Source organism: Cetorhinus maximus, chromosome 14 (genome assembly GCF_964194155.1).
Source record: "Cetorhinus maximus chromosome 14, sCetMax3.hap1.1, whole genome shotgun sequence".
Lineage (NCBI taxonomy): Eukaryota > Metazoa > Chordata > Chondrichthyes > Lamniformes > Cetorhinidae > Cetorhinus > Cetorhinus maximus.
In genome coordinates this window covers 53,445,551-53,517,639 of record NC_135892.1, presented here as the reverse complement: position 1 = coordinate 53,517,639, position 72,089 = coordinate 53,445,551, and positions in this window count along the sequence as shown.

Here is a 72,089-nt window from a genome sequence, read left to right as displayed (position 1 = left end):
AACGTTGGTTAGGCCACAGATGGAACTTTGTCTACTGTTATGTTCACCACATTACAGGAAGAGCATAATTTCTCTGGAGAGAGTGCAGAGGAGATTCACAAGAATGCTGCCAGGGCTTGAAAATCACAGCTATAGGGAGAGATTGAATAGGCTAGGGTTGTTTCCCTCAGAACAGAGGAGGCTAAGGGATGACCAAATTGAGGTGTACAAAACTATGACGGGCCTAGATAGAGTAGACAGGATTGACTTGTTTGCCCTAGCTGAGAGGTTAATTACCAGGGGACATAGATTTAAGGTGATCAGTAGAAGGATTAGAGGGGACATGAGGAAAGTCTTTTTCACTCAGAGGGTGGTGGGTGTCTGGAGTTCACTGCCTAACTTGGTGGTTGAGGTTGAAATGCTCAGCTCATTTAAAAGGTACCTGGCTCTGCATGTGAAATGCTGTAACCTGCAAAGCTACAGACCAGGTGCTGGAAAGTGGGATTAAAATGAGCGACTAGTTTCTTTTTTCTCTTTTTGGCCAACGCAGACACAGTGGGCTAAATGGTCTCTTTCTGCATGGTCTCCTTCTATGGTTCTATAGTTTTATGATGCGGGAAACCCTGTCAGGAGTGTATTATATTGAGCCACTGAGCGGTGCAAGCATCTGAAGCCCTATGGTCTGCTCTATAAGGGACCGTGTGGAGCTGTGAGCAGCATTGTACCTCTCCTCAGAACAACTTTGAGGGCAATGCACTGATGTCATTAGCCAGCGTTTCAGTGGGTACCCCTTACCCCCAAGCAGCCATACCTGCAGACACAATGGCTCTCCTCAAAAATCTCAGGCACCTGAGATGCACCTCAGGATGTAGGAGTCATCGCACCTCCCAGAGTACTGCGCACAAACATGCAGTATGTGTTTCCGGTGATCACACACCAGTTGTATATTGATGGATTGATAGCCCTTGCGGTTTATAAACATTAGGGGCTGCTGCCATGGAGCCTGTATAGCCACATGGGTGCAGTCTATTGCACCCTGCACTCTTGGGAAACTTGAGATGGTGGCAAAGTTGGTGAATCTTGCAGCCTGGCTATCTTCTTCCAGAGCAAACCTGACATAAGGATGGGCCTTCCTGTAAAGGGCATCTGGGACCTGCTTTATGCATCGATGTATTGTGGACTGAGAGATGCCACACAGGCCCCCTGTTGATCCTTGGAAAGGACCAGAGGCCAAGAAATTGAGTGCTGCAGTCATCTTCAAAGCTACTGGCAGGGGATTCCCTCCAACTCCATGTGGCATCAGGTCTCCACGAAGAATGTGGCATATGTGATGTACCAGAGCTTGGGACAAGTGCAGACATGCACGGCATTGCCTCTCACTCATTTGTAAATAGGAGACTCTTCTACGATAAACCCTAGGTCTAGCGAGTTGCCCCTGTTGTCTGGGTCTCTCCTTCTGACCCTCCTGTTCATGCTCTGACTCCGCCTGACCATGTCCCTCCTGCTGGAGCTGCTCGTGGAGTCACCTCTCCCTCCTTCACCTCCTCCATTGCATTAGGACCCTGGCAAAGGCAGCATTGAGCCCTGGATCCATATCTGCTTTTGCCTTTTCTCTGAAAGGAAGCATTTAAGACATTAATGATTCAAGGAGCAAGAAAGTGAAGCTCAGAAGATGACACGTTTGGAGACTGTAATTATCCATAGTTTTTCCTGCCCTACTTGCATGGTGGCTGATGCCGCCTTGTCTCTGAGACACTAGCACAGACATCGAGGTGACCAAGATGGCATCGCAGATATGTAACATCTTGAGCCCTGCGTGGGATGCTAAAGTTTCAGCGAGATGAGTGACCCAACCTAGCTCTGTGCTCCAATCTCTGATGTGGCATAATAATGACCAATCAGTGGCTCATGGTCAATGAGTGGATGCCCTTTGGCCCATTAGGAGTGTCAATTCTGGTAAAACATGACTGGCCTTCATTGATGGACTGTCATATATGATGCAGCTGTGCCTCCTTCACTATTGCCTGCATTCCCAAATTCTACATTCCAATGTGTTACTCTGGAGATGCAGCAACTGTGATGTGAAGCCACTGAGTTCTGAGTAGCCCTTTAACAGTGCTAATGAAGCCATTGGCTTTCAGTGGCTTTCATCACAAGGAGGTCTTCCTCCTTCCTTCCTAAGCAGACACCTGCTCGCTCCTGCAGCAGCAAGAGTTTAGAGGGCGACTCCAGAAAGGCCCCCTTCGTGCTGTTCTTCACCCTCACTGCCATTCCACAACCCTCCCTCCCCATTGTCCACCTTGTGTTCATCAATCCCACCCTTGCCTCACAGCCCACCCCTGGTTGAAGTGCTAGTTTCTGAAAGGGGAGGCCTGCATGAGTGCCACAGCACAGTAGTGTCCTTCTGGACAATGTAGGCAAAGAGCCTACAGACCAACCCGACAGCCCCGGCAGTGTGGCGTTCATCGCAACAAGACCGGCACAGCACTATGGCAGGTAGTTTATGTATGTTCCATTCACCTTGAAGTTACCAGTGAACTGAGGTCTGACTTGCGCACGCTGCCCCTTTTCAAATGGATTTGAGGCCGACATAATTTCCCGCTGCTGTTACATAAGATTGGAAGGCCTGACGAGATTCCGGCAAGCAGCTATTCTAATGAGAATTCATGAGATGTTAATGAATGCAAATGGCCTTTGTGCCACTAGTCGGCTGGATAACCAACCTGCCATAAACACACCATCAAGGGCGGATTTGAGACTTTTTGCCTGCCGCTGGATTCTCCGCTCCCATCCGCCATGAAACCCATTTTGGGCAGGTTGGGAAAATCCCACCCAATAAAGTGGAGCAAGGGACACAATTGCTGTGAAATTCAATAGGGCATGAAAATGCAAACTTCATGCTGTCTGCTCATTTACATGACTGCAGCATGAAGCCAATAATAAGTTCTTTGTTTAGTCACTTTAGGCTCGAGCAGGAGGTGCACAGTCATTAGAGAGTAGCACGAGTTCCAGTTAACTTTTTTAAAGACGGGCTGCACATCTTAAGTCAGAGGTGTGTAGTGGCTGTGGCAGAAGTGGTTGGGGAAAGGTTAAGTAATTGACCTGTAAGAATAACTCTGGTACAATAAGAGAGAAAGCAGACTCCAAAGTTCTTTGACACAGCACTGGAGACCTTGGTGCAGAAGGTGGACAGGAGGAAAGAGGTCTTCTATCCACAGGGGACCAGGATGCCCTCTAGCCAGATGGTATGAAGACTTTGGAGCAGATAGCTGTTGTGATAAATGCCAGTTGTCTAGAATCTGGATGCAGTGCCGCAAGAAATTCAATGACATCACACAAGTGGTCAAGGTCAGTGAATGTATCTTCAAATGCCATATCCCACCAACTACATCACTAGCCTCAAACTCTGCTTAATGTACCATACCCCCACCACTCACCTACCAACCATCTCCACTAATCATGACTCATAGCTTTACCTCATTCTCACACAATGAGCACTGCTGTATGTCTCATACACCTACATCTCATACTATGAACAAATGACCAGCTAATCAACAGCCACAGCACCCAAACTCCTGCAGGACAAGATGGTGCACAGCCATAGGCAGCAAGAACAAAGTGAAAGGGGCCAGGCACAGCTGCATGTCCTCACCATGACCGGAGGCTCACCATTATTGGAGTGGCCATGATTGAAGCTATGGCCAGTGGTGTGGCTGAAACCATCGAAGGTGATGCTATTCTCCTGCCTATTCCTCCTTCTGATATCCCACTTCTCCCTCATCCCATAACCTCTGCTGGTATATAAGCTGCAGATGTTGTAAGCATGCACCTCTTGGTTTCCTTGCCTCCCCTCACTGCCACACTACCCTTGTGCTATCTACTTTCAGATGCCCAAAAACTGCTACCTGGTCAGGCAATGGTGGAAGTGAAAGAGACAGAAGAATAGGAGGATACTGACGAAGATGAAACATCACTCACAGCCTCAATCACCAGATCAAATAATGACACTGCATCTACTTTAGAGGTTAGCTTAGAAGAGTGATCTTCACGTGCTGAGATACAGGGCATAAGTGGCCTGCAGCTTGCCAGGGGGAAAGGTCACATAAGAGTTCTGCTGCAGATGACTCACATAAGGACTTCAATGGGGTGGTGCATAGGAAAAGGTGACATGAGTAGCACAATGAAATGCTTGTTGTAGCCACCCTGTAGCCACAATGGGGTAGCACTGTGTAGGAGCACTAGGACAGACAAAGGCACATGGAAGACAGCCATCATGGTAACGCAGAAGGGTGATTAATTGACTTTTGTATGGAATATTGGATGGTTGATTGATAAAGTTTCCTTGAAGTGTTTGTTTTGTGGTGACTTTTATTTCAGCATTATGACCAAGGAGATCCCATGATGGTCAGTAACGGGGAAGCTAAGGCTTGGGATTGTCAGTGCGTTCAATGGTACCGCAGTCAATCACAATAGCTTCGGGCTTGAATGGGCCTGTGTTGGTTGTCACCTCCCTTTCTCCTGCTCCTTCTCCTCTTCCTTTTCCACCCCTCCTCAGCTGCTCACTGTGTACCTGGTGGCAAGACCGCTTCCCTCAGGATGGCGAAGTTGTACAGATTAAAAAGGAACATAGGATAAAGGAGCAGGAGTAGGCTATTCAGCCCCTCAACCCCTCTCCTCTATTCAACTAGATCATGGCTGATCTTCTACCTCAACATAATTTTCTCGGACTATTGCCACATCCTTTGATAGCTTTAATATCTAGAAAACTATCAATTTCTCTCTTGAATATACACAATGGCTAAGCATCCATAGGACTCTGGGGTAGGGAATATTCTGAGACTGTGTCCCCTGGTTCTAGACCCCCAACCAGGGGAAACATCCTTCCTGCATCTACCCTGCAAGAATTGTGTGTGTTTCAATGAGATCACCTCTCATTCTTCTAAACTCTAGAGAATATAGGCCCAGTCTCCTCAATCTCTCCTCATAGGACAATCCTGTCATCCCAGGAATCAGTCTGTTGGACCTTTGTTGCACTCCCTCTATGGCAAGTATACTTTTCAATTCTAGCAAACAATGACAAATCAGTATTGCAAGGCTGCTCCAGATTGTTCCAGGTAGTGGAAATATTGTTTAAGCATCCAATGATCTGCTCCATAGGCTCAGTGAGTGAGGGCGGAGACCACTCACCGATGCATAAAATGATGCATGGTGATGTCGGGCGTGCATCCCGACGTCACCGCGCGTCATTTAGATTTTCAGTTCGACGGGCGTGCAGCCAACTTGGCTGTGCGCCTGGCGAAATGTCAAAGGCCTATTGGGGCCATTTAAAAAGCCAGTAAAACAATTAACTGAGCTGCCCAACCTTAAGGTTGGCAGGCAGGCGAAAAGCCCAGGCGGCCTTTGCATTTTTCGTGGAACCTCATCCACAGGCAGGATGAGGTTTCATGAACGTTTTTAAAGCGTTTGAAAAATTTTTAATAAAATTAATGGATATGTCCCACCTATTGTGTCAGTTTCACATGAGGGGACATGTCCTTAAAATTTTCGTTTACCTTTATTCAATGTTTTATAAGTGAAAGTAATCTCCCTGAGGCACGGAGGTGCCTCAGGAGATTTCTGCGCTTTTTCGCGCGCATGCGAAAGAGCGCACTCCCCGACTCATACATCCCCCTGCCAGCACAGGGAGCACTCAGCGCTTCTGGGCAGGCCTTAATTGGTCCACCCACGTAAAATGTGAATTTAGGTGTGGCACCTGCAAAGAAATGTGTGTCCAATCAATGGCACCCTGCATCATGGAGAAATTCGTTATGCTGATGAAACTGTCTTGTTTGTTGTGGCTGCTTAAGAGAGAATGAAATGTATTCTCCTCTCTTTGCACACAAACCAACAGTGTCCTCCTTTTTACAACAGTCCTCCTCTGTGCCTTCTCTCCTTGTCATGCTACAGGACAGGGGGTATAAAAATTATAGCACCCATAACTGGAAGCGTGTGGTGTGATTAGAACTCTTGAAGTGAGAGCCAAGGCCTTCACCACATGCCACACCACTCCCCTGTAGACCTGGAGTCGCAGCACAAATCTCCAAATACGCCTTCTAACTCAGCAACATTCAGTAGAAATCAATTAATAACTAACCAGAAAGTGATTGGTGATTCCTTTTAATAGCGCTGATGGGATGACCTATCTGTTGCTGAATGCATGTTAAGTTGTGCAAGATGAAGAGGGACATTAGCTGGAGTATTGAAAATGGCACCACCAAAATTAGATCTGATATGACAATCTACCCATTCTGTATCCTTCTGTCACATGCTACCATCACCCAAGCTAATAACCTCACCAAATTGGCATTCAGTGCAGCATGCATCAAATGTGTGTGTGTGTGATGTGGATGCCATTTTGGAGCAAAATGGCACCCTTAGTGCCAAATATTTGGATATCCCACAATTAAATTTTTGTAGCCAAATCATTCAAAACAGTGTTATGATGATATGACGTGTGCATGTGTGATATTGATCTTTAATTTCATTGGCTGGTCAAATATAAATTGAACTTCTTTAAAATGATTTTTAGGATGGCTGCCACAGGTCACCTGACACATTTGGTTTTACAAGTTGGCTATTTCTGGAAATTTCCAATATGAATTACAATTAGGACATGCTAAGGCAACCTTCTATGGAATTTCGCACCTGCTGATGTCAAGAATTCCTTCTAAGATGAACTGAAACAGCACTGGCTCTCTATTTGCATTTCTGTAAAGCTACCTTTCAGGAGAGACAGAAAGTCTACCAGGGCAATGGCTATATAGGTGTTCTTCCTATCCCATCACAGGGAAAAATGATCTATTCAGTAGTAATAAAGAAATTAATCACCTAGGCCATAAAACAGTAGCCATGGTCTGTCCAGACATGAGCTAATCAATTACCTTGTTAAATCATTATGGGGAGAGAGGTCATATGATCAGAATAACCATTTTACAACATATTTTTCAACATCCAAGCTACGAAAAAAAATAGTTTGGAAAAAATCTGCCAATGGAGCAGTAACACCATCTCTCTGTCCCTTCTCTCTCAAGTTCAAGACCCCATCTCTGTTACAGTCTGAAATCCATCACAGAGATGGGGAATTTCCAATGGAAGGACTATCAGTGGCAATATCATCAACTTTTGGAAAAAACGGATTACATTTAAAAAAAGACTGTCTCCAGAAATTGCAGTTTACATTGGCTTCAATTGCACTGGAATTTCAAGACTACCATGAAAAAAATCTGCCTCAGCCACGAATACCAGCAAAGGAATCATAAACAGCGATTTAAAAAAAAACTTTTTATCATTGAATTTTAATTTGTCCAAAAAGTAGCATCCTACTTTTGGCATTCTTGTGTGTGTATGTGTGCACGTCATGAATGCTGGGACATGGGTTTACCTTTTTAAATATCTTTATATCTTTGTCTGGGTGGGTTTTTAAGTGCAATAAAAACTAACCCCTTTGTGCTTAAATCCAAGAAAGCCAATTGGACTGAGTTCTTTGCAATCAGCACATAAATGGTTAAGCACAAACATTGGGCGGAATTTTCCACTTCTGTTGGCGGCGGGCGTGTTTGGCAGCATGAGTGGAAAATATGGTGAGAGGTTCAAAAAACGGTTTTACACTGGCATGAGACCAGTTTGCAATTGTCCACTCCACCTGTCAATGGCAGGCTCCATTTCCCACTGCCGCATGTCAGGAACCTAATTTCAATACTTTAGCATCTCATTATAAGCCCTGCTCACTGGAATCATCACTCACACTAGATCATCTGGGCACATCAGTGCGATTGCACACTGACATGTTTCACAACTGTACATAAGTGACATGCACCTGCTGAGCTGCACTTTGAGGTTTATTTGCCAACCTTGCTTTGGCTAGCACTCGCAATCATCAGCGCCAGGCTTTGCAGGTAGCGCCACATCACTTTTAGTGGGGGGTGGGTGCATGGGCAGGTCTCTACCTACTAGTCCAGCCATAAGGCTTTTCAATGGCTGCAGGGCTAGTGTTTGCTTGGGGAAAGGGGTGGGGGGGGGGAGTGGCCTCAGGCAAGGGAAGACGCTGCTGGGTGAGGGCTGTACTGGGGAAGAGAGTATCCCAGGGTGTGTGGGGGGGCACATGTTAATTTGTGCAAGTGGCCTCAAGATGGTGAGGGCTGAAGAGGCAGTCTCCAGAGGAGATGAGGCCAGATGGAGATGTGAGGGTATGTGTGAGAGACTGAGTGATGATGTCCCTCGGGATGCCAGTGAATGTGTGATGACCTTGTGAGTGTCTGATTTTAGAGTGATGAGCTGGTTGCCTTGCCCTGGTGGCACGGATGAGATCATTCATCCTCTTTCTGCACTGGATGGTCGACCTCTTCTGTGCAGCATTGCCACTGACCACCACTGCCACTACCTCCCAAGCCAGAGAAGTGAGATTGTTGGACCTCCTGCGACCAGAGCATGGAGTGGAGGACCAAACGACCAAAAGGCATTCTAGTGAGGGGTCACTGAACTCTCCTTGGCTTTCAGGGCCATGTCTTCACTGGAGCAGCCCTGGGCTGCAAGCCTGGAGAACCACGTGCATGTGTGAAGGTTAGATATGGTGCTTGCAGTGCCGAAATGGTGAGGTAACAGTGTGGTAGGCAATTCAGAGGCCGCCCACAAGTTATACGGCATGTTTCCTGTGGCTGCATGATTAATGAGGCAGGAAGCTGACAATATAGCCGAAAACCTGCCATTGGTGGCATTCATCAGTGGTTACACGAGCAGTAGGCAGAGCACCTAGATCTCATTCCAGCTACCCCTTCTGCTCAAGGAGTCAGCCAGGGGCCCTAGGCACCCATGGGTAGGGGGGCCAGCAGCTGGACACCCTGGGGCCATCCAGCCAGGTGACTCTGGGAGTGTCTGGCTGATCCCAATTCCCTCTTCCTGTGACCCCATCACCTCCAGCTCCACAGTCAAGGAGGATGCACCTACCCCACAGCAGGACACCCAAAGCAGGTCGGGGCCCTCCGGATCTCAGCCCTTCAGAGATCGCCCACCATGGCTATCACAGACAACAGGGAGTAGCAGTCAGCAGGCTGCCTCCACCTCCAGTGTGGATGTTGGGGAAGCATTAAGACGTAATGGTAGGGTTAGGAAAATTAAAACGATTTAGGAGCACAGTGGTGGCATTGGTGTTCACGAACATAAATAGAATTTCACCCATTTCACATCCCCTCTTGTGTATGTCTCCTTTTTATGATGAGCTGCTTTGCTGTCCAACAGGTGTGATACCATGGTGCCCCCTACTTATCGCAATTGTCGCTATCTTGTCTATGTAGTGTGCTTCCATATCACCACAGTGTGTGGCCCTTTTCCAGATCATTCCCGACATCAGTGATGCCTCAACCTTAAGGTTAAGTGTGCTTGTGGAATGAACATCATTCACATGCTTTGCAGGTCCATGTCATGCTTATTCTTGCCTGTGTAAAATTGAGGCAGAGGTGTTCTCCTATCTTGTCTGTATTCTTAAAATGTGTAGGTATAGTGGACAAGGAGAGATGTGTTCATGCAAGGAGATGGGTCATATATCGCGCAACTCCATGTGCTCTCTGTCATCCAGCAGGGTTTTCATGCTATGAGTCCACACTCAGAGCTCATATGTGCTGCCGTCTGCCAACCGCATTGCCGACTTTTGGAGTGTACATCTGCTAAGCTCACCAATAAGTGGGGGGCCTTGCCACCTCAAGATGCTGAAGCTCTTCCCCTCTCAGCCACATTATTGTCCTGGTGCTTGAACCTACAACCTTGTGTGTTTCTCAGCCTGTAATTGTCTGGATTGTGGCCACAAGGCTCTTGTCACAATGTTGATGCAGCGCCGGGTGTCCCATCACTGAAACACTCACCAAGACGAGTGATGCTGATTGCAAACTGTGATATTTGGCAGTCAATAGAGCCTTTGAGCATGCTCTGGAAGAGCACATTGTAGCTTTAGACAATGTTAAGGGAGCAATGGGGTAGGAGCGAGGATGTACGGAAGCTGAAGTCTGCTCTTTATTTGCAATGACGCATGACCTTGAGGGCCTTATGATGACGGAGAATCTTGGAGTTTGCAAGGGCCAGGGCTGGCAATGAGATCACAATGTGTGTCTTAAAGAGGAGGCATTTTAATGTCTGGCACACAAGTGGTTGAACGTCATTATACTCAGGTGGTCCACATGCATAGTAAGGTGAAGATAAAAGCGGGCTAGCATCCCTAACTGAGAGTGCCGGATATTAATGTGATAGAGAAGAAGGTGACACAGACCACGCACTGAGTTATCTCAGAGTAGATGGACACCTGCGGAGCAACCTGGGCTGTCTTGATAAGGGTCACCCATCAGTTTCACCAACAAGGTTACACAGAATGTGTTGTCCCGTTGCTGGAGATGAATCTCCTTGAGGAGTTTTGTCCCATTGAAGGCATACAGCTATGAGCCTGCTGAGGATAGTGGAACAGCTCATGGCTCTTGTAAGCTGCTGCTGCGACTGGGATGCTGGAGATATGCTTGAAGAGGCAGCACCTTCCGATGTCTGTTGCCGGGACTCCCTCCTCCAGTTAGTACCTCATCTCAGCAAGGACACATGCTCCCGAGGCTTCATCATCCTTCAAACGATTAGGACAATATGACCATGATATGCAACTATTCACTCTCATATTGAAGTGCGTGGTTGAAATGAGAGGGATAGCAATGCTGGTGTTCATGTTGGCCCATGATGGAGGGCACTTGTCCAAGAGGGTACTCACTGCAACTCGTCATCCTCCTCATGGAATCTGGTGGTAATGAGGGCCTCATGTGCACTCCTGCCTCGCCTGGCCCATGCTATGGCCTCTTCCCCTGCAGCCTCAGCTTCCTCCAACTCAACGCCCTCATCTCCTTTGATGTCCTCATCATTGGAGGAGACATGTAGCTCCTCTATGTCACTATCTGGCAAGTCCTTGTCCCTTTGCAGCGCCAGGTTGTGCAGCATACAACAAGCTGCCATGGTTTGTGAGACCCTCTGGGCACTGTACTGGAGTGCTCCGCCAGGTCTGTCCAGGCATCAGAATCGCATCTTTCGGATTCCTATGGTGCTCTCCACCAATGTTTGGGTAGCATCATGGGCCTCGTTGTACCTTCTCTCTGCAGGAATCTAAGGCCACCGTATAGGCATCACCAGCCACATCCTTTGTGGGTACCCTTTGTCACCGAGAAGCCAGCCCTGGATCATGTGTGGTCCCTCGAAGATGCCCAGGATCTGTGATCTATTCAAGATGTATGGGTCGTGGATGCTTCCTGGGAATTTGGTGCAAACCTGAATAGTAAGTTTCTTACGGTCAAAGACCAGCTGTACATTGAGCATGTGACAGCCTTTCCTGTTTATGTATTGGGGTGCCTGTTGCCAGGGAGCTTTTAATTTTAATTTTGTACTGTGCCATCGCTGCAGGAAGATGGTGGTGCTGATCTCTAACTGCCAGACCAGCTTAGACACTCCCTGTATGAGTGTGGAAACCCCTCCCGTCATCCCAGAGGAGCTTAGTGATCAGGTCCCTCACAGATCTCTCCATCCTCCCTTTGTATTCCTTGATCCCATTGTGTTTGTGCTGGATATCCGTTTGTTAGCTCCTGAACATTTTGAGGTGGATGTGCCTATGCCCCGTGTGGGCTTCATCCCTCTTCACCTGGAGGCCACTTGCACAGTTAAACATGTAGCCCCCACACACACCGTCGGATACCTGCACAATGCCTTTTCCCTATCTATAGACTGCAGATGCCTCCCCTGACTGCGTTTGCTACCTGCGGCAAATGATGATGCCAGAAACCCCACCGACCGAGACATGTGATGGTACGACAATGCCCTGCGCACACGCTGGGCACAATTAAGACTGGACTGACATGCCCCCCCAACCCCCCTCCCCAGACTGGGACAAGGACAGCCTTTTGCAAGCTCATCAATGCAAACTGAGGGGCTTCTTCACTCAGCACTCCTCCCATTCTGGACCCAAGCGGCTTATGTCATTCTGTACCATATTCTCTCCCCATCCTGGCGCAGTGGATGCTAACCCCTGCACCCTCACCCCAGTCATGTGTCTGAGTGAAAACTTCCCCAGTCGTACCTCCCAGTACAGCCCTAGCCCTGCAACCCCTTCCCATGCCTGAGGCCAGTTCCCCCATTCCCCAGTGCAGCCATAGCTCTGCAGCCCATTAACAGCCACCCCCGCCTTACCACCTGTCTGACAGGTAGACACTTGCCTCTGGCATCCCGCTGAAAGCAATGTGGAGCTGCCTGTGAAGCCTGGCGCTGATTTCCGCGAGCACAAAGTGAGGCGAACGAGCCTTGAAGTCATGACCGAAGTGCAGGTCACCAGGTGCATGTTGCTTATATACGGTTGTGAAACACGTCATTCTAATTGCACGCCGACGTGCCCTGATAATCCAGTGTGGGGAATGATTCCGACACGAGGCCCTAATAATGAGATGCAAATGTATTGAAATGACGTTCCCAACATGCCGCAGCGGGAAACACAGCCCGCCATTACCGGCTGGAGCGCACAATCACAACCTGGTTTTATGATGACGTAAAACCAATTTTTGGCCTTCTTGTGATATTTTCCGTTCCCGCCTGCCATGACGCCTGCTGCGAATGGGCGTGGACAATCCCAGCCAATGAGAGGAACTGGAAGTGGGAACTAAATTAATCCCTAGTCATACATTTAAAAACCACAGTCCAAGCTTTCTTGTGTACAGTGCTACAGTCCTAACAACCATGCCCACATTTGAAGCCAGTGCCCTTTAAGACCAGATGGAAATCACTTTTGATAGCAAAGAAGTTCTGTCTGTTTAGGAGTTAAAAAGTGCAGCTTAGAAGCTCGAGTTAGAGTTTCACCCAAAAGACAGGAAATATGAAATGTTAAAAGTGTTGGCCAGAGAACTGGATTGCGAACCCGAGAAAACTGAAAAAGAAAAAAATAGCTTTAAGAAATAACAGCTAGAACATGGATGACTAGAGATAGCATTCAAAGAGAGAGAGAAGAAAGGCAATAGGAGAGAGAGGAAAGGGAGAGAGAACGAGCTTTCCAAAGAGAACAGCAAGCAAAGGAGATAAGAATACGTGCACTGTGTAGGGAGGTAGAGACAGAAGAGGCAGGTGGGGGATATTGCCCCCGAAAAGTCAAGGACAGTCCAGAGAGACTAAAAAGGCTGGGGAAAGCCAGCCGGGATCAGCAGAGAGGCAGGGAACTGAGAGAGCTTTGGAGGCCCTACAGGGGGCATTGGAACTCATAATGGTTGAAGCGGCTAAGGAAAAGCCACTTGAATTTAAAAAGGCCGAAGCCAGGCCGGTAGAAGTAAAAAAAGTGAAGATAGAAAGTGAGGAAGTTAAAAGGGCTGAAGCTGGGCCAATAGAAATAAAAGATGTCCATGAAGGATCTGTGCAGGTTAAAAAGGATGAAGGAAGAGAGCCAGCGATCCGGTTAGCAGACACCTTCATGTTGGATTTAAATGGGGACTAAGGAAATTCCCAAATATGCCATGAGAGAATGAGGGTGACGTCCCACTCAGTCGAAGAGCCGCAGGGGAGTACAGCAGTAGCTGAACATCCACTTTGGGGCAGTAGCATTCCAGGGACATGGAACAGGTTAGGGAAGAGCCCATTCCCAAAACAAAAGAGGAAGGGAAGGGAAAAGCAAACCAAAGCAAACAACACTTATGGAAACCACAAACAGACCATCAGTGAAACCTATGCAGGGTTACCCATTGGTAAGCAAATGGAACAAGACCAAGTTTTAAACATTAAACAGCCCAGCAGTGTTTATGTCAAATTCACTAAAGTGAAGTACCGAACACCAGTCCACAATTCCTACAAGAAGCAAAAATCAAATTACAACCCACAAACCTCCTAGAAATCAAATTTGTACAAGCGGCTGGATTTAAGCTGTCAAGTTCACAGGTTATAGAGGTGGACAGTGAAGGCTTAAAACTGATCAAAGTAGAGCAGGCTAGCAATCAAGAAAATTTGCATAGTAAAGGCCATAGTGCTAAGCAGCCTGAAGGTAGATTCAGTTGGAGATACAAAGTGCCCCTTTCCTCACAGGTAACCAAGAGCAACTTGACTGTTACCAGCAACCTGGGAGCGAACAGAAATGTAAAAGGACCGAACCCTTTCAATGATACTTAACTTGAAGTTAAGGGGACGGGCACGGGGATTTTGACAAAATTATCTGCCATGCCTACCACCAAAAGAATAAAGCAAATTGAGAACCCTGATGCAAGGCTAATCTTTTCCAATGAAGATAGGTTTTGTTTATAACTACAATCTGAAAGGAAGAAGCAATGTAACAGCATGTTAGCCAGAGTCTAACTCTGTTTAGAATTATCTGGGCACCAAAACCACAGTAGAGCATAACTGATGCAATTGGATTAAAAGTTTGAATGGGAGTTCAAGTGTTATTTTAAATTTACTTATATTTGGTTCATTGGTTCGTTTCATTCCTCATGAGATGGAGGTTTCACGATGATGTGACGTGTGCATGCGTGATACTGATCTTCAGTTTCATCAGCTGGACAAATATATATTAAACTGCTTTAAAAGAACTTTTAAAAAGCAAGCAAAAACACTGACTTAGGATGGCTGCCATTGGTCACCTGACACATCTGGTATTACAAGTTGGCCATTTCTGGAAATTTCCAATTTGGGTTACAATTAAGATTTACCCAGGCAATCTCCTATTGTATTTCACACCTGCTAATGTCAAGAATTACTTGAAAGATTAGCTGAAAGTGTGTTGGCTCTCATCATTTGCATTTCTATAAAGCTACTTTCAGGCAGAGACAGAAAGTCTACCAGGACAATGGCTATATAGGTTTACTTGCTACAAACATACGAAATAGGAGCAAAATTAGGTAAATCAGCCCTTGAGTCTGCTCCACCATTCATTAAGATCAAGTCTGATCTGTTTGTGTTTCGAATTCAACATTCTCATCTACCCCTGATAACCTTTGATTCCCTTGCCCAACAAGAATATACCTACCTCTGCCTTAAAAATATTCAGTGACCTCTCTCTACCTGCTTAGGCAGAGAGTTCCAAAGTCACACAACCCTCTGAGAGAAAAAAATTCTCCTCATCTCTGTCCTAAAACGGCAACCCCTAATTTGAAAACAGTGCCCCCTAGTACTGGACTCACCCATAAGAGGAAACATCCTTTCCATGTCCACCTTGTCAATACCATTCAGGATCTTATATACTTCATTCAAGTTACCCCTCATTCTTCTAAACTCCAGTGGAAACAAGCCCAGTCTGTCTAACCTGTCCTCATAAGACAATCATCTCATTCCAGGTATCAATCTATTAAACATCCTCTGAAATGCCTCCAACGCATTTATACCCTTCCTTAAATAAGGAGACCAAAACCTCACACAATATTTGAGATGTGGTCTCACCAATTCCCTGTATAACTGAAGCATAACATCCTTACTTTTATGTTCAGTTCCTCTCATAATGAAGGATAACATTCCATTAGCCTTCTTGATTACATCCTATACCTGCATACTAACTTTTTGTGACTCATGCACTAGAACACCTAGATCCCTCTGGACCTCGGAATTCTGCAGCCGTTCTCCGTTTAAGTAATACTCTGCTTTTTTATTCTCCCTACCAAGATGAACAACTTCACATTTTCCCACATTATACTCCATCTGCCATATTTTTGCCTACTCACTCAACCTATCTATATCCGTCTGCAAACGCCTTGGCATGAATTTTTCCTGCATTGGGCAGGCTCTGCAGGAGCGGGTGGGGGTGGTTGTGGAGTGGACCGCCACCCGCGATTGGCTCCGCACCCCACCATTTTACGTGGGCAGGCCAATGCGCATGCGTGCGAAAGAGTACTTCAATCTCCCTGAGGCACGGAGCAGCCTCAGGGAGATTGAAGCGCTTTTGAAAAAAAATGCAATAAAAATTTAATGAAACGTCCCCTCATGTGACTGTGTCACATGAGATGGGACATGTTTTTATCTTTCAAAATAAGTTTTTATTCAATGTGTAAAAGCTTTAGGAAACCTCATCCCTCTCATGGATGAGGTTTCCTATAAAACGTAAAGGCTGCTTGGCCTTTTTGCCAGCTCGCCAAACATTAGGTTGGACGGGCAGTGTAAATTTGAAATTAATTAGTTCCTTAATGGCCTTAATAGACCTTTAAATTATTGGCGGGTGCGCAGCTAACTCTGGTGCGCGCCCGCCAAATGAAACATGAGACAGTGCGATGACATTGGGACACATGCCTAACGTCATCGCGCATCATTTTATGCGCCTGCGTGTTGGGCCCACCCCCGTACACCGACTGTAAAATACTGGCCCTTATGTCTTGTTCACAACATACTTTCCTACCTATCTTTATGTCATCTGCAAATTTAGCTATCGTGCCTTAACTCCCCTAATCTAAGTCATTGATATAAATTGTAAAAAGCTGAGGCCCCAGCACAGACCCCTGTGAGACTTCACTCATCACATCTTGCCAATCAGAAAAAGATCGACTTATGCATACTGTCTGTTTTCTGTCAACCAGCCAAACTTCTATCCATGCTAATACATTACCCACTACACCATGAGCTTTTATTTTCTGCAATAACGTTGATGTGGCACCTTATCAAATGCCTTCTGGAACTCCAGGAGCAGCAGGTCTACAGGCTCCCCTTTATCCACAGCGCAGGTTACTCCTTCAAAGAACTCCGATAACTTGGTTAAGCATGATTTCCCTTTCACAAAACCATGCTGACTCTTCCCGATTACTTTGAGTTTCTCTAAATGCCCAGATATAACTTCCTTAACAATCAATTCTAACGCCTATCCCACAACAAACATCAAGCTAACTGGCCTATAGTTTCCCATTTTCTGCCTCCCTCCCTTCTTGAATGGAAGCATTATATTTGCTACTTTCCAGTCTGATGGAACCTTTCCAGAATCTAGCAAATTTTGGAAAATTAACATCAATGCATCTACTACCTCATTAGCCGCCTCTTTTAAGGCCCTAAAGTCCAGGGGCTTGACAGCCCACAGCTCCATCAGTTTGCTCAGTACCACTTCCCTAGTGATTGTAATTTCACCAAGTTCACCTCTCCCTTCCATCTCCTGATTTACAGCTATTACTCGAATGTTTTTTGTATCCTCCATAGTGAAGACAAAAGTAAAACATTTGTTCATTTCACCCACCATTTCCTTATTATGTATTATTAACTCCCCATTGTCAGTCTCTAGAGGACCAACACTAAATTTACTTACTCTTTTCCTTTTAAAATACCTGTAGAAACTCTTGCTATCCTTTTTTCACATTTCTAGCTAGCTTCCTCTCTTACTCTAATTTCTTTCTCCTGATTAACCTTTTAGTCATTCTCTGCCCATATCCCACTCCCCCTTCCCATATCCCACTCCCCCTTCCCATGTTCCGCTCCCCCAGTCCAACATCATGCTCACCCATCCCATATCCTGCTCACCTAGCCCATATCACACTCACACAGCTCATATCCCATTAACCTATCCCATATTCCACTCAACCTTCCCATAACCTGCTCCCAGCTCATATCCCGCTCAACCCAGCCCATAACCCACTCACCAGCCCATATCCAGCTCACCCAGCCAACATCCCGCTCACCCAGCCAACATCCCGCTCACCCAGCCAACATCCCGCTCACCCAGCCAACATCCCGCTCACCCAGCCAACATCCCGCTCAACCAGCCAACATCCCGCTCAACCAGCTCATATCCCGCTCACTCGGCCCATATCCCGCTCACCCGGCTCATATCCCGCTCACCCGGCTCATATCCCACACGCCCAGACCAAAATGGAACATTGTGGCAAATGGAATGTAATGCAGAGAAATGTGAGGTGATGCATTTTGGCAAAAGGGATATAGGAAGCCAAGATAGACTTAGTAGCACAGTTCTAAAGAGTGTGCAGCAATAGATGGACCTGGGGACCTATTACATGCATAGATTTTTGAAGGTGACAGGGCAGGGCATTAAGACAGTAGTTACCAAAGTACATGGGATTTTGTCTTCATAAATAAGAGGCATTGAGTGCAAAAGCAAGTAAAAATAAGCTGAACATTTATAAAACTCTGGTTAGGCCACAACTAGAGTATTGCATCCTGTTCTGCTCACCACACTTTAGGAAGGATGTGATGGTCCTTGAGAGGGTGCAGAGGAGATTTACCAGAATGGTTCTAGGGCTGGGGGATTTTAATTACAAGGTTAAGTTGAAGGAGCTGGGGTTGTTCTCCTTGGAGCAAAGGAGATTGAGGGGAGGTTTAATAAAGATGTGCAAGATTATAATAGGTTTAAATAAGGTAGACAAGGAAAAACGCTTCCCCTTAGCTGATGGCACAAGGTCTTGAGGACATAGATTTAACATTTTGGGTAAGACATGCAGTGGGGAGGTGGGGGGGGGGGGGGGGGGGGTGCGGCAGGGTGGTGATGTGAGGAAGAACTTTTTTACACAGCGAGTGGTAATGACCTGGAACACACTGCCCATGAGGGTGGTTGAAGCAGTGACCTTGAATGATTTCAAAAGAAAATTAGATGGGCACTTGAAGGAAATAAAATTTCGGGGCTACCTGGATTGAGCAGGGCAATGGGACTGAATGGCTCTATAGGGAACCAGTATGGACTCAGTGGGCTGAATGCTCGCCTTCTATGCCATAAATGACTTTATGACATCCAACTCACCCAGTCCATTATCTCATCCATCCAGTGCAATATCACTCTATACCAGTCCAACATCCGACTTAACCAATACAAATCCACATTGCCCAAACATACAACTCACCTCTCAGAGGACTGGAGGAAATATCAATGAATGTAGGAGTCATCAGTAAGTTGGAATGGAATCATGAATGTTGAAAAGAAAAGAAAAGAATGGGTGGGTGTGAAGCACTGAGTTTGATAGAGAACATCACTCAGGCCCCAAGTCCTAGCTCATCTCAGGGAAGAATGGCCCATTCAGAAGTGATAAAGAAACTAATCACCTAGGCCATAAAACAATAGCCATGGTCTGTCTAATCATGAGCTAATCAATTACCTTCTTAAATCATTATGGGGAGAGAGGTCATGTGACCAGAAGAAACATTTTGAAATGCCTTTTATTACAATACCCAAGCTGCTAAAAGGACAGTCTGGAAGAAATCTACCAATGGAGCAGTGACACCATTTTTCTCTCCCTTCAAGTTCAAGACCCCATCTCTATTACAATCTGGAACCCATCATAGGGATAGGGAATTTCCACTGAAAGGAACATTAGGTGCAATATTATCAACTTTGGAAAAGACAGATTATGTTTTAAAAAAAGACTGTCTCCAGAAATTGCAGTTTATATCAGCTTCAACTCCAATGGAATTTCAAGACTACCATGGAAAAAAAATTGCCTCAGCCACAAATACCAGCAAAGGAGTCATAAACAGTGGATTATTTTTTTTAACATTTTATCATTGAATTTTAATTTGACCAAAAAGTAACTCCTACTGTATAACTTGTAATTTTGGCATGATTGTGTGTGTGTGTGTGTGTGTGTGTGTGTGTGCATGTATGTGTGTTGCAAAGGCTGGGACGTTGGTTTACCTTTTTTAATATCTTTATCTGTGTGGGTTTTTTTAACTCAATAAAAGCTAACCCCTTTGTGTTTAAATTCAAGAAAGCTTGTCGGACTGAGTTCTTTGCAAAATCAGCACGTAAATGGTTAAGCACAGAAATTAAATTAATACCTTCATCCTTATAAATTACAAAAAAAAAACCGTTACGATCAACAGAGGAGTGGGCAAGAAAGGCCGGGCTGTGACACTTGCCCTGACACGACAGGCCTGCAGTGAATCAGTCAAAAGAAAATAACCTCCAATTGGCAAAACAAGAATTCAGAGAACTGGTGGAGTGAGTGAATGAAGAATTAGGGATTAATGATTTAATCTGAATATTTGTAAAGTAAAAAAAATCTGATTTTAACTGGTTGACTGTAATGCCATTATCAGAATGTGCTTTCATTTTTTATGTGTATAGTAATTAACAGGTTAGCAGGAATTGCATTCAACCACTCCAACTCTTTGAACGTTTTTCACAATTATATTATTTTTGAGTATATAGATTGTGCTGTGGACTGGCTCGTTGTCTCACCTTGGATTCTGTTATTGAAATCAAAGACATTCTAGGGGTCTGACCAGATTGTGTGTGCGTTGGCTGTTAGACTAGACATTTAGTGGCATTGCACATGTATAATGGCATTGATATTAAATGATCAACAATTTTAACACCATTTGTACACATAGGGTGAGAAATAATCTGCGCTGGATTTTCATGAAATACTATGGCCAATGAAGTGGAAACTCAGGGCTGGGGGTGACAGCTGCTGGAAGATATTAGAGGCCAAGTATGCAGACACTTGCTCATATATGGAGGATTCAGTGCCTATCTTGATTGGGATATACAAAGTGCAAGAAGTTTCTTTTGCATCTCCAACCAATGGTACCATCATTCAGTTGAGTCTGATTCATGTCCATGTTGTAGTCAGATGGATGGTGACAATGCAATCACATATTTTACTGTGACTTGTGTTGCTCATCATACAATTTGATAGGAATTCCTGCTATCATTTCTTCCCTTTAATGAGGACGCAAATGCATGTTTGCCAGTTGTCTTACGTCTATTTAGTGATTTGGAAGCTAAGTTGACTCTCTAAAGTCAAGTTAGTAAAGTGAAACTATTTATGTAGATTTCTTACTTTGGTTCACCTCTTAAGAGTACTAATGGGTTTCTGCATATCTCAGGTCCCCAATTGAACAGTAAGAATATGAATCCTGTTGATTCATCACAACCTGCTAAAACATTCACTGCTAACTTTCAGTTTATAGTTTGCCTGGCACGAATATGATTTATAGTCAGCATTTGTGTTTATCTATTAATTACATTTGTATATACATGTAGCTGCTAATGTACATTTTGTAAAATACTATATTTAGCATACTAGCAGAATATTGCCAGAGATGTAACCTTGAGTCAAGCGGTGTTAATTTGGGTAGGTTCAGTATCTGATACCATTTGTCTTGTCAAACATTAATTCTAGTTTGCTGGTAACAGTTGGCAAGATGAAATTCCACCCTGTTATGGCATGGACATTGAGCTAGAGTTTTCACTAATTGTTGGAGTGAGTGTGTACATTATTCATTTGATTTGTATTCATTTTACCATTAATTTCTGTCACCTCCTTGGCACTGTACTTTGATGACATTTTGCTGTTAATTCAATTGGAACAGTTTTTTGGGGCTTGAAAGTTTAACCTTTGCGACTTTAGGAGGAGCAGACAATGGGCATTGTTTTACATTTAAAAATCCCAACTCCTGATATGTTTATTTGAATTTGTTATTCAGTCGAGTTACATGGGTAGATGAATTTGCCTGCTGTAAACAGAGACACATTATAGCATCAAAACTACTTGGGATTTAAAGAATTGCAAGGGATTGGAATGGTAAATATTGTATTATTATGGCAAGCTATAATTGCTTTAAAAGCTATTTTATTCATAATTATAAGTGGAAGATATTGCTCATGTATGTCTTGCTTTTTTGGTCAGTATTTGAAAACTGAAATATGAATGTATGACAAGAGGATTGTTACTAGCTTACAGTTAGCACAACCGACTCTGAACATTTTCTCCGATCCTTCTAAAATGGCCACACTGTAGAGTAAGCCACTGAAGGGATCCTGAGTGAAAAGAGACGAATTTATAGAATCCTCTGTGCAGTTCAGCCAGTGACCTTTCTATAAGGGTTCATGGCTTTTTTGAAGAAACAGATGGGTAATAGCATAATCCTGAAATCATGCTCTACAAATGTGGACATAGTGATTGCAGGTCTGATTGTGTGCCATATGGCTGCTGTAAGAAGGGCTGACAGGGAGAGTCTCAAAATTCAGCATTTTTATGGAACCATCACTATGCTTAAGATGAAACTTCTAAAAATGAAAACTAGCACTTAAAGAATTTTTGTAGGTTATGCTAAATTGTAGCCTTTCATCAAAATGACTGACAAATAATTCAAAGTACTGTGGTTGAGTAACACTTTAGCCCTTTGTAAGATTCAATACAATTTTTATTTTAAAATAAACTAATGACAATATGTAAAACCCCTCTGATAACGATTAAGGTTGTTATAAGAAACTCTCTTCATAGCAAAAGGCCCCACTATTCTGATACACTTGAATTGTAACTGTTAACTCCTTGTATATGATAGAATTTACCCTGCAATTTGAGAGGAAAAAGCTGGAATCAGATATAACGGTATTACAGTTGAATAAAGGCAACTACAGAGGCATGAAGGAGGAGCTGGCCAGAATTGACTGGGAGATGAGGCTAGCAGGAAAGACAGTGGAACAACAAAGGCAGGAGTTCTGGGAGTAATTTGGGAGACACAGCAAAAATTCATCCAGAGGAAGAAGAAGCATACTAAAGGGAGGACGAGGCAACCATGGCTGACAAGGGAAGTCAGGGACAGCATCAAAGCTAAAGAGAAAGCATACAATGCGGCGAAGAGCAGTGGGAAACCAGGGGATTGGGAAGCCTACAAAGACCAACAGAGGACAACTAAAAAAGAAATAAGGAGGGAGATTAAATATGAAGGTAAACTAGCCAGTAATATAAAAGAAGATTGCAAGAGTTTTTTTTAGATATAAAAGGATAAGAGAGAGGCAAAAGTGGACATTGGGCCGGTGGAAAATGACGCTGGAGAAGTAGTAGTAGGGAACAAAGAAATGGCGGAGGAACTGAATAGGTACTTTGTGTCAGTCTTCACAGTGGAACACACGAGTGACATCCCCAAAGTTCAAGAGAGTTGGGGGGCAGAGGTGAGTATGGTGGCCATTACCAAGAAGAAAGTGCTAGGAAAACTGAAAGGTCTGAAGGTGGATAAATTACCTGGACCAGATGGATTATACCCGAGTTCTGAAGGAGATAGCTGAAGAGATAGTGGAGGCGTTAGTGGCGATCTTTCAGGAATCACTGGAGTCAGGGAGGGTCCCAGAGGACTGGAAAATCACTAATGTAACCCCCCTGTTTAAGAAGGGAGTGAGGCAAAAGACGGGATATTACAGGCCGATTAGCCTGACCTCATTCATTGGTAAGATTTTAGAGTCCATTATTAAGGATGAGATTTCAGAATACTTGGAAGTGCATGGTAAAATCAGGCAAAGTCAGCATGGTTTCATCAAGGGGAGGTCATGCCCGACAAATCTGTTAGAATTCTTTGAGGAGGTAACGAGTAGGTTAGACAAAGGAGAGCCAATGGATGTTATCCACTTGGACTTCCAGAAGGCCTTTGACAAGGTGCCGCACAGGAGGCTGCTCAGTAAGATAAGAGCCCATGGTGTTAGAGGCAAGGTACTAGCATGGATAGAAGATTGGTTGTCTGGCAGGAGGCAGAGAGTGGGGATAAGGGGGTCCTTCTCAGGATGGCAGCCGGTGACTAGTGGAGTTCCGCAGGGGTCAGTGTTGGGACCACAACTTTTCACTTTATACATTAATGATCTAGATGAAGGAACTGAGGGCATCCTGGCTAAGTTTGCAGATGATACAAAGATAGGTGGAGGGGCAGGCAGTATTGAGGAGGCGGGGAGGCTGCAGAAGGATTTGGACAGGCTAGGAGAAAGAAGAAGTGGCAGATGGAATACAACGTGGGGAAGTGTGAGTTCATGCACTTTGGTAGGAAGAATAGAGGCATAGACTATTTTCTAAATGGGGAGAGAATTCAGAAATCTGGAGTGCAAAGGGACTTGGGAGTCCTAGTCCAGGATTCTCTTAAGGTTAACTTGCATGTTGACGCAGTAATTAGGAAGGCAAATGCAATGTTGGCATTTATTTCGAGAGGACTAGAATATAAAAGCAGGGATGTGCTGCTGAGGCTTTATAAGGCTCTGGTCAGACCACATTTAGAATATTGTGAGCAATTTTGTGCCCCGTATCTCAGGAAGGATGTGCTGGTCCTGGAGAGGGTCCAGAGGAGGTTCAGGAGAATGATCCCAGGAATGAAAGGCTTAATATATGAGGAATGTTTGAGGACTCTGGGTCTATACTTGATGGAGTTTAGAAGGATGAGGGGGGGGATCTGATTGAAACTTACAGAATACTGAAAGTCCTGGATAGAGTGTACGTGGGGAAGATGTTTCCATTAGTAGGAGAGACTAGGACCCGAGGGCACAGCCTCAGAGTAAAGGGAAGACCTTTTAGAACAGAGATGAGGAGAAACTTCTTTAGCCAGAGAGTGGTGAATCTATGGAATTCATTGCCACAGATGGCTGTGGAGGCCAGTTCATTGAGTGTATTTAAGACCGAGATAGATAGGTTCTTGATTGGTAAGGGGATCAAAAGTTACGGGGAGAAGGTGTGAGAATGGAGCTGAGAAACTTATCAGCCATGATTGAATGGCGGAGCAGACTCGATGGGCCGAATGGCCTAATTTCTGCTCCTATGTCTTATGGTATTATAGAAACTGTGCCCTTTTGAGCCACACTTAAGCTCATTATAAGAGATTTACCTAATAGCTATAATCATCATGGGTTCCAATTTCATTGAATGCTAATAGTCTTCATCCAGTAATTAACAATCACTTTAAAAAGACAGTGCTTCTATTTATATAGCATCTTTCATAATCTAAAAGCACTTTACAGACAATGAAGTACTTTTGAAATATAATCATTGTTATAATGTAGGGAGATTTGACAACCAGTTTGTACCCAGCAAGGTCCCACGGCCAATAAGAAACATGATCAGATAACCTGTTCTTTAGTAATGCTAGTTTAGGAATAAATATTGACTAGCACACAGAGAGCCCCGATCTTCTTCGTCCACCTGAGAGGGCAAATGGGGCCTCGGTTTGACTTTTCATTGACACCTCCATCAGTGCAGCACTAGTATAACATCGAAGTGTTAGCCTAGATTATGTGCTCAAGTCTCGAATCTGGCTTGAACCCAAAAACTTTTTGTTTTAGAGGCAAAAGTACTACCACTGAGCCAAGGCTGATACGTACTTTATTATTTCAGAAACAAACTTGATATTCCTTCCAGTTTCTGATTGTCATAACAAAAACTTACATTTTACAGTACCTTTTGTTCTGTTTTCTCCCTTCACTGAAGCACACTTTTTAGAATTCTGTCTTTTCTGTTCACTGAAGCTCACCTGCTCATAGTCTACCTTCTTCACAAACAGAAGAATATAAATCTTCTGTTTTCTTTGACAATGCAATTTCAATTTTATTGTGCTTTTTAAGCCTTTAGCAGGCAGTTTGCTTTGGGGAATGGTGCCCTAAGTGCTGGAAAGAGATCTGTATTTTGAAATGCTCTCACTATCTATGATGTGTGTTACCGTCAGTACGATGGAGGTTTTTTTTTCAATTTTTAAGAAACAAAAGCAAGAAATCAGATTATTAGAAAATTAAATTCTTTGCAATCTTGCAAGAAAGTCACACCATTTGTAAAAGAAACAGATTATTTGAAAATGAATTGCTTTGGCAATAACATCTTCTTCCTCCCCACTACCTTTCCAATGTGATCAAACATGGGTTATTCTTTCCTGGCATTGTCTCCTTGATGGGCATCACTTCATTTGCACATAATTTATATACATCCAACTCTGATCCTTCCAACTGTCTGCAATGTCATGCACTGAAGCAGGTCCCCGTCACTCCAACTTGCTGAGCTGGATTGGTGCTGGATTACACAGCGTTATCCTCCGCCCAACTTTCTTGATTTTTACAGGCAGCTGTGGAACTGAAAGCAGAGGATATTTAAACCCTATCCATTCATTTTATAGTCATTTTATTTTCTTTTAGAATGGCATTTCATCTTTTGCATTTATATAATAATAACCATGTCTCACATCCTGACTACTGCACAAGAAACTGAGTACAAAAGGATTGATTATGGTCCCATCAGCAGAGCAACATATTTTCTACCATGGAACAGCTATGAGAAATAATTGTAGTCTACAAAGTAACCATCATAAAGATTATGATTAAGACACAAAACAAGGAATATGTAGTGATTTTTTTTTAAATGTGAAGAGGGCCTCATTTAAAAATGTCTATTTGAAACTTAAAAGTGACTTGAGCATACCCTGACTAATAATTTAAAATGTATTTTTATGCCTTTGATTTATATAACTTTGGTTCTATCACATAAACTCAATCCAGAGTAACCATTGTTGTCTGATTAATTTTGCACAGGCTGTTAGCATGAATCCACTGGGGTATAAGAGGTTACAGAGGCACTGGCCCCATTTTCATTTTGTTCTGTTTTTAAGTGTCTGAGAGCTTTCACTCATGAACATTTAAATATGCTTATAATCATATACTTTCCCCCTGATTGAATCGAGGTTCCTCCGAAACACTGTGTTACCACATAGGTCTGTGTGATTCAGGGCCGTGACCAACATGCTGCTGATTAGAAAAATCAAACCATTCCAAGCAGCTGAATGTTTTATAAAGATGGATGAACTTAAAACCAGAAATTACAAAGTGCTTAGAATTATGGTACAGCAACATATGGGCTATGCTATTAGCCTGCATTTATGGTTTAACTATTCTCCGATTTATTTTTGTTTAATTTATACTTTAAATTTATTTATAATCTATGATTGGGGGAAATGTGAACATAGATGAGTTCCCTAAAGAATTCCTAAAATAGTACAGTACATTTCAGCGGTTTGCAAAGAAAAAAGATTTCCTTGGAACATTTGGATATTTATAATGAAATACACTGAATTTCCTTTTCTAATCCTTTTTCTGAACAGCTTACGTAGAAAGTCCAGGGATCTTTTAGACCAGGCCTTCAATAATTTTGATTAGCAGGAAGCCTAAATCTACACAATTTGTGACACAAATGCAGACTATATGTCTTCTCACAGGCTAATCCTACAACTTTAGAGGTCTATAGTGTTCACAAATCAAAGTGTATCAGTCATCCAGGTGACTGCTTTTTCTACATACTTCACAGCTACAGAACTAGTCTGTGAAATAATAAGTGAACAAGAGTCACTTGCTATCCCAGTATTGCTAATCTTGAATTTGATAATTGTTGTGGGAATTGGAGTTCACTTCACTCACTTCCAGAATGTTCTGAACAGATTTAAAAGATTTAAGAGTAATGCTGAAAGTAGGAAAATACACAAACCTGCTATATTGATGCCATTTCAAACAGCAGGGTGGATAATGTAATGCTGGGTCTACTGTGCAGTGCTTCCAGCTGAACTAGTGCTATAATGCAAGGTGCACTCACTAAAATAAATATTTACCTTTCTGGCACAAAACACTCAATGGACTGGATTGGCTCAGTGCATCACAGCTCCGGCGGGTTGCTTTGTAGGCATTTAGCAGCCGTCAGACCTTTAATTGAAATAAAGCAGGACCTCTGCTTCCAACTGGGCAGGAAGCCCCGCCTCTGAAAGTGGCTGGCCAATCAAATGGCTGGCAGCTCTCCAATCCTAGTAGAGGCATGGGGAGCGGTGGCCACTACTGGGACTGCATCCAGTTGCAACAGTGAGGAGCCATGGAGCAAGAGTTTAAGGTAAGTCAGGGTGGGGGAGTTGGGATGGTGGGCGTGCAGTTTTGGCAGGGCCAGGCTAGAATGCCCCAGTGAGTGGCCAGGGTAGACAGGCTGGGTATGGAGGAGAGTGGGCCAGAGGAAGACCTGGTGGGGCCTAACTGGCCATCAAGGAGGCACAATACCCCTTGTGTACCACGAGCCTGTGCAGTGAAAGCTGCTGGGCTGGATGCTTGCTGTGGGCCTTGCCCTTTGCTGATTAAATCTCAGCGGCATCAGGATGAGGCTCTTAAGTGGCCATTGGCTACTTAATATCCTCAACTGGCCCATGGGTAGGCAGGCTGCCTGACGTCTCCCCTGCCACTGGTACAATTGTGGTGGAGGCAGGGGAGGGTGGGTAGGTGGTAAGTACAGCACTCGTGGCATTTTATGGGTCATTTTATGCAAACCCACCACCAGGGAAGGGGGAAGTAAAATGCACCTCGACATCTGTCATCGCAACTGGTTCAGGAATGGGATATTTGGCATTATTAGGCCTGGTTAGCCTTAAATCTGTCTTGCAGCCAAATAGGAGGGGAGGGGTAAAGAAGAATGGCTATAGGCAGCTAAGACAAGAGAATGGCTCCATTCTGTGACAATATTTTGGTGGTACTGCAGAAAGAATGGGTATTTTTGGAGGTTGGATAGATTTACAGATTTCTGTTAGGGGCAAGGGATATGGAGCAAAGATAGATAAACGGGATTGAGGTGCAGATCAGCACAATCAAATTGAATGGTGGAGCAGGCACAAGGGGCTGAATGGCCTACACCACTTCCTAATGTTCTTGAACTCAAGCCACTCTGTAATAAAAGGGAGTGCAAGAGAAATTGGATGAAAGTGGCAGAAAACATGTAGATTGTGCAGTTAAGTGGCAATTGAACATTAATTTTGATAAATGTGAGGTGATGCGCTTTGATAGGAAAGCCAGCAGCATCACCACGCTTTAGAAAGGAAAAAACTGATGGAATAAAAAAGGGATCTTGGGATACAGGTGAACAACTCATAATTAAAAGCTCATTAAAAGCAGCATTACAGTTTAGCAAAGCAATTAAAAATGCTAACAAAGTACTGGGATTTATTTCTTGGGGCCTGGAGTTCAAAAGTAGTGAAGTTATGTTAAACTTGTATCAGGCCTTTGTGAGGCCAGACTTACAGTAAAGTGCACGATACTGGTCTTCATATTATGAAAAGGACATAAAGGCATGGTTAAAAAGTGCAAATAAGATTTACAAAGATGATACCAGAACTGAGAGATTACAGCGATAGGGAATGGGTGGGGTTCTTTTTTTTTAGAAAAGTGATTTAAAGGAGAACTGATAAGGATTTTTAAAATAATGAATAAGTTGGACAGGAAGCTGAAGGATTTTTCAGTGGGAGGAGACATCTGAATGCTGCCATGTGAGGAGAAACTGTAAATATTGACAAATTGGGTATTCATGCTGCATTAATGGGCGAAACTACAGATTTCAGTGTTGTCTTTTGAACTTGTATAAGGAATTACCACACAGCAGCCACTCACTGTCGGCAAAGTTTCACAACATCCAGCCATGCAGATGAATGGACCTAAGCAGCTCAAGCATGTCCCGACACTTGGTTGCAAGTCGTATCGTATTCTGCCTCAGGGACTGTTCTCTGCATCTTGCATGCGGATACTTAGCCCTGCCTCGTACTCTTTCAACACTCATAAATCAGGTGTGGGCACCCAAATGTGCCCTGCCCAAAACCATGACAGCCGCGCACTGTCATCGCAGGTGAGTGTGACTCAGAGGGAGCAGGCCAACAGGGGATTTGCGCTCGGGATGGGCCACGTGATTGTATTACCCATTTGCTGTGTAGCACGGGCTACATTGTTAATCAGTAGTTTTACAATGGGTTTTGGTTTGAGAAGCACACGTGTTAGTGCTCCATTGCTTATGTGGATAAACAGCATGTGCTTCAATTTACAATGGTCTCTTCGTCTCCATCATTTAGATTACCAACTCACTTATCAATAGATAGGCATGTAACCATGTTCGCTGAGCAAAGCGCACTAATAGAAGGAACATAACAACTGGCAATGAGGCAAAACGAGACCAGTTGACAACACCACGGCAAACCACAGAAATTAAACAGAGGCAAATTAGCCGTACCTTGCAGGTGCTTGGCAGTGCTGCCTTCATCATAGTCATCAAAGTTATCTCCCTCCAGTATGCGACAGTTTGGCCATGTCCAACCATTTAATCAGACCACTGATAACTGATCACTGTACATTGAATGCCTTGTGTTCTTCTTTTTGGCCAATGACATATTGGGGAGGAGAAGAGGTGGGCGATCCTCTCATTGATGTGTGGCAGTAAAACATACAGCCTAATTTGTAGTCTAATGGCACCTAATGCCTCAGATTCCAAGAACTTTGATGAGTTGGTAAACCTTGTGAAAAGTCACTTTCAGTCAAAATCTTCGGTAACAACACAGCATTTTAAATTTAATTCAAGGTGTTGCGCCCCTGGAGAGACAGTCGCTTATTATGTAGTAGCTTTAAAACAATTGACAGAGCACTGTGAATTCGGGACATCGATTAACGATATGCTAAGAGCCTGATTAATATGTGGGATTAATGAAAATGCCATTCAAAAAAGGTTGTTGTCAGAATAGAATTTGGACATCAGCAAGGCGCTGGAGTTGACACTTGCAATGGAGAGTGTGGTCACGCATTCAGAAGCAATTAAGGGAGCACAAAGGGGCGCTGTTCTTCACATCAGGAAGGAAGCACAGGTTAGAAATGGCGCAAAAGTGCAGGGCCCTGCGGAAAGGTGGGAAGCAGCCACCATGTGGTAAAGTGGAGTGCTATGTACCTTCAAGAGAATGTAGTTAGTTGACCATGTGACTGCATTGACCAATTGCTACACAGCGCGGGCTACTTGGGTAACAGGAAGCCTAGAGCTGGAGGTGATTGAAGAAGCACACGCGTTGTTAGTGCTCTGTTCTTAAGTCGAACAAACCACTAGTGTTTGTTCAGTTAATCATTCTCTCTGCCTATATGGTTTCAAGCACCAACTAATTTGTTAACATCAAGGGCGCAGCTAGCATTCACCGGACAAAGCGAACCTGATAACTAAAAACATAAAACTGGCAATGAGGATAAACCGGATCCATTGATGGCAATCAAGAAAAAAGCAATGGTTTAACAGAGAAAACCTACAATAATAACAGCAGAAATGGAACCAGACAGCCTGCAAACGAACAACAATTTAAAAGATAAAAACAAAAAACTACTGAAAGGTACTGAAAGTCAACTCTTTTCTTCTCCGCCGATGCTGCCAGACCTGCTGAGTTTTTCCAGGTAATTTTGTTTTTGTTTAACAATTTAAAAGAATTGAATGTTTCTTCTTCCATTGTACTAGACACATTATGCGACATTGTAAAGACAGATTAAGACAAACCTTCAAGCAGAAAAGGTAGAAATGGTGAAATTCACATAATAGAGGAACCAGAAGAAACAGAGTCAGATATTTACTCGCTATACAACTTGAAAATAGGTAAAACAGAGCCAATCTACACAACAGTAAAAGTCAACGAGAAACCCTCGGAATGGAGGTGGATACAGGGCATCCACGACTGTTATAGGCGAACTTATGTTTAAATATCTGAATGGAGGAGATCACCCATTAAATCTGGAAAATTCAGCCGCTAAATTAAAGATGTACACTGTTGAAGACATATGAGTAAGAGGTATTTGCAAGGTTCCAGTACAGTATGGAAATCAGTCTGTTAATCTACCCCTAATAGTGATAGCAGGCAGAGGACCAAGTCTCCTTGGAAAAAACTGGTTAAGAGAAATTAATCTTGAGAGATGACTAAGATCTCAATTAGAAGCAGGAAATGTTACTGTTTGGAAAAAAGAGTATGTAAAGACTCAACAAAAGGAACTCGTAGAGGTGATGCTTCAGGACAGAGTTTGATTTGAAGTCAATAACCTCCAAAAAGAAAAAGAAAACTCGCTGAAGGACTTTCACATATTGCAAGATTCCCTCAGATCCCAATTTACACCACTAAAAAGGTATGAGGAGGAACAGAAAGAATTCAGCATATCTCTGGCTGAGATGAAGAATAAATTAACCGAGAGAACACAACAGTGCTTAATTCTCCAGGAAATAACTAACAAATATAAAAAAGAAATGGAAGAGCTGAAGAATCAGCGACGTGAAAGCCAAGAAGCTTTAAAAGTAGAGGCCCCTAAGTTTTCAAAGGAGTTGACAGATGAAGAATTGCTGAAAGACTCAACCACTGAGTTCACTCAAGTTGAGCTCATACCTGAGCCTAGTCTGGCCAATAGGGAAGGTGAAGAGGAAGCCGAGATTAAAGTTAACGCTGCCAAAGAGAAAACCCGTCAAAAGTAGACACGTAGGAAGAAAAAGCGAAATTACTGACAAGAACCCGAAATTTTCTTTTTACAGGAAGCTGTCATTACCATGTTGAATTTGGCCTTGCTCAACATCCTGATTTTGTGAACCTTCCTGACAGTTGACCTTCATCTTATTGAACTTGGAGGGGAGGGGCAGCAGGAGTGCATGTGATTGGGCCCAAAAGAGGGTGAAAGCATTCCCGTTTGAGTCTACACCACATGTGGGAGGAACTCCCTTTGGTTTGGAAGCACCTGTAGGACCTGTTATGCCTGAGAGATTCGAAGAAACAAATTTACAGGCTCCTACTGGAGAGCCTAGTGGACAGGTGACTCCAGAGAGGGAGGGCTCGGATAAACTATCCAAAGTCATAAAACTATGATGTTCGGCAGGTTTGAAGAAGCCTCCATAGAGACTGAATTTGTAAATAGTTATGTATTATAAAGATTGTAATTTGTACCTTCGAGTAAAGCAGGAGGGATGTGGTAATCTGAGGTGCAATACACCTTTAAGAGCATGTGAGCAGACTGACCACGTGATTGTATTACCTAATTGCTGTGTAGCATGGGCTACATTGTTAGTCAGTAGCTTAGAATGGGTTTTGGTTTGAGAAGCACACGTGTTAGTGCTCCATTGCTTATGTGGATAAACAGCATGTGCTTCAATTCACAATGGTCTCTTCATCTACATCATTTAGATTACCAACTCACTTATCAGTAGATAGGCATGTAACTGTGTTCACTGAGCAAAGTGCACTGATAGTAAGGACATAACAGTCATTGTAGAGTGATAGCTACAATTACCAGTTAAACATAAAGCAGCAGCTTCTTACCAGTGGCATTGGAGACTGCAGCCAGTAGTCCATCTCTCAGTGAGGGAACAATTGTGAAAGGAGTGGCCATGCATGTCCAGTAATGGAAGGTTGAGTCCTCATTCAGTCTTTCATTGTTTCAGGTTTTAGTCTACCATAGGATCTGGACATCATGGGCCATTCGACTATTTGTTGTCCATCCATAAGTATATTTGAGGAAGTTGCGCTGATCATACTTTGTGAGAAGCAGCAGTCCATCTGGTGTAGGTTCACCCATAGTGGTTTGATGACAGCAGTGACATGTTTTTGACTCTGCCACAGTGGAGGCACAGTGGTTCTGCCACAGCTCAGGGTGATGCATGTATTTGAGTGAAGCTTGCATGTATGGGAGCTCCCATGCTCACATGGGTTTGATGCCCTTGCCCTTCTAGGTGGTAAAGGCCATGGCTTGATGAGGAGGTTTGGTGAGTTGTTGTACTGCATGTTGTAGATGTTACACACTGCTGTCACTGTGTGCCTGAGGCTGTGGTGGGGTCTGATGTGGGGTGAATTTTGAAGGAGGTGGATGGTGGATGGACATTGTCAAGTAGCTGCATTTCTGTTGACCCCGCACTCATATCTGCACGTGCAGAGTCTCACCTCACACTGCTCACGCTCACTATTAACATACAGGACAGGCTTTGGCTAGGTACAAAGTAAAGTTGTCTCTGACTAATTGCCAGCCTCTCACATACGATTGCAGGCCTCTCTGTCGTAGGGCATCATAAGATCAATCCCTGAACCCTGATGAATCCAGAGTGCTGATGGTGCAGAATTCAACCATTGTGATGTCAGCATATGTCAAGGACATATGTTGACATTCTCTCTTGTTGGAGATGGGCATCCCCTGGAAGATGTGCAGTGCTAATGTTAGACACTTATCTGACAATGGCACACCAGACACTTGCCACTGAATGTGCTATGAGATCCTCATGGCTGCCTAGAAAAACGAGTCTCTATTAAGAGGCCCCTGACAACAATGGCCTCCTGTATGGATCCAGCCATGGGTATCTGGGGCTACCCCTCAGGACATCTTCCACTGTCACCTTCCTTCTTGGTGACATCTCCCCCTGAGGTGATAGGATCGTCCTCGCCCTCCTCATCCCCCTCTACCCCGTCCTCTGTCTTATCCTTTAATGAGAAAACTCCTTCACCGGCCTCTGGCCCCTCGATGTGAATGCCTCTCTGTGGTGCTATATTATGGAGCATGCAGCAAGCCACCGCTATCCTCGGCACCCTTGCAGGCCAGTACTGGAATGCCCCCCACTGAATGGTCAAGGCATCTGAACCGTATCTTTAGCAGGCCAATAGCCTGTTCAATAATGGTGCTCATCTGCAAGTGGCTGTTGCTGGAGCAACATTGGAGCCCTGAGTCCAGTCTCCTCAAGAGAGTAGGCAGCCACTCCCTTAAGGGATATCCTGTGTCCCCCTATAGCCAGCCATGGACCTGAGGTCTAAGCTGGAAAAGTTGTGGCTGGTGTGAATGCCTCAGACTGAATGTATCATGGCAGCTGCCAGGGAAGTGTGCACGTGTGTGAAGGAAGGCTCTGGTGTAGTCATAGACAAACCTGCACGTTAATTGAATGCAATGAATTTCTGTTCATTAGTTGCTCTGGCTGCTGCAATGGTGCTCTGGTAGCGACGTGGGTACAATCTATCACACTTTGGACTTGTGGGAGCCGGGTTCTGGAGGTGAACTTTGTTGCTCTTTGTGTCTGCAATTTCACACCTGTGGGGAAGATGCATTTGTGGGCATCAGATTATGAGATTCAAAAAATATCACCAGCAGATCCCTGGAAAGAGCTGGCGTCAAAGAAGGCTATGGTGGCCTTGACCGCCACTGACACTGCATGCCTGCCTGGTCCACTTGGAGGGAAGTCTTCTTCCAGGAAATGCCGGTGATCACCTGCTAAGAAACTTTGATCCTCCTGAGGCACTGGTAATCAATCATGTCCGGGAACCTTCTCCCCTGCCTATATATCCTGTTTTGAGGGTATCGTCGCTAGTGAGTTGGAGCTCTGTGCTCAACCGCACTCTCTCATGTGGAGGGGCAGTTCTCTTGTGGAGGACTGCTGCTCCTGCTTCAATTGGTACTGCTGCTGTTCCTTTTGTTCCTCATCTGACATCCAAGATAGAGCTGCATATGCAGCTCCCATGCTACTGAGAAGGCTGACATCTGGGAAAAATCACTAAAGTAGTAGAATTGACATCCAATGTATTGGAAATCATCTCCTAATCGGTGAAAGCTCATTCTCAAAACAAGTGCTATGAGTAGAAGCCTGTTACTTAGGTAAGGAAGCAAATATCAGATCTCAGTATTTTCAGCCTTTCTAGTTTAATTGCTCACCCTATCAATTCCCAGTCTTCTCGTTTTACCTGGTGAGTTCCAGGGAGCCTGGGAAACAGTGCAAACAGAGTTCAAGTCAGAATCCTATGTTAAAGAAGCAGCCTAATGATTTCTTTGTCGTCTTCTTCTTCTTCTTCTTCTTCTTCTTCTTCTTCGTCTTCTTCTTCTTCTTCTTCTTCGTCTTCTTCGTCTTCGTCTTCGTCTTCGTCTTCTTCTTCTTCTTCTTCTTCTTCTTCTTCTTCTTCTTCCCCCAAAGGCAGGTCCAAATGATTTCCACTAAGAGCAAGGCAGAGAGGCACATCCCAAATCTACCGCAGCCAGAACAGAGATCGAATCCTGTGCGGCTGGCACCAACCTGATCCACACCGGCCATCCAGTCAACTGAGCCAACCAGTGGCAACATACACTGTTACATGTGTGTTGTAGTTTGGAGCTATGAATAGTGATGGTAGACACTCCAGTTCCTTTCTATTACATGGCTGACCAGGAACTTCTCCCTCTCTTACTATTGGCGTATGTTGGAAGGATATACAAGTTGATACCTGTTTGGACACTTTATGAACACACCTTCCTTGGCCATCAAGTCCTGGAGTGGGACTTGAACCTGGAGCTTCTGGCTCAGAGGCAGGGATGCTGCCCATTGCATCACAAGATGCAATGGTCATTAAATATATTTAAATAATAGACACACCTGTCACATGGCGGTTTCCCACATGCTGAAGAATACTCTTAGGTTAATGGTGGAAGTCAGTGGGTTCTTACCTCCTTCCTGACACACTGGCAGTTTCAACTGTTTTACCTTGTCACCCACACAAAAACCCACCCACCGTAACAGGTTCAAATTTCCCCCTACTTTGTTGTGAAAGTAGATGCTGTCTCACTTGTAGCCCAAACCTGAAAGCAGGTACAGAAGAAGGTTACACACCAAGGGTAAATGTGCTAGTGTGGCTTCTTAACCACTTTGCAGTTTGAACTTGATTGTACCACAACTGGAGAATACACTGCCCTTTCTCAGTTGTTCACACACTTTCAACCGACAAACAAAGGTACCCACATTCGGAGGCCTCTAGATCCTCTAAAAGCAGCTTGGTCAAGAAACAGAGATAGATAACATGTCAGGAAGTTTCATTGCCTCAACTGCAGCAATGTGGCAAGAAATTAGTAACTTGGAAACAAATGTGTAACAAGTGTGCAATATGGAGTATTTTGACTAGGTAGTTCAAGCTCCACCCCAAATCAGGGAAACCAGCATAAAGTTGGAGAAATCTCAAATGTAAGTTACAATCATTGTCAATCGTTTCTGGTGGTCCATGTTCACTGGCTTAAAAAAACATTGTGCTGGAAACAGGCACCCAGACAAATTAATCACCATGGAGAGTTTCTGCTAATTGTGCCAATTTCTGGAACTTCAAGATAGCTCTTAAAATGAAGCTTTATTTCAGATGCAAGAGCAAAAATGTGTACCTTTTTGAAGCCTTTAAATATTTAAAAAGTTAATTAACTGACTACTGTACACCAATGAAACTAGTAAATGGTTCCATATCATTCATTCAAGCCATTTTCAGTTATTTAAAATTGGGTTATTCGCAGGTGGTCAACTGGACACCCTTACCAAAAATGCTTAATTTTTTGTGATAACCTCATTTTCAGCCACATTGATGAAATTGCACCAGGCTACTTCTCTTAAATATAACAAGAAGCATTTTTAATAAAACAATTATGTTCTAAAACTATTCAATTCTTGGAAGATTACAGATTTATGATTAGGCAGATGAATTTGAGTGGAAACTTGAACCATAAAAATCAATTTGGAAAACTAGTGCAATTTTGACCACGTTTTGTAGCTGCCTACCAATGCATCCAAAGCAGAAATATCTTTAACTGTTCAACTCAACTGAAGGTGAAAAAGCCTCTTCCATCGAACCTGCTTTATGTTGGCATTAGCCTACGTTCAGGTGCTTGAAGTATGTTATGAGTGCTTACCCTAATTTGAGAATTAGCAGCCATAACTGACAATTGGTGCAAAGGCTTTAGCACACCAGGTTCTTTGGGCTATGTTATGATGTGTGGTGCACATTTAGCAAATGCCCTATAACGGAGGGAGCCAGCTCGTGATGCACAACCGTGCTGTAGATACTAAAGATTACAAAGAATAACCGGCACAGAAACAGGCCATTCGGTCCAACCAGTTCATGCCAGTGTTTATGCTCCACTCCTCCCATCTTTTCTCACAGAATCACAGAATTGTTATGGTGCAGAAGGCGGCCATTCAGCCCATTGTGTCTCCACTGGCTCTCCAAATGAGCATTATGACGTAGTGCCATTCTCCTTCCTTTTCCCCGTAACCCTGCACATTGTTTCTATTTAAATAATCATCCAGTGCCTCCTGAATGCTTCGAATGCCACACTTCCAGGCAGTGCATTCCAGACCCGAACCACTCGCTGTGTGAAAAAGCTTTTTCTCACATCAAATTTGTTTCCTTTGCAAATCACTTTAAATCTGTGACCTCTTGTTCTCGATCCTTTTACGAGTGGGAACAGTTTCTCCCTATCTACTCTCTCCAGCCCCCTTGTGATTTTGAACACCTCTATCAAATTTCCTCTTAGCCTTCTCTCCAAGGAGAACAGTCCCAAATTCTTCAATCTATCTTCGTAACTGAAGATTCCCATCCCTGGAACCGTTCTTGTAAGCCTCCTGCATTCTCTCCAATGTGTTCACATCCTTCCTATAGTGTGGTGCCCAGAACTGCGCACAATACTTCAGCTGAGGTCTAACTAGTGTCTTAAATAAGCTTGCCATAATCTCCCTGCTCTTGTACTCTATGCCCCTATTAATAAAGCCCAGGATACTATATGCTTTATTAACTGTCTCTCCACCTGTCCTTCCACCTTCAATGATCTATGCACATATGCACCCAGCTCCCTCTGCTCCTGCATACAATTAAGGATTGTGCCCTTGCTTTATATTGCCTCTCCATGTTCTTCCTACCAAAATGCATCACCTCCCACTTCTCTGCAATGAACTTCATCTACCTCCTATCTGCCCACTCCACCAACTGGACTATGTCTTTTTGAAGTTCCAAACTGTCCTCCTCACAATTTACAATGCTTCCAAATTCCATGTCAGCCGCAAACTTTGAAATTGTCCCCTGCACACCAAGATCTAGATCATTAATATATTCAGGAAAAGCAAGGGTCCCAATATCGACCCCTGGGGAACTCCACTACAAACCTTCCTCCAGCCTGAAAAATATCTATTGACCATTACCCTCTGTTTCCAATTAATCAGCTAATTTTGTATCCACGTTACGACTGTCCATTTTATGCCATGAGCTATAACTTTTCTCACAAGTCTGTTGTGTGGCATTTGTGTATCAAATGTCTTTTGAAACTTCATGTACACCGCATCAACAGCATTACCCTCATCTACCCTCTCTTATCTCTTCAAAACACTCCATCAAGTAAGTTAAACATGATTTCTCCTTTATAAATCCATGCTGGCTCTTCATAATCAACCCACATTTTTCCATGTGACTACTGATTCTGTACCAAATAATTTTCCCTAGAAGCTTCTCCACCACTGAAGTTAAATTGACTGGTCTGTAATTGCTGGGCTTATACTTACAACCTTTTTTGAGCAAGGGCGTAATGTTTACAGTTCTCCAGTCCTCTGGCACCTCCCATGAGTCTAGGGAAGACTGAAAGATTATGGCCAGTGCCTCTGCAATTTCCATTCTTGCTTCCTTCAAAATCCTTGGATGCATCTCATCCGGCCTTGGTGCCTTGCCAGGTTTAAGTACCCACAGTTTATCCAACACTTCCTCCTTATCAATTTGAAACCCTTTTAGTGACAGAGTTTCCTCCTCCATCACTGTGACCTCGGTAGGATCTGCTTCCTTGGTAAGGACATTTAACATCTCAGCCATACCTCCTGCCCCCATGTGTACATCCCCTTTTTGGTCCCTAATCGGCCCTACTCCTCCTTTTATCACCCTCTTACTATTTGTGTGCCGATAAAAGACTTTGGAATTCCCCATTCTATTGGCTGCCAGTCTATTTTCATAGTCCCACTTTGCTTCTCTTATTTGCTTTTTCACTCCCCTCTGAACCTTCTGTATTCTGCTTGGTTCTCAATTGTGTTTTCTACCTGACACCTGTCATTAGTGCACTTTTTCTTCTTTTTCTTAATTTCTATCTCCTTTGTCATCCAGGGAGCTCTGGATTTGTTTGCCCTACCTTTCCCTTTTGGGGGAATATACCTTGACTGTGCCTGAACCATTTCTGCTTTGAAGTTAGTCCATTGTTCAGCTACAGTTTTTCCCAACAACCTTTGGTTCCAGTAAAATTGACCCAGCTCCATTCTTGCCCATTGAAGTCAACTCTCCCCTGTTAATTATTCTTACTCTGGATTGCCAGAGTGGGGGTGGGAGGAGGGCGAGTGCTGAAGTCAGCGTGGGCATGAGGGAGCGCGGAAGGAAAGCTCCCTGAAGGCAGAGAGCTGCCTCAGGAAGCTGACAAATTTAAAATCAATAAAAACAGAATTTAAAATCGGGAAAAATGTTCACACATCAGAATGAGTCATCTGTGCATGGACGTTATAAAAATTCTGTGCATACATTTTATATTTTTTATTTAATCACGGAAACCTCATCCCACCCTTGGATGAGGTTTCCTGAAAAATGTAAAGCCTGACTGGCCAATTCCCCGTCCGCCGACTGTAAGGTTGGACAGGCAGTGAAAAATCCCATTAATTGATATTTTAATAGGCCTTAATAGGCCTCTTAATTGTCAGCAGGCATGCTGCCGACTCTCGCATGCGCCCACCGACCGAAATATCGTGTCAATGCGCGATGATGTCGGGATGCTCACCCAACATCATCACGCCCTATTTCACGCTCGGGCGTGTTGGATGCATGCCCGTACGCTGAGAGGAAATTTCTGCCTCTGGTGTTCCTCAGTTAAATCCAAGCATAACTACTTCTTTAAAGGCAATGCGCTTTTCTAATTTCCAGCAATTTAAAGACAGTCCCTAACAGCAGTTTCTTACAAATCAATGAACTCATGAGGCAGAATTTTCTGCCTGTCGGGTGGGCGGGCCTGACCCAATCTCCGGCGGGCGGGGAGCCGATCCCCGCCAGAGAAGCAGGCCCCGCCACCATTTTACGTGGGCGGGCCAATTAAGGCCCGCCCAGCGTGATTTCCGGCAGGAAGTGCTATGCGCTTCCTGTGCGGGCGGGGGGGGATTCCCTAAAAGTGAGGATGCGCTCTTTCGTGCATGTGCACAAAAGTGCGCACATCTCCCTGAGGCTAAGTGCTGCCTCAGGGAGATCGCTGATAGTTTTAAAAACGTCAAAAATAGAAAAAAAAAAAATCCTTAACATGTCCCCCTCATGTGACAATGAGATGGGACATGTTTATTATGCACTAAACCTTTATTAAACTTTTTAAATCCCTACATGAAACCTCATCCCGCTGGTGGTGAGGTTTCATGTTTTTTCTATTCCCCACCGGGGCTCCTGGGCTGCCCACCAACCTTAAGGTTGGACGGGCAGGCCCTTCAATTGTTTTAATGATCCTGTCAATGGCCTCAATTGGCTATTGACAGGTTGGCGGGCCCGCAGCTGATTTTGCTGCGCTCCCGCCTTCCTGAAAATTTAAATGGGGCGGGATGATGTCAGGGGTTCCCCCCAACATCATCCCGCGTCATTTTACGCATCGGCGAGCGGGCCCCGCCCCCTGCTCATCGACGGCAAAATTCAGCCCATGGCTTTCCTGTGATGTCACTATTAGTTTTTATCTCACTCTCTTTTCGAACTCAGCGCAGGCCGGTTCCAAGCAGCTGACTGGTTTCACTGCCTCTCCGACTCCCAGGCAAGTGGTGTAGGCCTCAAGCCTTGGTCTCGATTTATACTCCCTCACTCCGGGTTGCTTCCTTGGAGGTCGCCACCTCTCCGACTCCCAGGTAAGTGGTGTAGGCCTTAAGCCTCTGTCCCAATTTATACTCTTTTGCTCTGGGTTGCTTCCTTGCAGGTCTGTCACCTCTCCAACTCCCATCTCATCTAAATCTATTATTGTAACCATCTATTCCCTTCTCCCTTTTTGGCTTGTCTAGTTTCCTCTTAAAAAGGCAACTACACTATTCGCTTCAACCACTCCCTGTGATAGCGAGCTCCACATTCTTATCATTCTTTGGGTAACAAAGTTCCTTCTGAATTCCCGATTAGATTTCTTGGTGGCTGCCTTATATTGATACCCTTTAGTTATACTCTTCCGCACAAGAGGAAACATTCTCTACATAACCAAAACCTTTAATCAATTTACATAATTTTTACATCATAATTTTAAGATCACATTACTAACTCCATCAAGAGTATATTTGGTTCTATCACATCCAGCAGAACAGTGATATTGGGGAGAATTTTCTCCCCATCGGGTGATCCGGTTGAGAGCGGGCGCAAGCGGGCATGGAGCCAATCACCACCCACGATCGGCTGCACGCTGCCGTTTTATGTGGGTGGGCCAATTAAGGCCCGCCTAACGTGATGCGCACCCGGAAGCGCTCAGCGCTACCTGTGTGGGCGGGGGGGGAGGAGGGAGAGTTGGGGCCTCCGCTCTTTCATGCATATGTGCGAAAGAATGCAGAAATCTCCCTGAGGCACGGAGCTGCCTCAGGGAGATAGGGAGATTAATCTCATTATGAAACGTTGAAAAAAAGAAAAAAAAAATTATTCAGACATGTCCCCTCATGTGACAGTGTCACATGAGCTGGGACATGTTTATGAATTTTGATAAAACTTTTTATTTCATTAATAAATCCTTCATGAAACCTCATCCTGCCCGTGGATGAGGTTTCATGAAAAATGTGAAGGCCGCCTGGGCTCTTCGCCTGCCCACCAACCTTAAGGTTGGATGGGCAGCCCTGTCAATTATCTAAATTGGTATTTTAAGGGCCTTAACAGGCCTTTGTCAGTTCGACGGGTGTGCAGCCACCTCAGGTGCGCGCCCCGCCAAATGGAAGATTGGAATGCCGCGCGGTTACGCCGGGACGCACGCCCAACATCACCGCGCATTATTTTATGTGTCGGTGTGGGTCCCGCACGCCGAGCAGAAGATTCTGCCCATTATGTGGGATTGGAAGTATGAATAAAATCTTGCAAAAGTTAGGAAAGCTTATAGTCAATGTTTTCATAAATATATTAAGAGAAAGAGTAAGGGAGAATATGGACCCATTAAAGACATATACAGGTGAGATTATAATGGGTAATAGGGAATGGCCATCTTGTGAACTGAATACCTTTACCAATTTTGTAATGAAGGAAAAGAACAAAATTCAAGCAGCACCAGGGAACGTAAAAGTAAATCCAACAATGATGCTCTTTAATAAAAGTAAAAGATAAGGTGATTGAAAATATCATGGGACTTAATGCAGAAAAATCTCCAAGAGCTGATTGTTTCCACCCTAGAATATTAAAAGAAACAGGTGGGGACATTGCTGCTGTAATTTTCATACTTTCCCAAAACTCTCTCAATTCAGGGATTGTGCCCTCAGACTGAAAATTGCAAATGTCACTCCATTATTTAAGATGGTGGGAGGACAAATCTAGGATACTGCAGTCCTGTCAGTTTAAGATAAACTGCTGAGAAGTATTGGAATTTATTATTAGGGACAGAATGACTGAAACTTTGAACAAGTATTAGATCAAAGAGAGTCAGCATAGATATGTGAAGGGTCAATCATGTCTGAATTGAGCTAAGAGTGAAATCAGGAGGTCACACACTAGCCATGATCTCATTAATTTGCGAAACAGACTCAAGAGCCTAAATGGCCTGCTCCTGTTCCCATCTCCTTATGTTCCTCTAAAGAGGCAAAGCAGCAGGAGGCAAATGGCGGCAGCAAACAGGTGGAAGACAAGTCCAATGTCTCGTTTGTAATCAACAGTTCACTCAGTGAGAGTTATAAGTTAGTGGTTAATAGATAAAACTTTAAGTGCCTTTTATTGTATTTATTTAAGAAAGCTGTAGGTTTAACTATAAGGCTGTTAATTCACTGTAAACTCTTGTTAGATGGATTTTTATTTGTAGTTAAGTAGAATTGTTGACAATGGACTGGAATTTTGTCGGAGCAGCAGAAGCCCAAAAGCCTCGGGCAATCCCGCCTGAGCCGTTTATGGAACTCCAGGTACAGAGTTGGTTATCTAGCAACTAATTAGTTGCCTTGTGGGCTCCCGTCCCTTCAATGGATGGGCACCAGCCCAAAGAGTTGCTTGCCAATTGGAGAGCTGACAGCTCAGCAGTCTCAGGAGCCCATCAGGAACAGTGGTCACTGCTGTAGCTAACTGAGATGATGTCATGGAAGCATACTGCCCTCGCAATTATAAGTGGGGTCTGGGGTCCGCAGGGCCGGTTAGGTCAGCCCGGGCAATGGGCTGGGGGGATTGTGGTTGCTGTGGAGGGGTCATCCGTGGGCCACATAATGCCTGATTAGGAGGGCCCACACAAGCATGCTGGGAGGCTGTTAGGGTTTACCTGGTGTTTTCCCCACATGGCAGAGGGCCCACCTGCCATTGGTAAAATGCCAGCGGCAATGGGCCTCAGGGAGGGAGGGCCATCCTTCCCCGTTGGTGTTAGAATGTCATCAGAGTGGAAAGGTGATGGGCACTCCAACTCCCACCTTCCATCGCCATTTTACGCCCAAACACCAATCCCCCACCCTGCCCATCTCAACCCATACATAGAGGGCTGGTAAGAACCAGGCGGTGAATTGACTGAGAAAGCATTAGTGTAAATTTTCAGTGAACATCACTGAATTGGGTGGGGACTCTGCTGGAGTCATTCAGTTTTTAACCCATTAATTCTTCATGGCCCATAATAGCTTCTCTGTTCAGGCCACCAGTTAAAATTGCAGGTATGCAGCAGTGTTACTCCCAGCATGCTTGTGTGGGCCCTCCCTAATCAGGCAATCTGCATTTTAAAAGAAGGAATTTGCCAGATTCAGCAGGTGTCCTTGCCGCCTGCTCAGTGTTTCAGCTGTTTAATACCTTTGTAATGGCCCGAGAAGGAACTACCTATAATAAAGTCCTTACTGGCTTTGAGCACAGGAAAATCACAACCTCAACATACTATTGCTGTCATCTCTAATTATTGTATGCACAGTCAGCAAGTTATATTAATTTGACTTAACTGTTTCTACTTGAAAAGGCACATAAAAGAAGTGCATGTGACAGTCTCTCTGAAACCTGCTGTAATGGGATTCAGTTAACAATACACAAGGGGATCCATATGATATCCTCCATAGATAATTTACCCAACTGACTCTAATTGAAAGAGTACATGTATGTGCTATGCACCATGGAAATCTCATGGTTTGTACCTTTGCTCAAGATGTTTAAACTCCCTGCTAAATTAATCTGAATAAACCATTAGCAAAGTAACCTGATTCTTTTCAACATATGCAAATAAAGTAAACCATAATGGGACAGTTGAGCCAATGTTTATGGCTGAATCCTATTGCTGTATGTAGAGTAGATCAGGACGGATATAAAAGCTTATATTGCCAGAGTTGCATATTACAAATGAATCATTACTTATTAAGGGGACGAGTTTGGATTTAATAACATTTTATACGAAGAGATTGCCCATGTGTAACTTTGACTGGAAACATTTTTTGGCTAGGGAAAATGGAGCTCTATGCCTATGGCCCAAAGGTCCTCCATGGAACTTTTAATACTTCATTTTGGAATAGTTACAGTCATGCTGTAGCAAGTGTGAAAAGGAAGCAGTATGACATTGCATCTTTGACATTGTCTCATGCAGTTTGCCTAAATTTGCTTTGGCTACTTGTTAAGTTTTTTGGTTCCCAGAAGTTTGAAATAATCACACTTTTGGACACAAATGCTGCAGCTGACATTGAAGAATGTGGTGAGATAGTATAAAACAAAGGGAGAGACTCTAAAGGAGGTGCAGGAACTGAAGGACCTCACTGCATATGTACATAGGTCATTAAGATGGCAGGGCGTGTTGAGAAAACAGTTAAGAAAGCATATAGCATCTTTGGCTTTATTAATAGGGACATTGAGTACAAGAGTAAGGAGATCATGTTGCACTTGTATTAGAAAATAGTTAGGCCTCATGTGGAGTATTGCGTCCAGTCCTGGGCCCCATACTTGAGGAAGAATGTGAAGGCATTGGAGAGAGTACAGAGGAGATTCACAAAGATGATTCCAGGGATAAAGAGTTGTAGCTATGAGGATAGATTGGAGAGGTTGGGACTCTTTTCCTTGGAGAAAAGAAGGCTGAGAGGAGACACGATAGAGGTATTCAAGATCCTGAGGGTATGGACAGGGTAAATAGTGAGAAACTGTTCCCACTCAAGAGAGCATCAAGAACTAAAGGGCATAGATTCTAAGTAATTGGCAAAAGGAGTAAGTGTGATGTGAGGAAAAACCTTTTCAGCCAAAGGGTGGTTGGAGTCTGGAACAAATTTTTTGAAAACGTGGTGGAGGCAGTTTTGATCGAGGTATTGAAAAGGGAATTGGATTGCTACCTGAAAACAAAGAATGTGCAAGGTTACAGGGATAAGGTAGGGGAGTGGGACTAGGTGGAATGCTCTTTCAGAAAGCCAGTGCAGAGTCGATGGGCCGAATTATCTCCTGCTCTGTAAAGATACTGTGATTCTGTGATTGAATGTATTTCTCAGATCTCACCATGTGCTGCAGAATGATACATTGTTAGTTTGGTACACAACTGTAATGCAGTAGTGTGAACTATTACACCCTGGACGCTTAAGTGTACATGCATATAATAATATAGTTCCTAAATCTTTACAAATAATATGACAATATAACATGCTTCTTTCGTTAGAAAACGTATAATGCCTCCATATATCAATGCAACTATTCCTGTAGATTAGGGGTTAACATGGGATTTGCAAATATATAACATAGATGATGATGTACCACAGACACACGTCAGTCTTGTGTTAGACATACTCTCTCTCTCTCTCTCTCCCTTGAGAGAGAGAGAGAGAGAGAGAGAGGTTGGAATCATGCCTAGGAGCTAGGTGCCTACTCTGTAACATGTTTAGATGTAGTACTAATGAACAAGTTTTAAGCAGATACTAGAGTCTGTCTAAGAACCAAATCCCATGCCTAGAGTCCAAGACAGAAGGACCCAATCGCAGAATATGGTGGCAACTGTGGAGACAGCTATATAAAAGTCACATTGGTGTTATTGAAGGAACCACAGAGTGAAAAAACCTTTGAAAGCAGCTCAAAGAAATTTTGGCGGTAGAAGGAGGCACACTGGAGAGAGGTTATGATGACCATACCTAGTGAGCAGTCCCTGCCCTACCCTGCCCATTTGACTACATAACGGGCCCACAGAGAGGCTTGCAGTGGGAGTTATGGAAACGCCATTTTCTCCAGTACCGAGCAGCGTCAGGGCTTCATGATAAAGAGTCAAAGCTTCAAGTTAGTTCCTTTCTTTATGCAATAGGTCCAATAGCAGATGACATTCTCCTAAGGCAGGGTGTACAGGAGCCCACCACAGACTTTAACGCCATTATTAAAGCCTTTGACACTTATTTTAGCCTGAAGCAAAATTTAATAATAGAACGAGCATGTTTTAACCAGAGGTCGCATTGACCTGGGGAATCGATTGAATTATTCCTAACCGGCCTATATCGCCCAGCTAGTTCTTGCACATATGGGGTGCTGAAAGATGAGCTAATCCACGATTACATAGTCATGGGGGGTTGGGATGAAAAGCCCTTTGACTTTCTGCAGACCAAAAATGATCTTACATTGGACCAAGCAGTCCAGTTTGCGAGGCAAGCCAAGCTTAGAGCATTTAATCGGGCTATAACTCAGCACGACTCTGAGGCTTCACACAACTTTATAAATGCGAATCAGGAATTAAGAGCAGTAGTAGGCCACTCAGCCCCTTGAGCATGCTCTGCCATTCAATATGATCATGGATGACCAAATTTTAACCCCAACTCCACATTCCTGCCTATCTCTGATAACCTTTCATCCCCTTGCTTATCAAGACTCTATCTACCTCTGCCTTAAAGATATTCAGAGACTCTGCCTCAGCATTTTGAGGAAGAGAATTCCAAAGTGTCTCAACCCTCTGAGAGAAAAAAAATTTCCTCATCTCTGTCTTAAATGGATGACCCCTTATTTTTAAACATTGACCTCTAGTTTTACATTTTCCCACAAGAGGAAACATCCTCTCCACATCCACCCTGTCAAGATCCTTCAGGATCTTGTATGTTTCAATCAAGTCATCTCTTATTCTTCTAAACTCCAACGGATTCAAGCCTAGCCTGTCCAGCCTTTCTTCATAAGACAATCCGCCTATTCCAGGCATTAATCTAGTAAACGTTCTCTGAACTGCTTACAATGCATTTACATCTTTCCTTAAATAAGGTGACCAATACTGTAACACATGCTCCAGGTGTGGCTTCACCAATGCCCTGCACAAATGAAGCATAACCTCTCTAGTCTTGTATTCAATTCCCCTCGCAATAAACAATAACATTCTATTAGCTCTGCTAATTACCTGTTTCACCAGCATACTAACCTTTTGCTATTCATGCACTAAGACGCTCAAACCCCTCAGCATCTCAGAGCTCTGCAATCTCTCACCATTTGGATAACATGCATCTTATTTATTTTTCCTGTCAAAATGGACAACCTTACATTTCACCACATTATATCCCATTTGCCAGATCTTTGCCCAATCACCTAACCTATCTATATCTTTTTGTAGCCTCCTTAAGTCCTTTTCATAACTTAGTTTCCTACTTATCTTTGTGTCATCAGCAAATTTAGCAACCATACTTTCAAACCCTTCATCTAAATCATTTATATAAATTGTAAAGTGTTGAGGCCGCAGTACTGATCCCTGTGCCACACCACTCATCACATCCTGCCAACCAGAAAATGACCCGTTTATGCCTACCCTCTGTTTCTTGTTAGCTAGCTAATCCTCTATCCATGCCAATATGTTATCCACTACACCATGGGCTTTTATTTTCCGTAATAACCTTTGATGTGGCATTAATCAAATGCTTTCTGAAAATCTAAGTACAGTACATCCACCATTTATCCACAGCATGTTAATTTTTCAAAAAACTTAAATAAATTGGTTAAACATGATTTCCCTTTCACAAAACCATGTTGTCTCTGCCTGATTACCTTGTATTCATCTAAGTGCCCTGCTTTAACATCTTTAATAATAGCTTCTAACATTTTCCCTGTGACAGATGTTAAGCTAACTGGCCTATAGCTTTCTGCCTCCTGTTTCCCTTCCTTTTTGAATAAAGGAGTTACATTCACTATTTTCCAAACTAATGGAACCTTCCCTGAATCTAGTTTTTGGAAAATTTAAACCAATGCATCAACTATCTCACTAGTCACTTCTTTTAAGACCCTAGGATGAGACCCATCAGGACCCGGGGAGTTGTCAACCCGCAATTCCAACAATTTGCTACTTGAGTTCCTCCCTCCCTTCCAATTCCTGATTTAGAGCTATTCCTGGGATGTTACTTGCATCCTCTATAGTGAAGACTGGTTCCAAATAATGGTTCAATTCATCAGCCATCTCCTTATTTCCCATTATTAATTCCCCAGACACACTTTCTATAGGACCAATACTCACTTTGTTAACTCTCTTTTTCAAATATCTATAGAAACTCTGACTATCTGTCTTTATACTTCTAGCGAGCTTTCTCTCATCGTCTAATTTTTCCCTCTGTATTAATCTTTTAGTCATTCTTTGTTGTTTTTTTACATTTTGTCTGACCTTCTGACCTGGCACTCACCTTTGCGCAATTATATGCTTTTTCTTTAAGTTTTATACTATCTTTAACTTTTTCAGTTAACGATGGTTGGTGGGTCCTCCCCTTGGAATTTTTTTTTCTCTTTGGATTGCACTTATCCTGTGTATTCTGAAGTAACCACTTAAATATCTGCATCTCTATTGACCTATCCCTTAACCTAAATTTCCAGTTCACTTTCACTAGCTCTGCTTTCATGCCCTCATAATTGCCCTTATTTAAGTTTAAAATGCTAATCTTGGACCCACTCTTTTCTTCCTCAAACTTCAAACCTCGTAAAATTCAATCATATTATGATCACTGCTACCTAGGGGCATCTTCACTCTCAGGTCTTTTCTTAATCCTATCTTGTTGCACAATACCCGGCCTTGTATAGCCTGCTCCCTGATTGGCTCTAGAATGTGCAGATCTAAGAAGTTATCCCAAAAGCGTTCAATGAATTTGTCATATAAGCTACCTTTGCCCATCAGATTTCCCAGTCTATATGTAGATTAAGATTGTTATGACATGGCATATGATGTGTGCCAGGCAAACCAAATCCACAAGGGAAACTTGGCAACACTATCACACAAACAGAACCATTTACACTCACACCCATAAATCTATTTTACAACAAACCAGAAAAATACTATGAAAATTCTTATACTTTGGTAACAAATATCCCCCATGACGATTGCTGTACCTTTCTGACAAGCTCCCACTATTTCTTCTTCGATATCCCATCCTACTGTACTGTTAGTGGCTCACTAGTGACTTCTTGCCTTTATCATTCCTCATCTCTACCCCAGCTGCTTCTATATCCTAGTTTCCTAAACTTAGGTCATCCCCCTCTGTTGTGCTAATGTTGTCTTTAATTAACAGAGCCGCCCCTTCACCTTTTCCTAAGTTTCTATCCTTCCTAAATGTCACATACCTCTCAAAATTCAGGTCCCAAGCTATGCCACCCAACAGCCATGTCTCTGTAATGGCGATTAGATCGTAGTTTTTTTATCCCAATTTGCACTATCAGTTCATCTGTTTTTTTTAATGCTACATGTTAGATACAGAGCCTTAAGCTTTGTTCTTTTTGTAACCGCTAGCCTTAACTGTTGATTTACTCTTAGATTTGTGCTCTCTGTACTCTCTGTCTCTTCCTGTCACGGTCTGTTTATCATTTCCCACATTAATACCTCCCTCTCTTACCTTATCTTTACTCTTTTGATATATCACATCTTCCCACATTTGATCCCTTGCCCCCACTATTTAGTTTAAAACTCTCTCTACTTCATTAGTTTTACAGTTCACAAGAACACTGGCCCCCAACATGGTTCAGGTGTAGACCATCCCAATGGTAGAGCTCCCACTTTCCCCAGTACTGCTGCCAATGTCCCACGAACTGGAAACCAATTCTCTCACATCAGTCTTTGAGCCACACATTCATCTCTCAAATCTTATTTGGTCTATGCCAATTTGCACTTGTTTCAGATAATAATCCAAAGATAATTACCTTTGTGGTTCTGTTTCTTAATTTGGTGCCTAGCTCCTCATACTGACTATCTAGAATATCCTTCCTTGTCTTGTCTATATCATTAGTACCTACATGCACCATGACTACTGGATCCTCCACCTCTCAGTGTAAGTTCCTCTCCAGCCCTGGGCAGATATCCTGAACCCTGTTTTAAGGCACCCAATTGCTCCCCCAATTTGAGTGGTTTCCTGTACCAGTCTGCTGATACACCGTGAAAACCTCACTTATGTCCACACAAGCTGTGAGCACCTAACACCTGCTTGACAATTACAAAGATTGAGTCTCCTCCACTCGTGTCTGATCGGTGCCTTCACTTGTTCCCTTCATGGTCACATCATCTTGTCCCTCACCGCTGACCAAAACTACCCTATTCTGATGATCGTCTCCTGGAACAATATGTCCAGGCTTTTCTCCCCCTCCCCTATGTTGCACACTAGTTCGGCTTCCAGTTCAAAAATCCTGATCCAAAATTCCTGGAACTGCATACACTTTCTTCTGTTTGATCTGGTTCTCCTTGGCATCCAAAAACCCACATTCTGCAGCTGCAATGTAACTCCTGTCCTGCCAGTATTAATTATTTTATTTAGTTACTTAATTGCTTTTTTAATTAACTTAGAATAACTGCTATGTCTGCAACAATTTACCGTGCTTATTAAGTGCTAGTACAACTAGCTACTAAAAGTTATACTTTTCTTAATCACACAGGTCTGTGTTTCAGGTATTTATTTTGATTATTTTATTTTTATTTATTATATTTTAAATTTTTAATTATTTTCATTTTCAGATCTCCCTTAACTCTGGAGTCCTAAGCTGGCTATGGATGCACTGTCCCTTACACCAAGCACTTACCGGTCAAGCAACTTACTAGTTTCCTGTGACGTCACAGTTGTTTTTCTCAGTTTCTTCAGCAGCAGAAATGGTCCCAGCTCTGTCCTTGCTGATTTTAAACAGTGAAACTATCGACTCCCTCCTCGCTGATGTTAAACAGTGAAACTCCCGACTCCCTCCTCGCTGATTTTAAACAGTGAAACTCCCGACTCCCTCCTCGCTGATTTTAAACAGTGAAACTCCCGACTCCCTCCTCGCTGATTTTAAACAGTGAAACTCCCGACTCCCTCCTCGCTGATTTTAAACAGTGAAACTCCCGACTCCCTCCTCGCTGATTTTAAACAGTGAAACTCCCCACTCCCTCCTCGCTGATTTTAAACAGTGAAACTCCCAACTCCCTCCTCGCTGATTTTAAACAGTGAAACTCCCGACTCCCTCCTCGCTGATTTTAAACAGTGAAACTCCCGACTCCCTCCTCGCTGATATTAAACAGTGAAACTCCCGACTCCCTCCTCGCCGATTTTAAACAGTGAAACTCCTGACTCCCTCCTCGCTGATTTTAAACAGTGAAACTCCCGACTCCCTCCTCGCTGATTTTAAACAGTGAAGCTCCCGACTCCCTCCTCGCTGATTTTAAACAGTGAAACTCCCGACTCCCTCCTCACTGATTTTAAACAGTGAAACACCCGACTCCCTCCTCGCTGATTTTAAACAGTGAAACTCCCGACTCCCTCCTCGCTGATTTTAAACAGTGAAACTCCCGACTCCCTCCTCGCTGATTTTAAACAGTGAAACTCCCGACTCCCTCCTCGCTGATATTAAACAGTGAAGCTCCCGACTCCCTCCTCGCTGATTTTAAACAGTGAAACTCCCGACTCCCTCCTCGCTGATTTTGAACAGTGAAACTCCCGACTCCCTCCTCGCTGATTTTAAACAGTGAAACTCCCGACTCCCTCCTCACTGATTTTATACAGTGAAACTCCCGACTCCCTCCTCACTGATTTTAAACAGTGAAACTCCCGACTCCCTCCTCGCTGATTTTAAACAGTGAAACTCCCGGCTCCCTCCTCGCTGATTTTAAACAGTGAAACTCCCGACTCCCTCCTCGCTGATTTTAAACAGTGAAACTCCCGGCTCCCTCCTCGCTGATTTTAAACAGTGAAACTCCCGACTCCCTCCTCGCTGATTTTAAACAGTGAAGCTCCCGACTCCCTCCTCGCTGATTTTAAACAGTGAAGCTCCCGACTCCCTCCTCGCTGATTTTAAACAGTGAAACTCCCGACTCCCTCCTCGCTGATTTTAAACAGTGAAACTCCCGACTCCCTCCTCGCTGATTTTGAACAGTGAAACTCCCGACTCCCTCCTCGCTGATTTTAAACAGTGAAACTCCCGACTCCCTCCTCACTGATTTTATACAGTGAAACTCCCGACTCCCTCCTCACTGATTTTAAACAGTGAAACTCCCGACTCCCTCCTCGCTGATTTTAAACAGTGAAACTCCCGGCTCCCTCCTCGCTGATTTTAAACAGTGAAACTCCCGACTCCCTCCTCGCTGATTTTAAACAGTGAAACTCCCGGCTCCCTCCTCGCTGATTTTAAACAGTGAAACTCCCGACTCCCTCCTCGCTGATTTTAAACAGTGAAGCTCCCGACTCCCTCCTCGCTGATTTTAAACAGTGAAGCTCCCGACTCCCTCCTCGCTGATTTTAAACAGTGAAACTCCCGACTCCCTCCTCGCTGATTTTAAACAGTGAAACTCCCGACTCCCTCCTCACTGATTTTAAACAGTGAAACTCCCGACTCCCTCCTCACTGATTTTAAACAGTGAAGCTCCCGACTCCCTCCTCACTGATTTTAAACAGTGAAGCTCCCGACTCCCTCCTCGCTGATTTTAAACAGTGAAACTCCCGACTCCCTCCTCGCTGATTTTAAACAGTGAAACTCCCGACTCCCTCCTCGCTGATTTTAAACAGTGAAACTCCCGACTCCCTCCTCACTGATTTTAAACAGTGAAGCTCCCTGCTCACTGATCGACGTTGCACCTCAGACATATTGAGGTCGCTGCACCACCGCCTATAAACCCTGGCAGGAGGATAGTGGCATTTTCTGCAACCCCTTCTGCATTCGACTACTTGCTGGTCCTGCGCCCCTTGTGCCTGCGCCTCTCCTCCCGCAGGTCGCTCCCCTGGAAGCTGCATTGGGACACCTGGCCTCCTCTCCCTTCTGCCCCTCTCTTCCCCCTCAGAGGAGGTGCCTCCAGCAGACACCGCAATCCCCATTACCAGGGTAACGGAAGGCTGTCTGATACCTGGAATGGTCCACATGGTCTGAACCCTCTGGGGGCCTTGGAGACACCAATACGTCCCGAAATGAAGCCTGGAAATGCTAAGAATGAAGCCCCAAACAGAGCTGAAGCTGCCAAGTACCAATAAGCCACCAACAGTAGACTACCTCCAAAACTCCTCACTACTCACATTGGCAATGCTGCTGCCCGTTTTTATCCTGCCCGTGGACGAGGTTTTGCAAATTGTGGGCTGCCCTCCTGCCTGTTCTGCCTCTGCAATGAGCAGAAAATCGCAGGGGCATTGATAAATCGGCATCAATTGGGTTCTTAAGGGCCTTAACTGTCCTCTTAGTTAATGGTGGGTGTGGCTCCGACTCCCACTGATCGGAATATTGCGCGACGATGTCGTGACGTTCGCCCAACATCATTGGACGTCATTTTATGTCGTTCGGATTGGGTGCACGTCCGCCTGATGAGTGGAAAATTCTGCCTTTGGAGTTGGCTAGAATCTGTAGCTGTAATAATGGAGTTACGGGAATGTAATGTAAATAGTTAAAGACATAGGGCAGAGTTGTCTCAGATTTGCACTAAGTGCAGTAGCAGGCGGGGAAAACGATGTTTTACCCGCCGGCCGCAATGACGGCTTCTCACGCCGTATCATCCCAAACCCGCCGTATTAATTATGCATTCCTGGGAAACATGCCGTTTCCATGGCGGGCAGGCTCTCATTCGCCACCATGCCATCACCTCACCACTTCTTCACGCCAGGTGCCACACTTAAAGTGCAACTGTGTGCACACCTCTCAGTGCTTCCAGCCCAGCGCTGCTGCACGGAATGCAGGATAGCCCTGAAAGGCAAAAAGATTGTAACACCACCGGTTTAGTAACAGATCCCTTGTGTGCCCTTTGGATACTGTGGAGGCTCACCATGATGTCCTCTACCCCAGCTGTGACTGCAGAATGGGCAGTGGTGTCACCAATCCAGCATGGGAGGCGGTGGCAGTGGTGGTCAGCGTCAACGCCCTGCAAAAGAGGACAGTCACCTAGTGCTGAAAGAGGATGAATGATCTCCTCCCTTCCGCCAGGGTATATCTGTACCCAAGGGGTGAAAAGCTATGGAGCAATTGATGGCACTTTGCCTTTGCGTTGTTTGAGTGGGCAGATAAGCTAGAGGCCTGAGTCCACGCTTGTCAATGTGGTTGCGTCTGAACTGTCTCAGCTGCAGACGAATGGTCACTTTATACAAGGTTTCTCTAATGTGTGGCCGCTTCCCTCCCTCCCTACCCTGCAACCTTCAACTGCAGGGCAGCCCTTGCCCATCAGTCCAACACGCCTCAACCTTGAATTCCAACAGGCGACCTGGGTGAGCGCTGCGCATCGTTACTCTGCATTCACCTCCAAGTTCCCATCAAAGTGCAGCCTGCCAAGTGTGCAGCTTTTAAATGTGTTGTTAAACACATTGGCATGCAATCACACTGACGTGGGCAGACGACCCAGTGATGGGGGGGATGATTCTGGCAGGCTAACCTTATAATGAGGTTCCCGCCGTCCGATGGCAGGAAACATGGTCCGCTATCGACGGGCTGAGCAGACGATCCCAAACTGGTTTCACGACGTCGTGAAACCGGTTTCTGGCCTTCTCGCCATATTGTCCACTCATGCCACCGAGCACACCCAACGCCAGTGGGCACGGAAAACTCCCCCCATAGTTTTGTTGTTAAAAAGTAGGATTGTATACTTGTGGGGAGGTGTAGTACAAAGGTTTGACAGTTGGGCTATATTAATGTGTGACGTAGATGATGATGTACCGCTGACGCAAGTCAATCATGTGTTAGGCTCTCGTGAGAGAGGTTGGAACACCATGCCTCGGAGCAATATGCCTACTCTGTAACCTGTTTAGATGCAGTATTAATAAACAAGTGTTAAGCAGATACCAGAGGATGTCTATAGTCTGTCTAAGAACCAAGTCTTTTGCCTAGAGTCCAAGACAGAAGGACCCAAACGCAGAATAGTTCCAGTCATTAACTTTTTTTTATGTTGACGCAGATCTTCCAATCTCCAGATGCTTGGAAATCGGATGATCCCCACAAGATGCACTATGGAACTCCTCAGGAATCCTAACACAAAGGTTCCATGTGAAGTGCCCTGGAAGTTTGAACTTCTGGTGGGCAATTCTCCTGCTCCCCAGGACCCTCCAAAAAATCTCCAGCTCTGAGTTAGAGTTGAAGATTTCGGAGGGTTCTGACTTACTTACCTGGATAGTTACCCAGGAAAAATTAGAAAAATCCTAGTCTAACTCCTTGGTAACAATACTACTGACCTGCCAATTGTTCACATTAACCCGCCGACTCCCCCCTCTACCTGACCTGACCCCCGCTCCCTTGACACCCCCCCCTACCCGACCTGATTAGCCCCCGACCTGACTACCCCCATGACCCACTCACCCACCTGCCATCCTGCTACCCTACCCACCTGCCAGCCTGCCGCCCTACCCACCTGCCACCCTAACACCTCATCCACCTGCTACCCTGCCGCCCTACATACCTAGCACCCTAGCCACCTGCTACCATACCCAGCTGACACCCTTCTAATCTACCCAGCTGATACTCTGCTACCCTACCCCCTTAACCACTTACCCCCTTACCCATCATCCTTTCTTACCTGTAGTTTAAGGGGTTAACAGATGGGATATACTAATATATGACATCAGTCAGTCATATGTTAGATTCTCAAGCGAGAGGTTGGAACACCATGCCTAAAAGGAACTTGCCTACTCTGCAACCTATTTCGACGTAGTATCACTGAACAAGTGTTAAGCAGATACCAAAATATGTCTACAGTCAGTATGCTAGCCAAGCCTAGAGTCCAAGATAGAAGGACCATCTCAGAATATTACCCACTTACTTTGCCCACCCTATCCCTCACCCACCCTATTCCCTTACCCACCCACCCCCTTACCTTTCCTCCATAGCTTTTCAAAGAAGCTTTGGGACATTTAAACTCTGCTGATCAGAATATAGCAGCTAGTGCCATAAGAAGGGAGTGTGGCTTCTGTATGCTGCTCCCTCTGAGGTTTCCTGCACTGACTGAGTTCTGCAGGATCCTCCATCGAAAGATTGCCCTGAAAAATCTGAGGAAGGTAAGTGTGAATTTTTTTTGTCTGATTAGGGTCAGAAATCGGGATTCCGACCTGAAGGGAAGATTTGGGCCATTATGCCTAATCTAAAGAAGGTTAACAATCAACTTTCATAATTAAACTGAACTAAAAGAGTCTTTTACACCTTGTTTTTTTTTCTCAAAAACATTTTTCATGGTACTGCTTGGTTGGTATGACATTGTGCCACCACCTTATGGACTTGGTACTCATCACACTCAGTGATAAGTTGGCACACTGTACTGGCGATGCTGTGTGTATTGCTCCTGGTGTTGTAGGAGTTATACTTGATGCTGCTGATATTGTTTCACTTGCTAATGATGTTGTTGATGTTGCACCGCTTGTTGATGTTGCTGGTGTTGTCCCACTAGTTGGTGATATTGATAATGACCTTTTTGCTTTTCCAGTTCAGATGTAGGTCAAGTACGAACTCTGTTCCTTCTCATTTGCTTACTGGTTTCACTCTCGATGATGTATGACCTTGTAGTCTCAGATTCACCCGCAATTTTTGTTGGGTTCCAAGTTCTCAGGAATGGATCCTGTACAGGTAGAGTTTGTCCTCTCAACAACTCAGGCAAGGATTTGATATGCTTGTTGAAGTGTTGACCTCCTTTTACTTGTGCATCAGTGAGTTGTTGTCTTACTTCCTCCTGGCTACTTGAAGGATGTGTTTTGCTTGGCAAAGTTGTCTTGCACTTTGAGTTGTTCCGCAGGCGATTTTATGTCAAATTTGAGAGGTGTAGCTCGCAGTGACAATAAGGCAAGGGTTTGGGTCTTCCTTTGTCTCTCGGCATTTCATGAGGGCTCTCTTGACTGCCTGGGTGTCCTTTAATAAAACTGTGTCCTCTTGGGTAATGTGGTGATGAGGGGATGATATTGAACCCATGATGTTCAGCAAATTCCTCAAACTCTCTGGAGATGAATTGGGTTCCATTATAACATATTACCCCCTTGCTTAGCAAACAGAGCTTGTACTGCTGAGATGATTGTTGTAGCTCTCAAATCTTTCACCTTTATTTAAAAGGGGATTTTGAGTAGTAATCTGCTATTATAAGATGCCATTCTTGGTTGCGTATGAATAAATCAGCCCTTATAGTATGCCATGGTCTAGGCAGTACTTCAATAGCTTTCATGCCCTCTTTCTGCTTTGTATTTCTGTCCACCTGGTATGCATTGCATGTAGATACCATTCTTTTGATATCTTTGTAGATACCTATCCTGTACACGGCGGATTTGGCTCTGAACTTACACTTCTTCATTCCCATGTGGCCTTCCTGTATGTACCTTCTGGAGAAGTTCTCTCTGCATCATTTTGGGTATGATTATTCTGAATCCAAACAGCAGAACAGCATATTCTAGTGAGATGTCATCTCTGATAGATCAGTGCTGCCACATTGTTGGCTGTGTTTGCTGTATCTTGTCAGACCACCCCTGGATCGCTTGCTGAAAATCTGTAACTCTTTGTCTTTATTCTTCTCATCTCTAATTTGACTCAGTTTCGGTGGTGTTACATTTACTAGATGATGGATCTTGATATCTAGATCTTTTATCACGTGTTTCTCATGTCCACAAGCTTGAAGTAATCATATTATTTTACACAGATACAGGAGCTGATATCGAATGTATTTCTCAGACCTCACCGCCTGCTTCGGAATGATACATTGTTAGTTTGGTACATGACTGTAGTGCAGTAATGAGTGATACGGCACCCTGGATCCTTATGTATACATGAACATAACAATATAGTTCCTGACTCTTTCCGAATAATATCATAATATAACACCATCTTTAAAAAGAGTTTATACAAAGTAGTTTTTCCTAGTGGAGAGATGAAATTACATTAATGCAAAGCGTATGACTGTCCTTTGAGTAATTTTTCAAAAGGATATGTTGGGAAATGCAGTGCAATTGAGAAATTTATTTGCCCCATATAAATAGTGTAACACTACTAAATAACAATCACACAGCATAATTATTATTTACATGCTATTACTTATTTAATATACAAGAAATCATATCATCAATGGTGAATGAAGGCATTTGTTTCATGCACCTGAAAGCTGCATAACTCTGGAGCAACGAAAGCATGACTGATTTATATTGGTTTAGCCCTGGAGTGAAAGACCATCAGTGGGGTGAAGCTTTATTTATTGTCCAGCATCATTCCAAAATATGTTCTGGAACATATCATGCAGTGTAAGCCTTTAAATGATAACCATATACCATTAGATATCATGCTGTCATTAACAATGAAATTAATGATGTCCTCTGCAATAAATAAATAATGTTGCACCAGAAGCATTATTGGTTTGTTACATAAGTCTAAAAAGCTCGTAATTTAGAAAAATCACAAGAAGATGAGTGAATAATGATACCATTATCATGAATTAAATATACCTAGTGACGCATTTCTACGGGTTTGATATTCCATATATTTGTTTCATGTGCATTCTTTCATTTCTTAAGTCTTTGAACCTGTAGCTTTAATGGAGAAGTCAGCTATTGTGCAATCTTTTCAAAAACACTTGTATTTAAATTGGAACTTTCATGTCTTCAAGATGCCCAATTGTCCTTGAAAAGCAAGTTAATTGCTGTCTGACAGGCAAATATAGTGACCGGTTCATGCACTGAAAGGCCTCATAAACAGCAAATGATATAGATTACAGGATAGCCTGTTTTTGTGGCACTGATTGTAGACAAATGATGTCCAGAACACTCGGGGAACTCACTGCCCTTCTTGGAATTGTGTCATAGGATCTTTTACATTCATCTAAATAGGCAGACAAGGCCTTGGTTTAATATCTCATCTGAAAGATACCTTTGAGAATGCAGCACTCCCTCGGTACTACACTGAAATTACAGCCTAGATCATGTACTCAGATCCTGATGTGAGTTTAAACTTATAGCCTTTTGACTCAGAGGTAAGAATGCTATCTATTGAGGCAAGCTGACAACACTTATTAATATCAGATTGTCTTTAAGATTAATTGGAGAGTGCAGCAAACAGAGGATATTGCACATGTAACGCAAAAGGTTCAACCCGCATAAAACATAGCAGGCTGAGTATGCCGTATAGAGTGCAGTGTACATGGAAAATAAAACACACTGTGCAGCACTAGCTTAGTGGGATATGTGGATAAGACACCATGGACAGAATCTTGTGGAGAGGAAGGGGCTCTCATTGGCTGCTGGCTGGAGATCCAGCAAGACCCCGCAGGAAGGCCCCCCTCCTCCATGTCCCCATTTCTGTTACCCCCTTCCTGCCATCACTTACCTGTGCCTAAGTCTCTTAATCCAAGGCATCAGGTGGTGTAGTACTGGAAGCAGCCACCTCCTCCCCTTTCCAGTAGCGCTGCTGAGTACAGAAGTGCTGCTGGCTTCTGATTGGCAGGCAAATCTTGGCGAGTGAGACTTTGGCCCCCGCAGTTCTTGATCCTGGGGGAAGGCCAAACCTTGCTGCTCATTTTAAATAATCTATATAGACAGCAGGTGAGTGACAGTTCCCTTGCAAACCAGGAACTGGTCAATGTGAAGTCTTTTTCTGGTTTGTTGTTGAAATGCAATATTTTGTTTGCAATATTCTAGCAATATGTAGTGATGAAGCCACACAGATTTCAATGAGCGATCAGATACGAAGAGATCAGATATGCGTTCCCACATGACCGTACAGGTAGGTCAAGCGTTACCAAATGATTTCTTCTTGTTAGCAACTAGTTTAAAGGTTAGTTTTGTTAATAATTTTAGATAAAACCACTCAGGGCAACTTGGTGAGACTCAAGTTCCAGCAAAAAAAAAGAACTCTGTCGATGTGATCATAGGCTGGTGATGGAATGGAAGCACCACAGTCTCAAGTCTCTCATGGTTCTAGGAAAACAACATGGCTAAATTTTCTCAGTGAAGTTAGATGTCTCATTTCTACAACATCCCACGCTGCAATGTAGTATTTGGCATAATTTGGAATTTAAACCTATGTATTCGATATGTCTTGTGTTTTAGTGCTGGTGCTTTATAGAATATATTGGGCCAATCAGATTATGGAGCCAGAGACCAATGTTGCTTGGCCTAATCACATTCCAGAACGTCAACCAATCCATAGATGGTCATTGCCCACAACCTGTTTGCTTAAAGATGTAATCAAAATGTAGAAGTAAGAATCCATCAAACAACAAGATCAGGGTTGAGCAAGGAACAAGCAAACTGTCATTTCTGATTGGAGAATCATGTTCTACCAAAAAACTGTTTTATTTGTTCATGGGATGTGGGTAACGCTGGCTAGGCCAGCATTTATTGTCCCTTCCCAGTTGCTCTTGTTCAGAGGGCATTTAAGAGTCAACTGCATTACTATGGGTCTGGAGTCACATGTAGGCCAGATCAGGTAAGGATGGCAAATTTCCTTCCCTAAAGGGCATTAGCAAACCAGATGGGTTTTTACAACAATCGGCAATGGTTTTGTGGTCATCATTAGACTTTTCACTCCAGATTTTTGTTGGATTCAAATTTCATCATCTGCCATGCTGGGATTTGAATCCCGGTCCCCAGAGGGTTACCCTGGGTCTCTAGAATACTAGTCCAGTGACAATACCACAATGCCACTGCCTCCCTGTTCTGTGGTATATTGCCTCAGTTCTTTACCTTCCCCATTCTTTGGATGGAATTTAATGTCATTGACAATATTTGAGCCCACTGGTTGGAGAACCATTGGTAAACTTGCATCACTTCAGATGAGGAGGCCCATCCCAATTAAGTGCCTGTCAGGCACTTTACTGGCCAGAGTCAGGCCTTTCTCAGGATTGAGGACCCTGGGGGTATAAAACCCGCCAACTGAGAGCTGCCAACCAATCAGAGACTGGCTGTCCATTACAGGCAATGCCATCAGGAGTGCTGGCTGCTGTTGGTAAAGCAACCAGGTAGAGGCTAGGATCACCAAGCGGCCCAGGCCACAGATAAATTAAGGTGGGCTGAATGTTCTGAGGTGGATGTCATGAGAGGTGGGGCAGGAGGGGGTTGGAGGCAAGGGATGGCTTTCAGCAGCCATCCCCTGCCCGATACTGGGTCCCTCGATGGGGGACTAAGTGCCTTTGAAAGAAGGACCTTCCCCAGAAGGCTGCAGGCAAACCCGACATGCTTTGTCTGGCAGCCATCTGTAGTCCTGGGAAATCTATGCCACTCAAATGTAATCCTTAAACCAAAGCTAAATTCCAATGGGCTCAAGGATAATTGGTGTCAATTGGCTCAGTAATGCCCCTAATTAACAACCCAATGCAAATGAGCGAGTTCCCCCCATGGGCCTGTTCCCGCTTCCAATTTAATTTCAGGGGATTTTCCCACTGCTGGGAGATTGACATGCGGCCTCTCCTGCAATGAAGTGGGCCCTGCTGCCATGTTTCCTGCTGCGACGGGATGCAATAAATCCAGCCCCATATCTCTAAAAGTAAACATCATTGCATAATTAACATAGGAAATGCAATACTTCATAGAAAATAGAAACTTTCCGCTAAAACTTCCACATCCCATGTTCCAGTGGCTTTCTCTCTCCACATCTGAGATTCTAAGAATTGACTTGAGGACCTTCCATTCTAGCTTCAATCACTCTGAGCTCTTCCATTCACTTACTCCCTTAACTTCCCCACTAGCATTGTCTACAGCTTCGATCTGCGGAAAAGAGCACAAAGCAAGTATAAACAGAGAGAAAGAGCCAGAACGATAAGAGACAGTATAAAAATAACAGATGGAAACACAAAACGAGGGAGAGAGAATACAAAGACCTGGAAGTTTGACCACATGGCGCCTATTTCCCAGGCACTGCATGGCCTCCTAAGCCTCCTATATGATGAAAGGAAACATATACAACTACAAACTTGAAATGCATGGCCTACCATATTGGTAAAGGATAAAAGATAGGCGTATAGTGCCCATAACTTTAACAATTATTTGGCAATTTTCATATGTAAATAAGGATCCAACAGCCTTTTTAAAGTCCCCACATAAGTCTGGTTCGCTGTAAGGTGGTCAGCGGCACTCAGGAAAAATAGCTCTGCATGCAGCTTCACAGGTGGTCCTGAGGGGACTGGCTTTAGGCCATAACCAACGAGGGAAGTTTTAAAAAATATTCTTAGCTGAAATGGTGTTCAAAGAGGTAAAGTGTTGCCCCCCAAACCCCACTTTCAAAGAACATGGACTGCTGCTGGCTACCATGTGCTCCTCCAATCACACCACCCCACTGATGCTATGGGCAGGATTTTCCATTTTGGGTCAGGGCCCCCCTCCCCTGAGTGATCTGCAGCTGCAGCCGTAACTAGGTAGGCCAGTGAACCTCATAGACATCCTGGAATTCTGGCCCCTCAGTCTGTCAATGGGAGGCCACCTTCAGCCAGTTGCTGTGCTTTCGATGCCGCAGGGTGCTTATAGGCCAACTGGAAAATTCCAGTCTGCCTCTAATCAATGGCCTTAATTGGTTTTATTAATTATGTTAACAAGCTACCCACTGCCTGCAGTAGCCTTATGTGCCCGATCTGACCGTCCTGAAAATGGGTTCGACTATTTGCAGATGACTGCATGGTTTACGTACCAGGGAAAACTGAAGGTTATATCAATTCACTGCAAGACGGGAGATGGCATTCAATGCCAAAAAAATGCTATGCCATCTGCCTTACCAACAAAAAGGATTCACCAGCAGATAGCTTTAAGTTCTGTAATCAAATTCTCTGACAGGTAGATACACAACCATACCTGGGGGATCATCTTTAAAACAGTCTCCAATGAGGTTTCCACATTCAAGCGGATAACACCCAAAGCAAACAGGGTTCTTGGATTTGTGAGGAGGTATTGCAACAAAACTATCAGAGTTATAGCTTACCAAATAATTGTCTGTCCAGTCATGGGGGAGAACTTTCCCCATGTTGGGTGGGCCGAGCAGGAGCGGGCGCGGACCTGATCACTGCCCACGATCAGGTCCGCACCGCCATTTTACACGGGTGGGCTAATTAAGGCCCGCCCAGCATAATGTGTGATTCCCGAGCATAGCAGGAGTGGGCGGGCGACCCGGCGGCCTGTTTAAATGAAGTACTGGGGGCCTTTGCAAGGCAGGTAGAAGGGCTCACCAGAGGGCTCCTGGTGAGAAGGAGGGTAGGCCAGTGGAGTAGGCCAGGCCGGAGGGTAGGCCAGCGGAGTGGGCCAGCCGGAGGGTAGGGCAGCAGGGCAGTGTGCCCCTCAGTTCTCGGATGAGTGCCTAGCTGCTCTCCTGGAGGAGGTGGCAGTGTGGCGGGAGGTCCTGCTTCCAAGGGATGGGAGGCGGAGCTCCCCCCCCCCTGACCAAACGTGTCTGGGAGGAGGTGGCCGAGACTGTGAGTTTCCATGATGATGTGTGACGCACGTGGGTCCAGTGCCGCAAGAGATTCAACGACCACCTACACTCGGGAAGAGTGAGTACCATGTTGGCAGAGGTCACTTAATGCAGCCGTCAGCCTTTCCCCTCAACCAAGGCACCCCACCCCCGCCCTCCCCCCTACCAACAACACTGCAGTTACACCATTGAATCCTTCACAGGAAATTGATGGGATTGAAGGCTGATGAATCCCCAGGGCCTGATAATCTACATCCCAGAGTACTTAAGGAAGTGGCCCTAGAAATAGTGGGTGCATTGGTGGTCATCTTCCAAGATTCTATAGACTCTGGAACAGTTTCTACAGATTGGAGGGTAGCTAATGTAACCCCACTATTTAAAAAGGGAGGTAGAGAGAAAACGGGGAATTATCGACCAGTCAGTCTGACGTCGGTAGTGGGGAAAATTCTAGAGTCCATTATAAAAGATTGAATAGCTGAGCACTTGGAAAACAGTGGCAGAATCGGACAGAGTCAGCATGGATTTACAAAAGGGAAATCATGCTTGACAAATATGGAATTTTTCGAGGATGTAACTAGTAGAGTTGATGAGGGGGAGCCAGTGGATGTGGATTATTTGGACTTTCAGAAGGCATTTGACAAAGTCCCACATAAGAAATTAGCGTGTAAAATTAAAGGGCATGGGATTGGGGTAGTGTATTGAGATGGATAGAAAACTGGTTGGCAGACAGGAAACAAAGAGTAGGAATAAATGGGTCTTTTTCCAAATGGCAGGCAGTGACTAGTGGGGTACCACAGGGATCGGTGCTGGGACCCCAGCTATTCACAATATATATTCATGATTTAGATGAGGGAACTAAATGTAATATCTCCAAATTTGCAGATGACACAAAGCTGGGTGGGAGGGTGAGCTGTGAGTAGGATGCAGAGATGCTTCAGTGTGATTTGGACATGCTGAGTGAGTGGGCAAATGCATGGCAGCTGCAATATAATGTGGGTAAATGTGAGGTTATCCACTTTGGTAGCAAAAACAGGGAGGCAGATTATTATCTGAATGGCTATAAATTGAGAGAGGGGAATGTGCAACAAGACCTGGGTGTCCTCGTACACCAGTTGCTGAAGGTAAGCATGCAGGTGCAGCAGGCGGTAAAGAAGGCAAATGGTATGTTGGCCCTCATAGCGAGAGGATTCGAATACAGGAACAGGGATGTCTTGCTGCAATTATACAGATTCCTAGCGAGACCGCACCTGGAATTTTGTGTGCAGTTTTGGTCTCCTTATCTGAGGAAGGATGTTCTTGCTATAGAGGGAGTGCAGCGAAGATTTACCAGACTGATTCCTGGGATGGTGGGACTGACATACGAGGAAAGATTGAGTCAGTTAGGATTATATTTGCAGGAGTTCAGAAGAATGAGGGGGGGATCTCATAGAAATCTATAAAATTCTAACAGGATTAGACAGGGTAGATGCAGGAAGGATGTTCCCGATGGTGGGGGAGTCCAGAACCAGGGGCCACAGTCTGAGGATACGGGATAGACCATTTAGGACTGAGATGAGGAGAAATTTCTTCACCCAGAGAGTGGTGAGCCTGTGGAATTCGCTACCACAGAAAGTGTTGAGGCCAAAATATTTTATGTTTTCAAGAAGGAATTAGATATAACTCTTGGGGCAAAAGGGATCAAAGGATATGGGGAGACAGCGGGAGCAGGCTATTGAGTTGGATGATCAGCCATGATCATAATGAATGGCGGAGCAGGCTCGAATGGCCTACTCCTGTTCCAAGTTTCTATGTTTTTATGTTTCTATGTTTCCCTCGCTGGGTGGGCCAGCAGATATTTCCCATGCCTAGTTCACCCTGAGAGGGTTGTGCTGAGATGGGTTCTGCACTGACACCCAGAGTATAGAATCAGGGCGGGGGGACCTCAAAGATCTGTGCCTAGGCACAGTACTGGAACTGCGGAGCACGTCAAAGTCAGGGTGCTAACATGCTGGGAGGGGAGCTTCCAGGTGTTGGGGCACCAACCCATCTGCTGGTCTTTGCGTTCCATGTGCTTGTGCCTCCTTGCTTTGCAAGGTTAGACTGTGTGCTGCCAAATGTGATGGAGGCAGCATTTAGGCAAGTGGGGATCAGCCCTGGCTTCCTTGTGTGAGTGTGAGGCAGCTGCGGGGTAACGAAGCACTGGAGCCCGGCAATGCCCCACTCTGGTTGGGTTGGCAGGGACGCTGGAAGTGCAGCAGGGTATGCAAGAGGATCTGGCAGAGATACATGAGGCAATGTGTGGCATGATGCCCGTGCTGGAGGAGCCCACGCGGAGCATTACCAGTGCAATGAGCCTCACAGCCGAGTACCATACTTCCTCCATGGAGAGAGTGGCGACTGTCGTGGAGAGGCTCCTCTAGGAGAACAATCAGGACCTCCTGGGGAAGGATTTTCGGGTCGGTGAGCGGGGGCGGGGCCGACTCGCCGACGTGAAAAATGACGTGCGGTGATGTCGGGTGTGTGGCCCGATGTCACCGCATGTCATTTAGATTGTCAGTTCGGCGGGCGCACAGCCGCATTGGCTGCGTGCCCACCAAACTGTCTAAGGCCTATTAAGGCCATTAAGAAACTAATTAAACTTGTTAAGAATGCTGCCCGTCCAACCCTTAATGTTGGCGGGCAAGCGAAGAGCCCAGGCGGCCTTCACATTTTTCATGAAGCCTTATCCATGGGTTCATGAAGGGTTTATTAATTAAATAAAAATTTTTGAAAAAATTAATGGACGTGTCCCAGGTCCTGGGCAGAATTTTGCTCTTGGTGGGCGTGCGGGCTCCACCGGCTCGGCGGTGGGCGGACAGCCGACCCCTGCCACCAAAACGGGGCCCGCCGCCATTTTGAGTGGGCGGGCCAATTAAGGCCCGCCCAGCGGCCTGCCCGACGGGAAACGCTATGTGCTTCCTGTACGGGGGCGGGGGAGGGATTCCCCATCTGCCAAAGTGCGTGCGAAAGAGTGCACTGCTCCCTGAGACAAAGTGCTGTCTCCGGGAGATTACTGACTATGCAAAAAACTTTAAAAATAGAAAAATTAAAAAATTATTAACATGTCCCCCTCATGTGACAATGTCACACAAGATGAGACATGTTAATAAAAAGGACATAAACTTTATTACACTTTTTAAAAACGGACATGAAACCTCATCCCGCCAGTGGATGATGTTTCATGTATTATCAGAAGCCCGCTGGGGCTCCTGGCCTGCCCGCCAGCCTTATGGTTGGACAGGCAGGTCTTTAATTATCTTAATGACCCTGTCAATGGCCTTAATTGGCCATTGACAGGTCGGCGGGCGGACAGCTGGTTTCGCTGTCCGCCCGCCTTCCTAAAAATTTAAAGGGACCGGGATGACGTCGGAGGTGGAGGCGGAGCTCCCGGCTACGCACAATCATATCGTGGGCAGCCAATGTAATATGCAAAGGTTAGGGTCCTGGCAAATCATGTGGCATGGTTGGGCAGGAAGTTGTCAGCCCTGCCGTTGCCTCACAGGGTTGAAGACCTGGGTGCCATATTTGAACGGCACCCGGACAGACATCCACCTCTTGCCATTTGGCAGCATCAGCCTGGCTGTTTGTAAGGAATTTGTAATCCTTATATCTACTAACACTTACACAGTTACATTTCGAGTACATCAAGGGATCTTGCAGGGCCTTCATTCTGCTGGAATGTGGATGCACTGAGTACTTTGAAGGTAAATGCCTTCTCCCAGAGGCTGACTTTTCTTCACTTAGTGATAGTGGCATCTTCTGTGGCCCCTTCTGCCTTGGTCCACCTCTTGCCCTGCGCCCCTTGTGGCTGCACCTGTCCTCCCAAAGGTGGCTCCCCTGGAGACTGAATGTGCACTCCTGGCCTCCTCCCCCTTCTTGCCCTCCCTTCTTCCTCAGAGGAGCTGCCTCCAGTGGAGAGTTCCCAGGCTAAGGGAAGGCTTCCTGAAACGTGCAGGCCCAAAAAAGATACCTCACTGTGGAGTGCTGAGCTGAAGGTTGTGAGTCCAGATCAAACAGCTGGTATGCAGATCACACAAGTATCAGTAACTTTGAAAAATCAATATTTGACAGAGCACACTCGCAACCCCAAAGAGCCCACTTATCCCGCCCATAGATAAGGTTTACGCAAATGTGTCCTACCCGCCTCCCATTGCGCCCGTGCGCCGACCTGAAAATTGCACGGGTGCTGAAAAATCACCGTCGATTGACGCCTCAAGGGCTTTAAGTGGCCCCTTAATTAATGGCGGGTATGCATTGGATGAAATATCGCGATGGCGCGTGGTGACGGGACATTCGCCCGATGTCACCACGTGTCATTTATGCATGGGCGTGCAGGGCCCACCCCCACTTGCCAACGGGAAAATTCTGGCCTATGTTTTTTTTACCTATTAAATATTGCTTATATGCAACAATACTTAAATCGCCATTTTTCCCTATTATAGCAAGTTGGACATATTGTTTAATTGAATCACTGAACAATTATACAGAGACAACAAATCTGTTCGGATGATTAATGCCATCTCATTGAAAATGTAGCAACCTCCATACTCCAACATATTTCCATATTTGTTTGTGCTATTTTCCACATAAAATCAGTCCATCTATGAATTAGTCTGTGTCCTTCTGGGTGGCCACAAATTTATACTAGTAGCCAAAATGAGAGGTCATCATATTTACCTTGTGAAAATTAAAGTTCTATCAAACAGTTATTGGTACCTTACATTATCGCAAATGTTCTTGCAACTGCTGTGATCAATGGTACAAGTGGATGCTTCTTTGACATCCCCAGTTCCTATTTGGGCCGCAAGAGACTGCAAGTAAAATTAGTGTGCAAGGATGTTTACGAGGAAAGCAGTTCTGAAATCAGGTCCTTAATGAAAAATAACCTGTGAATTAAATTTAAAGTTGTGTTAACTCTGCATACAGTAAAATTTCCATTTATTACTTATTCATGTTGTACGCACAAATGTTTCCAATACATCAAGAGTTAACTAGCAGATTGAATGGCAAATGTGACCCATGTACCAAACTCCATTAAATTTCCACTTCACCTCTTTCACTCTTTTTCAACCTTGGTGGTGTTCACCGTTGTTGTCCTTGCCCTTTCACTCAACTTCATAAATTAATAAATATACCTACACACATGTTCAGGATGTTGCAAGTATTTTAACTGTAATGTAGATTTGGCCATTGTTTTTGCTTTTATTCAGCAAAGAAATGCGGATTGATAGGTTTTCTAAATTCCAACATCTAGCATAGGATTTCTCAATAACACTGATGTAATTGGATTAGTTGGAAAGCATTTCTTGGTGTGCAAACAAAAAAAGGTTCCATAATACAACATGCAGAACTTTTAAATTCTGCAGTTTGCCCACTGCCATTGCTGCCATTAATATTTCATTTATTTTTCATTTAAATTTATGTCAATATTTCTTTATAATTACATTACCTTCTTCTATTATTTATTTCATTGACTACTTTGATTACTAGTTTATTCTTTCTTTATTGGGTTTAATTTTCTGGAATTGATATCAGTTACATCTCAATTCTTTCTTAATAGTTTCATTATTTTTACTTTATTACTATAGACACAATTTATTTCCATTACTTTGATTTTCTTTCACAGTGATCTTTCCCACTGTTCATCAAATGATACTGTAAAATTCATGATACAAGTCTTTTTCATTAGTCTTTCTCCTATGGTACTTTTATTATTTCTTTTCACACAGTACTTCTCAACAATCAGATAACATTTAACATTTACGTCATTTGTGTGATATTTTCTTTTAACTGACTACAAAAGCATGGCACTTTCTATAGTTAACGCCTGAGAAAAAATAAATGGCATATATCTAAAGACCAGCTTTATATTCATACACCTTTTCGAGAACAGTACAATTTACAGTGTTAAATTTGACTGTCACAACCATCGCTAGTGATTTATATTTTCAAGAAAATCACTATCAACCATGTTTTAAATTATGCCATTCTATTTTTTATGGATTCTGTCCTAAGCACTTTGCATGTTTTCAAAGTTTTGTGCTTTTTAGGATTCTTGTCTTAACTTATGAATGCATGCGTACTACAGCTGAGTGTTTTTATTACCTGTTCTTGATGAAACATTGTTTATTATAAATTAAAGCTATTAATATGAATGTAGTATTTTAAATCTGAGAACACAATTGTAGCATGGGCTTTGCTTAGTGGGTAGTGCTCATGCCTTTGAATTAGCAGTCTGTTGGTTCAAGCCTCACTCAAGATGGCTCTTCCGCGCTGTGCCAAGAGATGGTTGCAATATTGAAGGTAGGTTGAACCCATCTTCAGATTTTTTTTATTAATTCATGGGATGCGAGCGTTACTGGCCAGGGCAGCATTTATTGCCCATCCCTAATTGCCTTTGAGAAGGTGGCAGTGAACTGCCTCCTTGAACGGATGCACAAGATAACTCCCATGACACACAATGGGCAGAATTTTCTGCCTGTCGGGTGGGTGGGCCCGACCCAATCTCCGGCGGGCGGGGAGCCAATCCCCGCTGGAGAAGCGGGCCCCGCCGCCATTTTACGTGGGTGGGCCAATTAAGGCCCGCCCAGTGTGACATCCACCGGGAAGCGCTATGCGCTCCCTGTGCGGGCGGGGGGATTCCCCAAAAGCGAGAGTGCCCTCTTGCGCGCATGCGCACAAAAGAGCGCACATCTCCCTGAGGCTAAGTGCTGCCTCAGAGAGATCGCTGACAGTTCTAAAAACATTAAAAATAGAAAAAAATCCTTAACATGTCCCCCTCATGTGACAATGTCATGTGAGATGGGACATGTTCACAACTTACACTAAAACTTTATTAAACTTTTTAAAACCCTACATGAAACCTCATCCTGCCGGTGGATGAGGTTTCATGTTTTTTCTATTTGCTGCCGGGGCTCCTGGCCTGCCCACCAACCTTAAGGTTGGACAGGCAGGTCCTTTAATTATTTTAATGATCCTGTCAATGGCCTCAATTGGCCATTGACAGGTCGACGGGCCCACAGCTGATTTTGCTGCCGGCCCGCCTTCCTGAAAATTTAAATCGACCCCGGATGTCATCCCGCGTCATTTTCCGCATTGGTGAGCGGACCCCGCCCCCTGCTCGCCGACAGCAAAATTCTGCCCGATATGAAGAATTGTAGGGAATTTTCCTAGTGTCCCTAGACAATATTCTTTACTCAACCAACATATTCAAAGACAGATTAACTGGTTATCCACCTCATTTGTTGTTTGTAGATTTTGTTGTGCAAAGATTGGCTGTGGTGTTTACCTTTTTAACAATATTCAGTGATTTCACTTCAAGACTAATTTAATTGGCTGTAAGTTGCCTGGGCATGTCCTGAGGATGTGATACCCTGTTATAAAAATGCTAATTCTTTATCTCTCATTCTGTACTTGAAGCTCATAGAAGTGAACATTGACGGCAACTGGGTGGCCTTTCATAAAAACACATGTTGGTGCTTTATGTGGCACAAAATGATTCAGGCCAGAATTTTCTGGCCCCGTTGGCATCAGGCGTCATGGTAGGTGGGGAGGGATATATAGTGAGAAGGCCAAAAATCAGTTTCATGCCGTTGTGAAACCAGTTTGTGATCGTAGACTCCATCTGTCAATGGCAAGCCACGTTTCCTACTGCCGCTGGTCATGAACCTCATTTTAATACTTTATCATTTCATTATAAGCCCTGCACGCTGGAATCATCCCCCATGCAGGATCATCCGGACAAGTCTGCGTGATTGCAAGCAGATGTGATTCACAACTGAACATAAGCGATATTCACCAGGCGACCTGCAATTCGCTCAGGACTTCGAGGTTTGTTTGCCTAGTTTACTTCAGGCAGCACTCGTGGTCATCAGCGCCAGGCTTCGCAGGCAGCACCCCGTCACTTTTAGGAAGGCTCACAGGCAGGTCACTACCTACCGGACCAGTTG